The sequence below is a fragment of the Coregonus lavaretus genome (genome assembly GCF_964263955.1).
Source record: "Coregonus lavaretus genome assembly, chromosome: 7".
In the NCBI taxonomy this organism is placed as follows: domain Eukaryota; kingdom Metazoa; phylum Chordata; class Actinopteri; order Salmoniformes; family Salmonidae; genus Coregonus; species Coregonus lavaretus.
In genome coordinates this window covers 52,447,063-52,519,151 of record NC_139994.1, presented here as the reverse complement: position 1 = coordinate 52,519,151, position 72,089 = coordinate 52,447,063, and the positions used below count along the sequence as shown (strand labels likewise).

General features: G+C 42.8%; 3 protein-coding genes across 3 annotated transcripts in view; 1 reads left to right on the top strand and 2 right to left on the bottom strand.

Annotated features, from left to right (window-relative positions):
• chd3 (chromodomain helicase DNA binding protein 3) overlaps window positions 1–11,898 on the top strand; it is a 30,408-nt gene extending 18,510 nt beyond the window's left edge. Inside the window, exons 32-39 of the mRNA XM_084165840.1 lie at window positions 1–187; window positions 348–485; window positions 1,065–1,173; window positions 1,571–1,703; window positions 4,770–4,965; window positions 5,232–5,395; window positions 5,577–5,703; window positions 9,844–11,898. The exon at window positions 1–187 is cut by the window's left edge and continues 177 nt beyond it. Of these exons, the coding sequence (XP_084021966.1) occupies window positions 1–187; window positions 348–485; window positions 1,065–1,173; window positions 1,571–1,703; window positions 4,770–4,965; window positions 5,232–5,395; window positions 5,577–5,703; window positions 9,844–10,073 (1,284 nt within the window). The 3' untranslated portion in view covers window positions 10,074–11,898. The remainder of the gene's footprint in view (window positions 188–347; window positions 486–1,064; window positions 1,174–1,570; window positions 1,704–4,769; window positions 4,966–5,231; window positions 5,396–5,576; window positions 5,704–9,843) is intronic.
• A 7,982-nt stretch (window positions 11,899–19,880) lies between these two features.
• On the bottom strand, window positions 19,881–27,457 carry LOC311131937 (tumor necrosis factor ligand superfamily member 12-like; the record flags this gene model as incomplete). Its single annotated transcript, XM_084165046.1, has 6 exons — window positions 19,881–20,147; window positions 20,314–20,444; window positions 20,679–20,702; window positions 20,969–21,025; window positions 25,175–25,256; window positions 27,257–27,457. 6 exons carry the CDS (start codon window positions 27,455–27,457, stop codon window positions 19,881–19,883), a joined length of 762 nt encoding a protein of 253 aa, XP_084021172.1.
• A 5,487-nt stretch (window positions 27,458–32,944) lies between these two features.
• On the bottom strand, window positions 32,945–40,091 carry LOC311131708 (thialysine N-epsilon-acetyltransferase-like). Its single transcript, XM_084164814.1, has 6 exons — window positions 39,918–40,091; window positions 39,159–39,210; window positions 38,629–38,712; window positions 37,478–37,579; window positions 35,449–35,489; window positions 32,945–35,033 (listed from the first exon to the last, which is right to left on the bottom strand). The coding sequence occupies exons 1-6, from the start codon at window positions 39,978–39,980 to the stop codon at window positions 34,860–34,862; spliced, it is 516 nt and encodes a 171-aa protein (XP_084020940.1). The 5' UTR covers window positions 39,981–40,091; the 3' UTR covers window positions 32,945–34,859.
• Window positions 40,092–72,089: the final 31,998 nt, after the last annotated feature.

Genomic DNA, 72,089 nt, shown 5'->3' with positions numbered 1-72,089 from the left:
ACAACTAAACAAGGGTCGGAGGTCAAAGATGAGAAACCAGGTAGTGTAACGCTCTCGCCTGGAGAGAAGGAGGAGGAGAAGGAGAAGGGAAGAGAGACGGAGAAGAGCGAGGAAGCCCCTGTCGCCACAGAAGCGTCAGACAACAAGGAAAAGATGGACAGACAGCAACCCTCTGACGTGATGAAAGGTGAGTGACCTCACCTGTCTGTCCATCCGTCCATCCATCTGTACCTGTCTGTTAGTTAGTCAGTTAGTTAGTGACTCACTAAGTAAATGTACACTCTTAGGTATATTTCAGTGGCATCCACTGATCTAAAGGAACTTGCTTGTGTTTGTCTTGCTCACAGAGGAAGTAAAAGGTGAAAAGGATGCTGGGAAAGAAGTGGCGAAGGAGGAGGTTGCCAAAGACACCTTGCCGAAACCCCCCATCATCCCCCCCGAGCGACGGCGCTTCATGTTCAACATCGCTGACGGGGGCTTCACGGGTAAATTACCCCTCTCATATGACCCCTGTCATATCTGGTACTGTGTGTTAGAGCTGTGGCAGAACTCACGCTGTATCAAGGGTTGTTTCAACATTAATTCAACGTTATGTTGATGTTCCCACACACTGATCTCCACACACAGTGATTCAGTATCATGGGTTGTTTTAACATGAGTGTTTTAACATTGACACAACATTGTGTTTACTTTTTCCTGCAGAGGTCCAGAACACCCTCAGTCAGTATCACAGGTTGTTGTTATAACATTGATACAATATTATGTTGACTTTCCCCTGCAGAGATGCACACACTGTGACAGAAAACACAGGTTGTTCATTTAACATTAAAACAACATTATGTTGACGTTATAACATTGACCCTACATTATGCTGACGTTTCACCCTGCAGAGCTGCACACGCTGTGGCAGAACTCACAGGTTGTTTTAACATTGTTATAACATTGACCCTACATTATGCTGACGTTTCACCCTGCAGAGCTGCACACGCTGTGGCAGAACTCACAGGTTGTTTTAACATTGTTATAACATTGACCCTACATTATGCTGACATTTCACCCTGCAGAGCTGCATACGCTGTGGCAGAATGAGGAGCGGGCGGCCATCTCCTCTGGGAAGATGAATGAGATCTGGCACCGGCGGCACGACTTCTGGCTGCTGGCGGGAATCGTTCTGTATCCTTGACGGCGGTTGCCAAGGAGACTGTCTTGTGGTGTTTATTTATCGATCTTGCTGCGACAGTGGCTTCTTGTTAGACGTCAACAAGTCCACCCACTGATGCCTTTGTGTAGCAGAGAAGTATTAGATTGTGTCTGCAGAGATCTGCACACGGAATAGAGATTGGAAGTCCATTCTGTTTGTTCTATGTCTTTCACTAGAATGCCCCCTAACACAAGAAACACAATAATGATCTAAAAGAATTCGATAGGAATAAGCTTGATGATGATAGCCCTATTCATAGGCTTGGTAGAAGTTGTTCTAAAATACTAAATACTACTGACAGGCTAGATGTTGGTTTGGGATTGGCCAATTATGTATTGAGCTGTATGACCCTTGACCTCTACGTATCAGTCATGGGTACGCGAGGTGGCAGGACATCCAGAACGACCCCCAGTTCGCCATTGTCAACGAGCCCTTCAAGTCGCAGGCCAACAAGGGCAACTTCCTGGAAATGAAGAACAAGTTCCTGGCCCGCCGCTTCAAGGTATGACACCACATGGTGTGACATAAAATGACATAGTATGACATAAACTGACATGACATAGCATGACATGACATACAGTGAGGGAAAAAAGTATTTGATCCCCTGCTGATTTTGTACGTTTGCCCACTGATAATTTTAATGGTAGGTTTATTTGAACAGTGAGACAGAATAACAACAAAACAATCCAGAAAATGCATGTCAAAAATGTTATAAATTGATTTGCATTTTAATGAGGGAAATAAGTATTTGACCCTCTCTCAATCAGAAAGATTTCTGGCTCCCAGGTGTCTTTTATACAGGTAACGAGTTGTGATTAGTAGCACACTCTTAAAGGGAGTGCTCCTACTCTCAGCTTGTTACCAGTATAAAAGACACCTGTCCACAGAAGCAATCAATCAATCAGATTCAAAAATCTCCACCATGGCCAAGACCAAAGAGCTCTCCAAGGATGTCAGGGACAAGATTGTAGACCTACACAAGGCTGGAATGGGCTACAAGACCATCGCCAAGCAGCTTGGTGAGAAGGTGACAACAGTTGGTGTGATTATTCGCAAATGGAAGAAACACAAAAGAACTGTCAATCTCCCTCGGCCTGGGGCTCCATGCAAGATCTCACCTCGTGGAGTTGCAATGATCATGAGAACGGTGAGGAATCAGCACAGAACTACACGGGAGGATCTTGTCAATGATCTCAAGGCAGCTGGGACCATAGTCACCAAGAAAACAATTGGTAACACACTACGCCGTGAAGGACTGAAATCCTGCAGCGCCCTCAAGGTCCCCCTACTCAAGAAAGCACATATACAGGCCCATCTGAAGTTTGCCAATGAACATCTGAATGATTCAGAGGAGAACTGGGTGAAAGTGTTGTGGTCAGATGAGACCAAAATGGAGCTCTTTGGCATCAACTTAACTCGCCGTGTTTGGAGGAGGAGGAATGCTGCCTATGACCCCAAGAACACCATCCCCACCTGTCAAACATGGAGGTGGAAACATTATGCTTTGGGGGTGTTTTTCTGCTAAGGGGACTGGACAACTTCACCGCATCAAAGGGACGATGGACGGGGCCATGTACCGTCAAATCTTGGGTGAGAACCTCCTTCCCTCAGACAGGGCATTGAAAATGGGTCGTGGATGGGTATTCCAGCATGACAATGACCCAAAACATACGGCCAAGGCAACAAAGGAGTGGCTCAAGAAGAAGCACATTAAGGTCCTGGAGTGGCCTAGCCAGTCTCCAGACCTTAATCCCATAGAAAATCTATGGGAGCTGAAGGTTCGAGTTGCCAAACATCAGCCTCGAAACCTTAAAGACTTGGAGAAGATCTGCAAAGAAGAGTGGGACAAAATCCCTCCTGAGATGTGTGCAAACCTGGTGGCCAACTACAAGAAACGTCTGACCTCTGTGATTGCCAACAAGGGTTTTGCCACCAAGTACTAAGTCATGTTTTGCAGAGGGGTCAAATACTTATTTCACTCATTAAAATGCAAATACATTTATAACATTTTTGACATGCTTTTTTCTGGATTTTTGTTTTGTTATTCTGTCTCTCACTGTTCAAATAAAACTACCGTTAAAATTATAGACTGATCATTTCTTTGTCAGTGGGCAAACGTACAAAATCAGCAGGGGATCAAATACTTTTTTCCCTCACTGTAGCATAGCAATATAGCATGGCATAGCATACATAGCGTAGCATAACTAAAAGGCCAGGAAACACTCTGGGCCCTACACATCACATGACATACTATAAGATAACCATCACATAACTATGACACAACACAACCATGACACAGACAATATTAACACAATTCAGGACATACAGTGAGCTCCAAATGTATTGGGACAGACATTTTGTTGGTGTTGTTTTGGCTCTGTACTCCAGCACATTGGATTTAAAATGGTACAATGTCAGCTTTAATTTTAGCATATTTTCATCCATATCGGGTGAACCGTTTAGAAATTACAGCACTTTTTGTACATAGTCCCCCCATTTTAGTGGACCAAATGTATTGGGACAAAATCACTTATATGTGTATTAAGTATTTGGTCCCATATTCCTAGCACGCAATGACTACATCAAGCTTGTGGCTCTACCAATGTGAGATACAATTGCTGTTTGTTTTAGTTGTGTTTCATACCACTTGTAGCTCAGTTGGTAGAGCATGGCGTTTGCAACGCCAGGGTTGTGGGTTCGATTCCCACGGGGGGCCAGTATGAAAATAAAAAAGAATAATGTATGCACTAACTGTAAGTCGCTCTGGATAAGAGCGTCTGCTAAATGACGTAAATGTAAATACACATATAAGTGAATTTGTCCCAATACGTTTGGTCCCCTAAAATGGGGGGACTATGTACAGAAAGTGCTGTAATTTCGAAACAGTTCACCCGATATGGATGAAAATACCCTCAAATTAAAGCTGATAGTCCGCACTTTAACCTTATAGTCATTGTATCATTACAAATCCAAAGTGCTGAAGTACAGAGCCCAAAAAAATTGGCACTGTCCCAATACTTTTGGAGCTCACTGTATTTAAGTACAATTTAATACCTAATAGAAAACATCTGTTTGAAGGATGAGAGACAGATATTGGGTTGACAGACAGATACCAGGGTGGTATTGCTGACCGGTGCATTTGTGAAATGGGACTCATCCTGTTTTTGATGGTCTCACATGTTTCATGCCCTGACCTCAACATCCGCATTCTCTCTCTCACGCAATGACAGTGGCTAAAATAACACTGTAAATATGAATATTTTCTCTAGAATGTATCCAGACATCATCTGTCTTTTTCTGACAAATTCTTCTTCTTCTCATGCAATCCTCAATTTCTGTTTATCTCTCTCCTCTTATTTACTATTTTTCTCGAACATCTTCCTCATTACGATTCAGATAAATTAAACTCAATAAAACCTTCTTGCAATGAAATGTAGAACCCACTGTACATGTTGGCCAGATATATGTCAAGAAGCAGAAGAGTTTTATGACGATCCTTGATGAAAGAACTGACTCACCCCCCCCCCCCCCCCCCTCTCTCCCCTTTCCCCCCTCCCTCTCCCCCCAGTTATTAGAGCAGGCCCTGGTGATCGAGGAGCAGCTGAGGAGGGCAGCCTACCTGAATATGACCCAGGACCCAGTCCACCCCGCCATGGCCCTGAACGCCCGCTTCGCCGAGGTGGAGTGTTTGGCCGAGTCCCACCAGCACCTCAGCAAGGAGTCCTTGGCCGGGAACAAACCGGCCAACGCAGTGCTGCACAAGGGTGAGGGACACACACACAAACCTCAAATCTCCCCCTTCTGTGTGTGTGTGGTGTGTGTCTGTACGCGTTTATATCAGAAATAAGGATAAAGAAACAATCTCCCAGACTTTACCTCAAACCTAGTGGGAGACTGATAGAGTATGTAGTTGATGGTTAATACTAATAAGCCAATAGCTGTTTGTAATGGTTAACAGTAATTGACTAATCTAATAGCTGCTTGGAATGGTTAATGGAATGAATTGACTGTTGAGTTGTTGTAATGTCAGTGCTGAACCAGTTGGAGGAGCTGCTGAGTGACATGAAGGCTGACGTGACGCGGCTCCCTGCCACACTGTCCCGGGTCCCGCCCATCGCCGCACGCCTGCAGATGTCAGAGAGGAGCATCCTCAGCAGACTAGCCAGCAAGGGTACCGACACACACACACCCCCGGTGAGTAGACAGAGTACACACACACACATACACACACAGTAACGCAAGCTCGCGCACACGCATACACACAAACTACCTGTGAACACACACACACACACACACTCAGGCTTCTGATTATTCCTTTTGATTTCGATCGATCATCAAATTGACAGTCTGTCCCCCCTCCCTCCCTCTCCTCCAGACCATCCCTCCAGGACCCTACGCCACTCCTCAGAACTTTGGACCCACCTTCACCCCCGTCCCCCCGGGAGTCTTACCCATGGGAGGAGCCAACTACAGCCAGATGCCCCCTGGATCCTTCGTATCAGGTCAGTGGCTACACTGTGTTGTAACACCCATTCACTGAGAAGGGCTTTCCAAAACTACTAATGAATGATTCACTGTTCCTATCAGTTAGACGTGCTTTTCTGGGTTGCTACTCTGCAGCAGCTGCATTTCTTGCCGAAATCATTCATTTATTATCTGATAAAGTCAACAAGTCACTAGAAATCCTTAATCAGTGAAGCTTTGGAAAAAATGTGGTTTACGTGTGTGTGTGTGTGTGTGTGTACTTGTTCCAAGCGGAGAAGACAAATCCATTTAGCTTAAGCTGCAGTACCTATGAGAGTATGTATTATACTAGATTATAAACTGGATGGTTCGAGCCCTGAATGCTGATTGGCTGACAGCCGTTGTATATCAGACCGGATACCACGGGTATGACAAAATATTTATTTTTACTGCTCTAATTACATTGGTAACCAGTTTATCATAGCAATAAGGCACCTCGGGGGTTTGTGGTATATGGCCAATATACCATGGCTAAGGGCTGTATCCAGGCACTCCGCGTTGCGTCGTGCATAAGAACAGCCCTTAGCGTGGTATATTAGCCAAATACCACACTCCCTCGTGCCTTATTGCTTAAGTATTCCACTATATTTGTGTTAATGTAGACCTAATAAGGTATAGTTTAGAATGCATTGGCTTCTGGCTTTGGCAACTTGGACAGATGGGTCAAATCTGTTCCAGATATGAATGAGGAATGTAGCATCTTTATATGGTCATACATTTTGTAGTGAGATATTTGCATCTGTTGCTATATCGATCTTTATGGTGAGGTTAATGCTTCTAGGCCTTTTCACACTGCATTGTTCTTAGCCCCGGGCTAAGACTGGCCCTGGGCTAGCTTATCCTGTGTTCACATAAGCATCTGTTAACCCTGGGCTAAGCTTTAACCCTGGGCAAAGGATTCACACTTGTATTCCAAAGCCCTGGGATAATGGACAAACACAACAAGCGACCAGCATTCTGTTTCTGCCACGCGACCAATTTTATAAGCAATAAGGCATTTATTAACACATTCTTTTTCCTATTGCTTCCAGCCTAGCATTTTATTTCCAACAGTGATGGTTTGTATAAACCTTGCTGTCTGCCTGTCCAACCTTCGGAAACAATCTTTCACCCTTGAAATGCGATCTTATAGAGAATGCTGTGCAAGGAAGATACATCAACTTTTCTGATCCAGGCAAAATCATGCAACAATATTATTATCATGGATAGCTATATACAATTAAATGTCAATAGAAAACCTATGAAAACAGATGGAAATGGAGCATTTGCTGCCCTTCCAGCTGTAGAGTTTGTGGCTTCAGAGGCTAGCTAAATAAAACCCACTGGGCACAGATGTCAATTCAACATCTATTCCACGTTGGTTCAATGTAATTTCATTAAAATAATGTGGAAACAACATTGATTCAACCCATGTGTGCCCAGTGGGAAGACGTTGGCCAGCCTGCATAGCAACCATTTTTGTTAGCCATAGCAGCCAATGTTTTTGCACGGATTAAAGGATAATTTTTTGGGGTTTTTGTCCTCAGGTGGAAAGATGAAATAGTATACATTTACTTATCAAAATAGTGTGCAGAACGCATCACAGGCATCACAAGCATATGCAAAGTGCAGCTTTTGTGATTGGACAGTGACAATTCTATGCGCTGTTCTTGACCCCGTTTCACACTGGCTATTCTGGCACCGTGTTTCTGGGGCTAACCCTGAAAAGTCGGTGCTAACCCTGCTCCGGAGCAGGGCCAGCTAGCCCTGGGCTAAGGTTGGTGCTAGCCCACTTTAGAATGTGCATGTGTGAACACTTGATTAGCCCTGGGCTAAGGTTGGTGCTAGCCCACTTTAGAATGTGCATGTGTGAACACTTGATTAGCCCTGGGCTAAAATCTCTCTTAGCCCTGGGCTACTAAGGTGCCATGTGAACGCGCCTAGAAGGCAGTGTGTAGTAATCACCTGTTTTTTCTCAAATGGTACTATGGGAATACTCCATGGTTTATAACAGCCTTCTAAGCACTATTTACTGAAGAAAACTGAGTTGAGATTGGCCCCTCATCTGTCATGGTTCAATAAACCCTGGCAATGCCGGAGACACATAGATCAGTGAGATCCACTTTGTCTCTGTTTTCATTGCTGTTAGTGTTGACAGATGGCCACCTGAAGTAGTCAGGTTCACAGCCAATCACAATCTCTGATGTCAACATTTTTTAAAAACTTTGGGGCGGATCCCTCAGAACTGGAATGATGTCATTCTATTTCTATGGTGAATCCTAACTTCCACTTAAGTTGAACTTTCAATGAGTCATGCATTGATGTCAATATTGGGAGATTTAAAAAGTCAACTTGGTGGAAGTAAGGATTCTCCCTTTTATCTTTTCAACTGTTAAAAACCGACAAACTGTTTTCTATTAGCTATTCTGAACAAAGCTTGCAAGAGTATGAAGGTGTCCAGTACGTTGGAACCCCACAAACAATTTTGGAAGAATATTTGCAGATGTAGATTTTTCCTCCTAAAGGTTTATTCTACTCATTAGCGTAATTAAAATATTCTAAACTCTCCCTCTCAAACTCTCCACCTTTGTTTGGGGCTTATTGTCCAGCTCCTTCAGCATTTCTTAGTCTACTCCAACTGGCAACAAGATAATTTATTTTCCCTCCATTAGTTTGGCTACAGCAGATGTTGACCAGATACGTCTGCTCTGGAGTGTGTAACAGAAATGTAACAGATGCAGTGAAGAGATATTACATCTTGCTACATCTTGAGTTATGTCATTGCAGTGGGACCCATCTGTCTGGGAGATGCGTTTTTTCTTTTTCTGAAAATGTGCAGTTAGTTCATGTCGTACCGAGTCGTGGTGCCAAGATGCAATTCAGTCTCCATGGACTTTGTACAAAGGTATTTTAAGAGGACACCAAACCACACAGAAGTTGCTTGTGTAAACTCCTTGTTGTGACTTGTGAACCAGAACTCTCTGAGGCTTGGCTGAACTGAACGCTGGGCTGAACGCTGGTGTTCAGAAATAGTCGCTAGATCAAACGCTGTCTGTCTGTCCTCTGTGGGTGTTGGGTCTGAGTGGACAGTGCTGAGATGAACGCTAAGCAGCTGAACACACAGACAGTCTGAACGAATGAATGCGTTCTCTGGGTAGAGCTATAAATATTTGGTATATGGGGGTGCGTTGGGTTTGTTGTCTTGATTAGGCTTGCTGTGGTTGATGACCCCTTTTTAGAGTGAAGGAAGAGAGGGAGAGAGAGCGGGAGAGAGAGAGGGAGAGAGAGAGGGGGAGAGAGAGAGGGAGAGGGAGGGGGAGAGAGAGAGAGGGGAAGCGAGAGAGGGAGAGAGAGAGGGAGAGAGAGAGAGAGAGGGAAAGAGAGAGGGAGAGAGGGAGGGGGAGAGAGAGGGAGAGAGAGGGAGAGGAAAGGGGAGGGGAGAGAGGAAGAGGAGAGAGAAGAGCAGAGGGGGAGAGCGAGAGCAGGGGAGTGATAGGAGTGGGGGAGAAAGATGGGAGAGTGGGGAGAGAAGAGCGAGAGAGGAAGAAAGAGTGCGAGAGAGAGAGAGAGGAGGAGAGGAGCAGAGGGAGAGAGTGAGGAAAAACTGTGACTGGAAAAAACACTTTTGTGACCTCATAATAACCTGATAATAACATAAATTCAACAGTCTGGTCACCTCATCCCAGTCCTGAGTACGCAAAGCTGCTACTGCCTCAAAATAAACAACTTCTGTCTGCCCTGCTTCTTTTCTGACTGTCTAACTGTAGCTAACCTCGTGAACTCCAAGCAAAACGTAATGACACATTGGACTCAGTTCATTTTTTGGTGCTTTTTCAACACACCTGAATTGTGGAACACAAACTTTCAACAACATTGACTGTCCCTCAAAATGGGTTGCCCTTTGGGAAGTGTAACAGTAATGTTGTGGTTGTGGTTGTTTCCATGACACCTCGAGGAAGCTGACCCTCAGTAGTGGAGTGTTGAGGGCCAGACTGCCTGAACTGCCTGAACTGACTGACTGTCGCTCGTGTTGCCATGGCATTGCCGGGGTGTTGCCGTGGCGTTGACGTGGCGACCCCTACCTCTCCCTCCCAGTCCCACCCAGTCTCTACAGCTCTGCCGCTTGTCTGCCCCCACAGAAGCCCCAGAAGCCCCGGGTGGTGGCGGCGCCGGCTTCCTGAAGACCAAGGAGCACGACATCATGCAGCGGCAGCGCGTGGTCGACCTGTGGAAGGACGGCAAGTCGGAGGGGTCCATCGGGCAAGAGCTGAGGATGCCTAAGTCCACGGTGCACAGCATCATCGTCAAGTACCGCCTCAGTAACACCGTGGAGAACCTGCCCCGCAACGGACGGCCCAAGAAACCCTGAGGATGGAGGGATGGAGAGATGGAGGGAGAGATGGAGAGGCACAGAGAGAGACAGAATCCAAAAGGAGGAGAGGAGAAGAGACGGCACTTTGCAGTAAAGCATGGACGATGGATAGTGAGAGAGAGAGGGAGATGGAGGGAGGCAGGGAGTGAGAGAGAGAGAGAGAGAGAGAGAGAGAGAGAGAGAGAGAGAGAGAGAGAGAGAGAGAGAGAGAGAGAGAGAGAATCCGAAAGGCACTGCTTTGAAGTAAAACATGGACAATTTATATTGAGAGGAGGGTGAATTGTCTGGCCAAAAAATATAGGGAGAAAGAGGGGAGGAAAGAAGGAAAGGGGCCTGAAAACTGACTCTGGGGAGAAGTGTTGGCAGAGAGAAAAGGGTAATGAGGAAAAATAGAGAGAGTATGCTAATGTAATCAAGAGAGAAGGGTTTCAAGAATGTAGGTATGAGCAGCTGAAAGAGAAGAATGCAAGGAAAGTGGAGATTTGTTCTTTTTCATTCCTTCTCTGCGTCAGACAAATCTACTGGCCCGCTTCTCTCCTTTCTTTCTCCTGTTCTTCTCCCGACCCCGGCCCCAACGTTTCCCCTCCGGAATCATTCTTTATCCGACGGCTGAGTGAATGACTCCGTACTCCAACTCTGCACTCCTTCATTCCTCCACAATCCCTCTCTCAGTCCTGCACTCCCCCTCATCCCCCTCTCCCTCTCTCTTACACGCACACAACATTACCTAAACCTACTAAGACTAGTCTCTCTCTGTAATACCCTCCTCTGTTCAATACAAGGCACTGCGATGTAAATGCAAGCCAAAGTGGACCATCCTGGATTTCCTCATTTCAGCCCAAAAAATTAGAATGAGAAAAAAGAGGGAGAGAAATTAATGACTTTCCCTGGACTCCCTCACCCCTCGGCATTCCAGATTCCAAGCCCAACCAACCGTAAAGTAGCACAAATTTAGAAACAAAAGCACTTCCTGTTTTTATATTGTTGTCATCGTAATTAACCAATCAACATGAGATGTGAAGAGGACAGTGACCAATGGGAAGAGAGCTTGGCGTAGGGGCCTGTATTCTTTGTACTGTATTGGCCAATCATACTTACTGTAGCACCTTTATATGGGGTCACTTTATCTTGATGGACATAAGAAGGAAACGCGGGCAATAGGGGGTCTGGTATTGGGACGAGGATGTGGTGTAGTTTCATGAAGTGTGTCTGTGTGGAAAAGTTCTCAGCTGGGGTTTCCTGTACCTCAAAGCACAAAGCGTGGCTTGACTTGTCGGCCCAAATGGAATGACATTACAAAGAGATTAGGTTGGATCTGCAAAAGGGAATGTGATATCGTACAGGACATGCCTGTGCACACACACACACACTCATGCATGTGCGAAAGTGTTGGCATACACACATGTGGGCATACACACACACACATGCAAATGCTTGGGCATGCACACACACACTAAATAAACTCTGATAGAGTAGTTGTGGATATTCATGTATGTTATGCTAAGTGAAGCTGCAAGTCTGTCTCTCCAAGACTGCTCTCGTCCTAAATGGACAACTATGACTACAAAACATCTGCTGCCTGCTCTCATTTTCGTTGCCAGGTCTTCTCCTCCTCCCTCTCTTTCTGGTTTTCATTTCTCTCTGAGGTGAATGATAAATTGCACCAGCGCATTGGCTGTTTAGAGAATCAGGCCCAGAAAGTCTTGGCTGTCAGGTGATCTCTCACCTAATCGCTCTCTCTCTCTCTCTCTCTCTCTCTCTCTCTCTCTCTCTCTCTCTCTCTCTCTCTCTCTCTCTCTCTCTCTCTCTCTCTCTCTCTCTCTCTCTCTCTCTCTCTCTCTCTCTCTCTCTCTCTCTCTCTCTCTCTCTCTCTCTCTCTCTCTCTCTCTGATAGGCCAGAAACAGCTGCTTGAACAAAGGAAACAGGTAGAGCAGAATGAACGAGGGATCAGACTACACTCCTGAGAAGGGAGAGAGGGAGGCGAAAAAGAGGGGGAGAGATGGGTCGGAGTGAAGAGGTGAAAGTGTTGGATGAGTGCAAGGGGTGACTTTGGAGTCAGAGAGGGAGGAGAGAGACAGGGAGGAGAGAGAGAGGGAAAGCGATATGCTTGGATGGGATTTGAGTGAAAGTGAAGTATATGATATGAAGTATCTGAGGGGAAAAGCCTATATCTTGTAACAGCACACGTGATCCATTACATTCCCCCCACTCACATTCTCTTTCTCTCTCCTTCTTGTTCTCTCCCTCCCTCTCTTTCTCTCTGTCTTTTTCTCTTGTCTTTTTTCATCTCCCTCTCTCTTTCTTTTATCTCTCACTTTTTACATGTCTCTCCATCTCTTTCTCTCTTTCTCTAACCCCTCTCCCCCTCACTCCAACTTTCCAGTTTTATTGCTGGTTATCAGATTTTAACTCTCACACACAGTCACACAGCACTGAGTTAAGTAGTCCCTCTGCCTTCCTTCCCTTCCAGTGGCCTCCACTGGGCCACATGCCATAAGGTTTCCCTGTCCCCCCCTCTGTCTCTCTCTGGCTAGACTGTATGTACAGCAGCTGCAGCAGTAGTTATCATATCATCACACCCACCACTCTCGTACAGTACACTATCAGTACTTTGATATACGGCGGTGTTATGACAATTTATGCCTTCCCGTCGACACAGGACACTCCGCTCAGAGCAGACAGGAGCTGCCTGGGACTGTTTCTGATAGAACGCCACCGTGAGGAGTGTTTAGCCTCCAGCCGTGAGTTTGATGTCACGGTCCGTTTAGAATGTTGACAGTAACATCTAAAGGGAAAGGGACATGTATCTTGTTGTAGGCTTCCTGTGCAGACTAATGACAAGCAGTATGTGTGTGTGTGTCCTCAAGCAGACCCCCATTAAACTATATAAGCTGGTTTTCGTTCGGTTTTGTATTAGTATTGTTACCATGACATATAATGTATGATATTCTGAATGTATATGCAAACTCGCTCATTAAAAAGGTTGTCATAAGTGCTCGGTAGCCGGTGTGTGTCAATCTATTCATCAGTGCAGTATGTGTAATCTAAATTGTGTTTGTGTGTGTGTGTGTGCGTCTTGTTATGTTGTGTTTGTGTGTGTCTGTTTCTCTCTCTCTCTCTCTCTCTCTCTTGCTCTCTCTCTCCTTCCCACATACTTGAAGCTGAGAGTTCAGGGTAAAAATTAAGAGAGCGATAGAGTGACATTGTGATCATTCTTGTGGAGGACGGTGCTTTGATTAAGCACATAATGCCTTAACCTCAGTTAATCATGGAATGGAGAAAAGTTCAAAGTAGGACATCAAACAAAGTGAAGGGTTCGACGTGTTCTGTGAGTGAGTGAGTGAGTGAGTGAGTGAGTGAGTGAGTGAGTGAGTGAGTGAGTGAGTGAGTGAGTGAGTGAGTGAGTGAGTGAGTGTGTGTGAGTGAGTGTGTGTGTGTGTGTGTGTGTGTGTGTGTTTGACCGAATGTTTCTGAATGTACAGTAAGCATATACCGTATACCACAGGAGGCTGGTGGCACCTTAATTGGGGAGAATGGGATCGTGGTAATGACTGGAGTGGAATCGGTGGAATGGTATCAAATACATCAAACACATGGTGTCCAGGTGTTTGATGCCATTCCATTTGCTCCGTTCCAGACATTATTATGAGCCATCCTCCCCTCAGCAGCCTCCACTGCCATATACATGGGTGTGTGTGTATGCTCGTGTGGGTGTGTGCTAATGTGTGTGTTCTCTTCCCCCTACAGTGTTGAACGGGCCTCCCTTGTCAGTGAAGAAGGAAAGGGAAGCAGAGCTACTCCTGAACAGGAGAGACCAGCGCTTTGGGGAAGTAATCTGTATCGACGACTGAATAACACCACTCACTGACCACACACACACACGCACACACACACAGCGCGAACACACACACATGAACATATATGCGCGTGCGCACACACACACACACACATAACAAGGTTATTATAGTTTTGTGCTTTTATATTCGATTTTTATTCAGTTTAGTTCGTTTTCAGACCTGGTTTACTGGTTTTTATTAAGTTTGAGTTTTATACAAATATTTATATTTTGTTTTTATATGATTTAGTTTCAGTTTTAGTTATAGGGACGTAAAGTAGGGTATTTCTTCCCTGTTAGCTAGTGATAGCAGAAATACTTTAAGAAATGAGGAGGGGAATCTCATTGGTCAATGAATGAAGGAACGTATAACACCCAGCCCATCAAACTGTCGACCAATCGTGTTCACGTTGTCATGCTGCGTAATGCGGTTGCTAAGCTAATCGTCACGCAATCCCTTGTAAAAGTCAGGGTATGAGTCTAGAAAACTGCCTATTTTCCTCGAAAGTACGTAATGTCACTATTTCAAAGCTATACGATATTACAGAGAACAAGTTAATTATCTCACATCTCTGAAAATATGTGTAATGTTGTGTTTCTTGTTCCCGTAGGCTAATTCATGCTAATGTTTTTTTTTTTTTTGCTAGCACCCAATTGACTCCCTTTCAATCCTTGAAGGAGTGCACTCCTTGTCCCAGAATCGCTCAGAATGCACCGCACAGCCCATTGACAACATACAGGCAACATACACAATGGCCGTTAATACGAATCGAATGGAGTATTTCTGGTAATAACTAGTTATAGTGATGCACAAGTTAGGTCTATTTGTAACATCGACATCTCCTGTCAGCATTTACCAACCAGATTCAGAAGCTTGAAAACTCCATTTGATTTTTGCCCAAAGTTTATTTTATTTTAATTAGTTTTGGAGTCAAAGATAATAGTTTCAGTATAGTTTTAGTTTTTCAAACAGATGTGTTAATTATTTAATTTCAGTTTACAAAATTGTTTTTTCATGATTAGTTTTCCTTTTCGTTTCAGTTTTCATTTACTATAATAACCTTAACACACACACACACACTCTCACACACACATACAAACAGATTAACATAATACGCATGTGCGCACATACACACACACACACACACACGTGGTCCACGCTGTTACATAAATACTCTCACCTGCTCAATCTCTTCTTGTCTGCCTCAAACCAACCGAAACTCCTCACAAGCAGCCTACTAGTTCTCATAGATGGTCTCCTCCCCTATACTCCAGAACTATATACATGTAGTACCGTAAGCTAGAACCTCTTTATCCTGGCACCGCTCACAGACCCTCAACCTCTCAACACCTCAACACCAAATACCTAGAACTAATAACCACTACAGAACCCGACCCTTGACCTTTGACCCTTCCATGGGTCACTCCAGTAAGAGGAAGCTGCATAATATAACAGTATAACATTTGACTCTTACCACCATTCCTGCCATTCTTCCTCTGACGCATGCAATATGAATACTCACTAAAAATGGTGTGTTATCATTCAAGCTGTGCCTACAGTATTTCTTCCCGTTGGAGAATTGATGTGAAGTATTACAGGACTCAGGGGGCTCTAAACTTGGCAGTAAACTCTCAGCCCATTTCCCTTTCATGTTGACCTGATGGTACATGTAGAAATACTGAAGAGTCAGTCAGTCCAACTCCAACTCAGCATTATATTGACTGAATGAGGTATAGCGTATAGCCCCTATGCCAGTGGATGTTCTTACAGACCCGGGTGCATGTTTTGTTTTTTATTGGGATGGGAGGTTCCGGTGCTGGTTCAGGATAGGCTTCACTCACAGCAATCAAATGGATAGTTTCAGTACCCCTGCGAATGGTCATAACCTTTCATAGGCAATTCATACAGTGTTATAAAGCTTCTCGACTACCCTCAACTACAGTCCTCCTCTCCCCTTGCTCTCTCCGACCTCCCTTCCTATGGCTTCTATCCCCCTTTCCCTTCCTCCTCTTCCTCCTCTCCATCAATCCTTTCTTCCTTGTTTTTTTTCTTCGAGTTTCTACTTCTTTCTACGAATTCTGTGATATTCTTTGCATATTTAAACTTGGCTCATTCGTGTTCTCTTGTGTTTTTACTCTTGTTACCTTACTGCGACTATGATTATTATTGTTGTTGTCGACGTTGCTGTTGTCTTTGAAAAAAGAGCTTCTACCAAATGAGAAATTCCGAAAAAGATACAATCTTATGATTTGGTGCACTTCTTACACTGCATCTGACATCTTATAATCAGAACAGAAAGCAAACAGAGGTTTACCTTTGAACTTCGTAAATAGATATAATACAAAAAAATATATAACATTCTAGATTTGGGGCTTGCAAATAACCTTTATAATAGATTACATATGTAACCCTAAATGCATTAAGACAAAATGAAACCGTGTACTATCTTAACAGTTAAAGTACATCAATTCATTATTCTCTGGAAACTCAGAGGCTGTTAGTAGAATCGACTCAATTTTATATACTGTATCCACAAATACGCCTTAAACATAACATAGCTGAAATAACTGTAAAGAAAGTTATGTCTGAATTAAGTGTGTTAAGCCTGAAGAGATCAGATGTAAACTCTATACATGCTAGTTGAAACAGTCCACTTTTAGTTAGTTCCCTGGACTTATTTCAAACAATTAAAGTAGAAACATTTAATTTATTTAGCTAAAACCCTGGATACTCCACACTGGTGTTCCAAGTTGAAGAGTCTAAACAACATTTCACTGATTACGTTTCGTAGGAAGTGTTTTGCAACCCCTTAACTAAAATGTATACTGTCAAATCACTTATTTTCTCTCTCTTTTTTGTTCTTTTTTCAGATTTTGTGTTTTGTTTTTAATTCCTCGATATCTTGTGTCACTGTGTACGTTGTGGTGGTGCCGATCCATGAAACAATGAATGGCAGTGATGCCACAATAATAATGCATTTCTGTCTTTTATTTGGGGTTTTGTTTGTAATAAAAAATCAAAAAAATATTTGTGAATGGATGCTTGAATAGCAACAGTGAGGAAAACACACACACACACACACACTGATTCAGCGATCATGGGTAAAAATCTACTGTAGGATACTTTACCATGCTATAGGATACTGCTATAGGATAGAGAGGATAGTGATGCTACAGGATATAACGTGACGCAGATCAGTAGTGACTGAGTCCTCTCCTCTAGCCCCCACATGAGGTCATCCCAGTCTGTCTGCACTGTGTTGTACTGAGCCCAGACCTTGAGAAGCTACAGATCTATGAATCATGGGTGGTGACGACTGAATACACAGTAGTGTGTGAGTCATGATTAAAGAACTAGAATAGAGCAGCATTCCACGCATACAGTGATGTCATCGAGGGAAGCAGGAGAAGAATGGGGTTAGAAGATGATAAGAAGATGATTTATTTGTTTTGTGTCATACTGTATCATAGTACAGATGTAGGATTTTAATTTGATCACCCTGTTGCAGGATAACTTTCCTGCAATTCAGGACATTTAAACATTGTAGTGTTGTTTGAGGTTTAAAAAGGCTTCTGACGTTTGTAATTTCAAATTTCAAATTTCAGACTTGAATTTCCCTTCCGAAAAATGTATCAAACCCTACAATTTTTTGGAATAATTATCAACATAATAATTCACATTTCCTGTTGCTTCAGGATTCTTTTTCCTGCTTTAGCAAACTGGCTCAAATTAAGATCCTACCTCTGTACAGTAGTAATCCCTGGTCTGTCAAAAGCGAACACAAGGAGATTTAAACAGGAAAAGGTTTAAAAAGGTAAACATTTGTATAGGAAGTGAGTTTAGAACAACAACCAGCATTGCAGACATCATTTTGCAAACATGTATACACACAATATCCCCTCACTGGTTCTTCAACCTTGCCCTACTAGTTTGACTTCTCACAGACAGGCCTCTTTGTGCAAAATAAGGCTTTTAAAGTAGCAATAAATTTTGACATTTCAAATAATAGGAATTGGGGAGCTTTCAGCGATTTGGTTCAAGATCGGAATCAGGAAGTGAGAGTTGAGGAGCTGTGTGTGTGTGTGTATGTGTGTGTGTGTGAGTGTGTCTGTGAGGTGAGGTGCAAAGGGGGTAAATGCAGTAAAAACAAAAGGGAAGCGGAGAAGGATTAGGAAATCAAACAGGAAATATGTCTACATTACAATACCACATTTTACACTTGTGATCTAATGATGAGAAATGACGTTTTGAGCTGGAAACCAGAATAACATGACTTTTGCTGTGTGTGTGTGTGTGTGTGTATTTGTGTATTTGTGTGTGTGCATGCGTGCACATGTGGAAATTGCTGAGCAGAAGCCAATGTGGTCCCCCACACACTACTTATAAACCAGAGTAGGAGTGGTAAAACATTAAACCAAACCACCTGCTAGAAATACTTTGTTTGTACTGTCTGTATTCAAAACATTTTGCTGCAAATGGCACATAAGAGAGCTTGGAATGAGTACAAGTATTGCGATTACAATATACAAAATCATTTCTATTTCCACCATGACATATCTCCACAGGTTAACCCTTATTTTCACATACAGGTCAGGATCCAATCCAATGCGCCTCATAGCGCAGTGCACTATAATGGACTTCTGAAGTTTTTTTAGGCTTGTGCCGAGGTGCGCATCGCTTACCGTGAATGCGAACTTGGTGTACTTTGGGGAAAAAGCCTTTAAAATGTTAATTATCGGCTGTTTAGTGCAGTGCTCTATAACACATCTTGGAAAGAATCCCAGCCCTAGTGCCTCGATACTTTAAATCATGTAACATATTTCAATGTGATTCAACAGAACAATATTTACATCTGAAAATTATATATGATAGGCCTATAATGTTAACAGATTGAGATGCATAATTTTGGTAAAATGATATACACTGAGTGTACAAAACATTAAGAACACCTGCTCTTTCCATGACGTAAAAACGCAATGATCCCTACCCTTATTGATGTCACTTGTTCAATTCAATGTCACTTCAATCAGTGTAGATGAAGGGGTGAAGGGGAGGAGACAGGTTAAAGAATGATATTTTTAAGCCGTGAGACAATTGAGACATGGATTGAGGGTGAACGGGCAAGACAAAAGATTTAAGTGCCTTTGAACGGGGTATGGTAGTAGGTGCCAAGAACTGAAATGCTGCTGGGTTTTTCACACTCGACACTTTCCTATGTGTATCAAGAATGGTCCACCACCCAAAGGACATCCAGCCAACTTGACTGTGGGAAGCATTGGAGTCAACATGGGCCAGCATCCCTGTGGAACGCTTTTGACACCTTGTAGAGTCCATGCCCTGACAAATTGAGGGGTGGGGGGGGGGGGGGGGGGGGGGTCATCGTTTTTTATATAAAGTTCCTGTGTGTGAAAGACATGTACTGAGAAAAACTGTAATATTAATTCAAGGCTGCTGAGATAATATAAGCAAGGATTACAGTGGATAAGAGACAGAGTTGTACAGCTCATTATCCAGAATCCTTCTCATTCAGTAGTTCACCAGCTTAGCTCCTCAGAGAGGTGCACCATGCACCTGCTGTCCTCAGGCTAAGTCACGGTGAAAGAAGAGTCTGGTGGATGAGTTTTGCTCCAGAAGAGCACCATCAACTGATCCAGAGAACATTCCATGAGTTTTTCCTTCAAAGAAGCAGGGGTAGAAAATAGGAGAGTCTAGAAGTGCATAATATAGTTTCCCTTTAAAGTCTTCCTTACAGTTTCTGTCTTTGAAAAGGTATCATACAGAGTGTCTGTAGGTAACATGATTTATAGTTATTCCAACGATTCAGATCGTTGGTCCAGATTTCACAATAAAAACGAATCCAGAAATATCACATTGGTGTGTCTCTGATACAGGTCGGAGTAAGACAAACCTTTTCCTTTAAACAGTTTTCCCCTCCTTCCTTTTAACATTTCCATCCTCTCCGGCAGCTCAGTTGACCTTAAACAGACCGAAGTAGTGCTTTCCCGTGATGTGGAGGCTGAAAGTGGGGCCTGTGATGGCTATTAGCTCCACCCCCTTCTCCAGCCGCAGCAGGCCGGACACCTGGCAAGGTTTGAGGAAGTGGAACTGGTGTGATCCGGCTGCAGGCGTAGTGCCGTAGCCCTCCATGCACTGTAACCTCTGAAGCCGCTGGCTCCCCCTCACCACCGCCACGTCCAGCTTCACCAGCTGAGACTGGTTCTCATTGAACAACACCTGTGAGAGAGAGATGGAGGGAGAGAGAGAGATGGAGAAAACGAAGAAAGAAGAAGCAGAGAGCAGACCAACAGGGGTCAATCAGCATTTGATTAAACCTATGTAGTTTGACAGTTGTAGTTTCGGATGACAGGTGGACACAAGACTACAACTCCCAGAAGATCACCTGACAGTACAGGAAGTAGACTCCAGTTCTCTCCACTGTGAAGGTGCCTCTATCTGCGTTGTACTTCACCGCCTTGCTCATATTCAAGTGATCAGAGTCCGTCCATCCCTTTATTAAGCCGTCCTCTCCCACTGAAACACAAACACACACACACATTTAAAGCACTGAAAGGGAGGAACCGGTGCACGCATAAATATAACAACAAATTATTTTCTCTTTCTTTATACTGTAGGTTTGTGTGTGTAGGGTTGATTTTTTACAGTTTGTAACACTGTCATCGGGGACAGAGATCTTACGAGACCAATTCCAGAAATCCAGAAAACTTTTCCATCATAAATGTCATCATCCACATTTATAAAGCTTACCTTTCTGAACAGACTCTTTGGTTACTAGTGGAAAGAGAGAGAGGGAAAAGTGGAATTAGGATTTTAGAACTGTTAGCTAATCCAAATCCAATCCAAACCACTTCAACAGATGCTACATTATAACACTGTGGGTGCGTATGAAATGGCACCCAATTCCCTATATAGTGCACTACTTTTGACCAGAGCCCTATGGGCCCTGGTCAAAAGTAGTGCACTATCTAGGGAATAGGGTGCCATTTTAGGGTGCCATTATGGATGCACCTATTATGAAGATCTGCCAAGTCACTTACTCTCAAACTGAGAAGCCACTTTCTTTCCATTTCCATTCTTCCCTTTCCCAGTTCCCCCTTGCAGAGAGAAAAATGAAGAAATAATTAGTTAATATGACAGACGAGAAAAATTCAGAGGGTTTTTTGTTTTCGTTCCAACTAGAGGAGATAATATTGTTTGTCACAGCTGTGGTGCGTGTCGTAGCAAGCATAATGTATTAATTTGTGGTCGTTTATCCACCACCTGAATACTCAAACGGCTCTAACAGATGGAGAAGGATTTCCTTTCTCCTCTCTTCCGGCTCTGCTCAGCTCTGCTCTGCTAGGATATCAGTCTTTTTTTATTCTTGTTTTCAGTAAGTGTAGCCTACTTTTGTCTCTTGTCTGTTCTCACTACTTTCTGTGCCAGCTGGGTCCAGTCAACTAAAACATAGTAGATTAAGAGAGAAGAGTATAGAAGGGGAGATAAGGGGAGAGAAAGGGAGAGAAAGGGAGGAGAGGGAAAGAGACAGATGAGAGAGGCACACAGATGGAGAGAGAGAAAGCAAGAGAGAAAGTGAGAGACAGAAGACAGTTAGGGAGAGAGTGAAAGAGAGAGGGAGGGAGGCCTTTGGCTGTTCTATGACCCAAATTAACTGTAAAGGCCCTTTCAGGAAAAATAGGCAAGAGCAACAGCCATGGCCACCGTTCAAATAAATACAATAAATAAAATCCATCTCAAAAACTGGGGAAGAGAGGGAGAGAGGGGGGAGAGAGGGGGGTAAGACAGGCCTCGTTGTTCTCCAGAGGTTTGTTTTAGCTCCAGTATCAGGCCTGCAGGGAGTGATTCCAGGCCTTGATACTGGCTACACACACACAGTATGTATTCACTGTAGGATATGTTGTGGAAAAGAGTGGCAAACATTGAACACTGGGGGGGCTGCTTAGCTTAGGAAAATATTGCCCCTGCTGAAATGACTAGCAGGTGGGTGACCCCATAGCATTAGGATTTTCTGTGGGTGAGCCTCAAGCGATACAGTTTTTTGATAATGCTGTCAATCAAAAACTAAGTTCACATATAACTGTAATGTTGGGAATAGTGGCCATTCATCATTTGGGGATAATTGTCCCCCACAATGAAATCAGGGAGGGGACTATGGATCTGTCTCCATTCGTTAGTACGTTAGTTTATCACACGCAATATCTCAGACAGTACTGGCCTGATTTTGACGAAACTTGGGTGAATAATGTGTCTTGCCATGTTGCATCTATGGACAAAGGTCTCTCAATACAATGCACACTAGTACCTAAAACAACATAGACCAATAAACATTCACGTGGGCGTGGTCTGGCACATAAATGCATATAAATCAGTCAAGGATATTCGTATTGTAACAACATTTGGTGCACATGTTGCAAACACTATCAAGACGGTGGCGCTATAATGGACACGTGTTTATATCTCTTGATCTGTTTAACTCAGAGTGATGGAATTTGGCACACATGCTCAGGGATATAAGTCTAGCTAACCCACGTGATATTTCAGAAACCACTGGCCCGATTTTGCCATAGAGATCGGCCATTTACTAAATTGATTGGCACAAGGGCGTTAGTCACACAAAATATCTCAGACACCACTGGCCTGATTTTGATTCAACTTGGGTGAATGATGTGTCTTGCCATAGAGATCCGTCATTTACGTGTTTACTGTTGCCTTGTTTCATATATATCTTGCTTCTGAACTGAACATGCATCAACTCTTGAGACTTGAGTAGTCTCCTCCTAGTGATTTCCAACCCAGGTTTACTATTGCCCGTCCTCAGCATTATTTCACGATGCACAGAGATGACGTGTGCACTGTCTATCCTCAAATCAAATGTTATCAAATCACATTTTATTAGTCACATGCTTTGTAAAACAAACTGGTGTAGACTAACAGGGAAAAGCTTACTTACGGGCCCTTCCCAACAATGCAGAGAGAAACAAAACAGTAACAGCAGCATATGTGATGAGTCAAAAAAGTTAGAGCAAAAAGGGTTAATGCAGATAGTCCACGTAGCTATTTGGCTAACTATTACATTTACATTTACGTCATTTAGCAGACGCTCTTATCCAGAGCGACTTACTATGTAGCAGTCTTATGGCTTGGGGGTAGAAGCTGTTCAGGGTCCTGTTGGTTCCAGACTTGGTGCATCGGTACCACTTGCCTTGCGGTAGTAGAGATAACAGTCTATGATTTAGGGCCTTCCTCTGACACCGCCTGGTATAGAGGTCCTGGATGGCAGGGAGCTCGGCCCCGGTAATGTACTGGACCATACGCACTATCCTCTGTAGCGCCTTGTGGTTGGATGCCAAGCAGTTGCCATGCCAAGTGGTGATGCAGCCAGTCAAGATGCTCTCAATGGTGCAGCTGTGTAACTTTTTGAGGATCTGAGGGCCCATGCAACATCTTTTCAGCCTCCTGAGGGGGAAAAGGCATTGTCATGCCCTCTTCACGACTGTGTTGTGTGTGTGGACCATGATAGATCCTTAGTGATTTGGACTCAGAGGAACTTGAAGCTCTCGACCCGCTCCACTACAGTAAATGGGGGCGCTCGGCCCTCTGTTTCCTGTAGTCCACGATCAGCTCCTTTGTCTTGCTGACGTTGAGGGAGAGGTTGTTGTCCTGGCACCACACTGCCAGGTCCCTATAGGCTTCTCATCGTCGTCTGTGATCAGGCCAACCACCGTCATGTCGTTGGCAAACTTAATGATGGTGTTGGAGTCGTGCGCGGCCACACAGTCGTGAGTGAACAGGGAGTACAGGAGGGAACTAAACACACACCCATGAGGGGCCTCCGTGTTGAGGGTCAGTGTGGCGGATGTGTTGTTGCTTACCCTCACCACCTGGGGGCGGCCCGTCAGGAAGTCCAGGATCCAGTTGCAGATGGAGGTGTTCAGTCCAAGGGTCCTTAGCTTAGTGATGAGCTTGGAGGGCACCATGGTGTTGAACGCTGAGCTGTAGTTAATGAACAGCATTCTCACACAGGTGTTCCTCTTGTCCAGGTGGGAAAGGGCAGTGTGGAGTGCAATAGAGATTGCGTCATCTGTGGATCTGTTGGGGCGGTATGGGAATTGGAGTGGGTCAAGGGTGTCTGGGATGATGGTGTTGATGTGAGCCAGGAACTGTCACACCCTGATCTGTTTCACCTGTCTTTGTGCTTGTCTCCACCCCCCTCCAGGTGTCGCCCATCTTCCCCATTATCCCCAGTGTATTTATACCTGTGTTCTCTGTTTGTCTGTTGCCAGTTCGTTTTGTTTCATCAAGCCTACCAGCGGTTTTCCCCTTGCTCCTGTATTTCTCAAGTTCCTGTTTTGTAGTTTTCCCGGTTTTGACCATTCTGCCTGCCCTGACCCTGAGCCTGCCTGCCGTTCTGTACCTTTTGGACTCTGATCTGGATTATTGACTTCTGCCTGCCCTTGACCTGTCGTTTGCCTGCCCCCTGTTTTTGTAATAAACTTTTGTTACTTCGACACTGTCTGCATCTGGGTCTTCTTCTGAAACGTGATAGGAACAGCCTTTCAAAGGATTTCATGGCTACAGATGTGAGTGCTACGGGGCAATAGTCATTTAGACAGTTAACTTGGTGTTCTTGGGCACAGGGACTATGGTGGTCTGCTTGAAACATGTAGGTATTACAGCCTATATATAATCCAATGCTTGATCATCAAAAAATTGCCAATATGCTCAATCTTTCTCAACAAATCATAGCTGCTGTCAGTCTCATCGGGGGAAAGATCCCTTTAGGTCCCTGAAGCGTGCAACGTGGTCTCCCTCCTCATGCCAGATGGTTTCTCTGGGTTCTCGTCAGTCCAGAGCAGACCTGTAATTTCTGCATCAGTCACCCAGCTGCCTACTGTTTCCTGTGTCAACTTTTAGCAGCAGGCAGCGAGTGCCCATGGGGCCTAACCAAGGTGCCATGCGGAGCCAAGATTCCCCTGTAGTTAAATGCTGTGCTGCGCCATAAAAAAAAAACAGAGCAGAGCACCATCAATGGGATCTATCATCTCTGATCTATTGTGACCGTTAGGTTTTTGTTGATTATGTATTGCATGTATGATGATTGGGAGGCAGAGAAAGAGGCATTGTCTGCGGTGGAGTGTAAATGAGGTGTAGTGCTATATGAATCATTTTTTTTGCCGGCATGCACACAGACACAGTCTCACACAGTCTCACACACACCAGCATGCAGGCACACATGCATGTACCATCTCTCTTCACCCTTTGGCCCACCAGCAACTCTCTCTTCTCCATGATGAGTTGGACAATGGTCTTGCGCTGAGTATTCACCTGTTGCAGAGAGAGAGAGAGAGAGAGAGAGAGAGAGAGAGAGAGAGAGAGAGAGAGAGGGAGAGAGAGTGGGACAGACAGGACAGACAGACAGCATGAAAACGAGAAAGGGAGAGAGAAAGGGAGAGAGAAATGGAGAGAAAGGGAGAGAGAAAGGAAGAGAGAAAGGGAGAGAGAAAGGGAGAGAGAAAGGGAGAGAAAGGGAGAGAGAAAGGGAGAGAGAAAGGGAGAGAGAAGGAAGAGAGAGAGGGAGAGAGAAAGGGAGAGAGAAAGGAAGAGAGAAAGGGAGCGAAAAAGGGAGAGAGAAAGGGAGAGAAAGGGAGAAAGGGAGAGAGAAAGGGAGAGGGAAATGGAGAGAAAGGGAGAGAGAAAGGAAGAGAGAAAGGGAGAGAGAAAGGGAGAGAGAAAGGGAGAGAAAGGGAGAGAGAAATGGAGAGAGAAAGGGAGAGAGAAAGGAAGAGAGAAAGGGAGAGAGAAAGGGAGAGAGAAAGGGAGAGAGAAAGGAAGGGAGAAAGGGAGAGAGAAAGGGAGAGAGAAAGGGAGAGAAAGGGAGAGAGAAAGGGAGAGAGAAAGGGAGAGAGAAAGGGAGAGAGAAAGGAAGAGAGAAAGGGAGAGAGAAAGGAAGAGCGAGACCATTGAGTTTATTATGACAGTTGTCAAATTGGCTCCTGCTGCGAATTTACACAGACAGAAGATTTCTGCAAAACCACATAAACAAACAGACTCCAAGTATTTGTCAGTATGCCACTGCAATGCCAAAGCTTAGAATATGTCAACCACTTCCTCCTAAACTGGTTGCGACACCTAATACGTGTTTTTAGTGCCCTGCATTCCTCACATTTCTTAACTCCCCTGCTGAGACTGAGAAGCAGGAAGAAAAAAACACTACTGAAATGTGTCAAGCTTGCAAAGTTGAACTTGTACTTTCTGAAGTACTGGGGCCTACTATATGCCAAAGGGGCCCTATTGCTTGAAATAGAGAGAGAGATGGAGGGGGAGGCTAGAGGTAGGTTTCAATAAACAGCTACTGTTTCTCTGTGTGCTGGGCAGTGCAGCCTATGGGGTGGTTTTGATATAGTACCTACTGAGGAAGTCTGCCTGGACTGGAGGTTGCGTTTACTGGGGACTTGAACTGTCCCGGCTGGCTCATTGAGTGCTAGCAAAAAGGGTTGACAGATGGGCAGGAGCAGGCCACTGGGTCTGTCAACCCCACCATAAGATATATTAAGTGCATGAGTAGGCTATCTAAGACTGCAACATGCATAATGTATTATTCATAAGAAAAGTTTTGAATGAATAAAAAGACCAGCAACTCGTGTTAAAAGTCCAGTGCTGGGTGCATTGTCACAATGTAATACAGGGTCCATTACAGTGTAATATGCCTTAGAAAGCGTCACTTCAGATTCCATTAGGACTGCAGAATTCTTCCACTGGTGGAAGCCTAGCCTACCTGCAATTAGTGGGCTTTACATACTGCATATCATTTTGCCACACAATTAGGCCTACTCTGTTTTACGCAGCTCAATCCTTCAGTGCAAAGTCAGACAAAAAGTCAAGGGGATCCAGTAAATTGGGCTAAAATTGGAACACAACTGGCGGTAGAACGATTCAACTTGGCAGAGAGACAGTGGACGCAGCATAAAAAATTACTCCACCGCTTGAGTGCACTTATTGGTAAGCAATAAAACGGCCTCTGTTGCAGTCCGCAGAATCCGCAGGACACCAGCAGTGAAGAGGCCCGCTATTTGTGAACAATTTAACTCCGCAGGATGGAAGGAAGAGGGAGAGGGGGATGAACGTGGCTTTGCATTTTCCATAGTCCCCCACGAGGGTTCCCGTAACCACTAGTCACCAGACACAAAGTAGTTGCGTAACAGTAATTTCAACAGCTCCAAATTGTTATCACTGAAAAAATAGCCTAACTGGTGACAGTGTGTAACACATTCAATACAAAGTGCATTGGAAAAATTGTTACATTGTTACATAGCACGGCTACTTACCTGCTCCAATCGGTCTTGCAGTGTTTTTAAGGACTGGGACAGGTCCTGCGTCTGTCTCCAGGTCCACGCCGTAAACAGTGCGCTGCAGGCAGAGGCCGACAGAGCCACCATGGCCATGAATGCCCAGACGAAGCGAAGTTGGCGCACTTTTCTCCTCGGTAGAATTCGATGCATGGTCGTTCCACATTCCCCGGTTACCATTGCAGACTATTCGAAATGTTCATATTAACTTAATTCCAGCGACACGTTTCCTTTCTTGGTGAAATCCAATCCAAATACTCACATTTTCGGCAAGGCGTGCAAGTGTTACTGGCCGCAGTACAAATGAGATCTCAATAGCCCTATTGATAAAAGTAGAAGTCATGTGAAAGATTAAATCATTGCATAGGTTTCAAAACAGCAACTAAATAGCCAATATTGTTGTTTTAATCAATTAATTTAAACAGACGAAATATATTGGACTGTCTGGCTTGCAGGTCGTATTCAAATGCGCAATGTTGAGAAATTTGCAGCAAGGGTGCAAAGAAAGTTGTCGCCTAGTTTACATACACTATGATTGCATCCTTCTGCCACTTGATTCGTTGAGTCAACTTCCTTGTCTTCCCACTGCCTTTGCAGCCTTGCTGGGGTCATATCTGCCTTAGACATACCACGTATGATCCTTCACTCACACTGTCGCATCAGCTTTTCTTCTCCAGGAAGGGGTTTTCAGTTTAGTTTAGTGCACCGGTGGTGTGCCAGACGCACGAATGCAAAGCCTTCAGCCCACAACTTGGATCCACTCCCAAAAGCCACTAAGTAGATATTAAAGCATTAGTCACACTATATTTGCTCCATTGCACAAATCAAAACACAGAGTTGCATCAACTTGTTGCAGGGAGGGAATAACTGTAGCCTTGGCTAGTGGAATCTATTTGGACTGAACTAATTCATTAGTGTCCACAAGGTGGTTCTGGTGTATAGGGCAAGACCCATTGGGCAAGACAGAGCGCTACCCGCAGGCACTGCATGACCTGGATCACACTCAAAGCCTCCAATAATTGTTCGTGTATATCATGGTTAAAATTAAATGGGGTCACCCAACTGTCCTTTGCCTTCTCTGTCCCAAGGAAGATCACATTTACATTTACATTTTCGCCATTTAGCAGACGCTCTTATCCAGAGCGACTTACAAATTGGTGCATTCACCTTATGATAGCCAGTGGGACAACCACTTTACAATATATATATATACAGTGGGGGAAAAAAGTATTTAGTCAGCCACCAATTGTGCAAGTTCTCCCACTTAAAAATATGAGAGAGGCCTGTAATTTTCATCATAGGTACACGTCAACTATGACAGACAAAATGAGAAAAAAAATCCAGAAAATCACATTGTAGGATTTTTTATGAATTTATTTGCAAATTATGGTGGAAAATAAGTATTTGGTCAATAACAAAAGTTTCTCAATACTTTGTTGTATACCCTTTGTTGGCAATGACACAGGTCAAACGTTTTCTGTAAGTCTTCACAAGGTTTTCACACACTGTTGCTGGTATTTTGGCCCATTCCTCCATGCAGATCTCCTCTAGAGCAGTGATGTTTTGGGGCTGTCGCTGGGCAACACAGACTTTCAACTCCCTCCAAAGATTTTCTATGGGGTTGAGATCTGGAGACTGGCTACGCCACTCCAGGACCTTGAAATGCTTCTTACGAAGCCACTCCTTCGTTGCCCGGGCGGTGTGTTTGGGATCATTGTCATGCTGAAAGACCCAGCCACGTTTCATCTTCAATGTCCTTGCTGATGGAAGGAGGTTTTCACTCAAAATCTCACGATACATGGCCCAATTCATTAATTCCTTTACACGGATCAGTCGTCCTGGTCCCTTTGCAGAAAAACAGCCCCAAAGCATGATGTTTCCACCCCCATGCTTCACAGTAGGTATGGTGTTCTTTGGATGCAACTGAGCATTCTTTGTCCTCCAAACACGACGAGTTGAGTTTTTACCAAAAAGTTATATTTTGGTTTCATCTGACCATATGACATTCTCCCAATCCTCTTCTGGATCATCCAAATGCACTCTAGCAAACTTCAGACGGGCCTGGACATGTACTGGCTTAAGCAGGGGGACACGTCTCGCACTGCAGGATTTGAGTCCCTGGCGGCGTAGTGTGTTACTGATGGTAGGCTTTGTTACTTTGGTCCCAGCTCTCTGCAGGTCATTCACTAGGTCCCCCCGTGTGGTTCTGGGATTTTTTCTCACCGTTCTTGTGATCATTTTGACCCCACGGAGTGAGATCTTGCGTGGAGCCCCAGATCGAGGGAGATTATCAGTGGTCTTGTATGTCTTCCATTTCCTAATAATTGCTCCCACAGTTGATTTCTTCAAACCAAGCTGCTTACCTATTGCAAATTCAGTCTTCCCAGCCTGGTGCAGGTCTACAATTTTGTTTCTGGTGTCCTTTGACAGCTCTTTGGTCTTGGCCATAGTGGAGTTTGGAGTGTGACTGTTTGAGGTTGTGGACAGGTGTCTTTTATACTGATAACAAGTTCAAACAGGTGCCATTAATACAGGTAATGAGTCGAGGACAGAGGAGCCTCTTAAAGAAGTTGTTACAGGTCTGTGAGAGCCAGAAATCTTGCTTGTTTGTAGGTGACCAAATACTTATTTTCCACCATAATTTGCAAATAAATTCATTAAAAATCCTACAATGTGATTTTCTGGATTTTTTTTCCTCATTTTGTCTGTCATAGTTGACGTGTACCTATGATGAAAATTACAGGCCTCTCTCATCTTTTTAAGTGGGAGAACTTGCACAATTGGTGGCTGACTAAATAGTTTTTTTCCCCACTGTATATATATATATATATATATATATATATATATATATATATGTATATATTTGGGGGGGGGGTAAGGGGGGGTAGAAGGATTACTTTTATACTATCCCAGGTATTCCTTAAAGAGGTGGGGTTTCAAGTGTCTCCGGAAGGTGGTGAGTGACTCCGCTGTCCTGGCGTCGTGAGGGAGCTTATTCCACCATTGGGGTGCCAGAGCAGCGAACAGTTTGACTGTTCTTATTTAGTGTAAAATGTGGATTCCAAAAGGCTTTAAATATAAGGTTAGCTTTCATTTAAAAGAAAACCCCAAAGATATGGATCTCAAAGGAAATGTATGCATTTTGGCCACTTTGTTTTCAGCGCATGTCGGCGTTTTTGCCATGTCCACTGGTGTTATTCGTCAACTTCTACAATAAATATAAGCCATATAATAAAATATAGCAAATCTTTCTTCATTATTTTATAGTCTTAGTTAAAATCTCTCTCAATAACATCTATTTTCATGAGTATTGTATTTTTATTATTATAGTATTTAAGATTTTCTGTGTGTCCCTGGTATCTCTTTCCACCCTGTTAGTTTACAGTAATGATCCTTAAAGAAAACAACCCCTTTCCACAATGACATGGTTTCCACTAGATTCCTCAGCCAGAAAGTCAAAATCGGCTACATTGCATTCGGAAAGTATTTAGACACCTTGACTTTTTCCACATTTTGTTATGTTACAGCCTTATTCTAAAATGGATTACATGTAGTTCCTCATCAATCTACACACAATACCCCATAATGACAAAGCAAAAACCGTTTTTTTGAAAATGTTGCTAATTTATTAAAAATAAAAATCAGAAATATCACATTTACATAAGTATTCCAACCCTTTACTCAGTATTTTGCTGAAGCACCTTTGGCAGCGATTACAGCCTCGAGTCTTCTTGAGTATGACACTACAAGCTTGGCACACCTGTATTTGGGGAGTTTCTCCCATTCTTCTCTGCAGATCGGGTTCAAGTCCGGGCTCTGGCTGGGCCACTCAAAGACATTCAGAGACTTGTCCCGAAGCCACTCCTGCGTTGTCTTGGCTGTGTGCTTAGGGTCGTTGTCCTGTTGGAAGGTGAACCTTCGCCCCATTGTGAGGTCCTGAGCACTCTGGAGCAGGTTTTCATCAAGGATCTCTCTGTGCTTTGCGACGTTCATCTTTCCCTCGATCCTGACTAGTCTCCCAGTCCCTGCCGCTGAAAAACATCCCCACAGCATGATGTTGCCACCACCATGCTTCACCGTAGGGATGGTGCCAGGTTTCCTCCAGACGTGAAGCTTGGCATTCAGGCCAAAGAGTTCAACCTTGTTTTTTTCAGACCAGAGAATCTTGTTTCTCATGGTCTGAAAGTCATTTAGGTGCCTTTTGGCAAACTCCAAGCGGGCTGTCATGTGCCTTTTACTGAGGAGTGGCTTCCGTCTGGCCACTCTACCATAAAGGCCTGATTGGTGGAGTGCTGCAGAGATGGTTGTCCTTCTGGAAGGTTCTGCCATCTCCACAGAGGAACTCTAGAGCTCTGTCAGAGTGACCATCGGGCCCTTCTCCCCCGATTTCTCAGTTAGGCTAGACATGAGGTTAGCAGTGTGGTTAAGGTTAGGGCTAGACATGAGGTTAGCAGTGTGGTTAAGGTTAGGGCTAGACATGGGGTTAGCAGTGTGGTTAAGGTTAGGGCTAGACATGAGGTTAGCAGTGTGGTTAAGGTTAGGGCTAGACATGAGGTTAGCAGTGTGGTTAAGGTTAGGGCTAGACATGGGGTTAGCAGTGTGGTTAAGGTTAGGGCTAGACATGAGGTTAGCAGTGTGGTTAAGGTTAGGTCTAGACATAAGGTTAGCAGTGTGGTTAAGGTTAGGGCTAGACATAAAGCTAGCAGTGTGGTTAAGGTTAGGGCTAGACATAAGGTTAGCAGTGTGGTTAAGGTTAGGGCTAGACATGAGGTTAGCAGTGTGGTTAAGGTTAGGGCTAGACATGAGGTTAGCAGTGTGGTTAAGGTTAGGGCTAGACATAAGGTTAGCAGTGTGGTTAAGGTTAGGGCTAGACATGAGGTTAGCAGTGTGGGTAAGGGTAGGGCTAACATCACATTTTAAGAAGATTAATTGAAGAAGTAGTCAGGGTTTCTCCATAATTATGACTTTGCTGTTGTGGAAGCTAGTGACGACCCAATGTGTCATGCTGTTAGTCTCTATGTCTCACTCAAACATTTCCACCCTGTTAGGCAAAATTATAGAGAAAATGAATCAAATTTCACCCTGTTAGGATAATGCTCCTAACAGGGGTGAAAAATTAGGATTAAAGTGCCTGAGCTTGATCAGTATGTTTTTCGGATGTCCTTTTTCTGATAGAATACAAAAAAGTACAAATATATACTTCCAAAAGTCCAAAAGGCACAAGATAGTCAGTGCTTGACTTGGGCAGGAGCGGAGTACCCGCACCTCAAATGTTCTACTGCTTGATCTCCTGTTCCTCTTATAAAATATTAGCTCAAAAGTATTGTGGAGCTCCTGCACCTAAATATTAACAGTACCGGCACCCAAAATTAGTACCGGAACCTATTTCAGTCCAAGTCCTGAAGATTCTAGGAATGACCCGTCTATCAATGGAACCACAGAGACGAAGAGTACAAGTACCCTACCTACCACAGGATCTAATGTAAGCAGCCCATTCTACCAGAAAATAGGCGTAGTTGTGGCTATTCTAGCAAATAGCCTATTGTACAGAATAACCCAATGTCATTATTTCCTTAATGACAAAATTATATATCAGATTTATATTTATCAATAGCTGGAGTTGGGTAAAGGGAATATATTGAATGATAAAATATTATGAACACACAACTGTATTGGCACATCACTTTATTCAACAGTGTGTAACATTCCTATGTCTATAATGTCATCTTCAATGCAACATGAAGTGTGATTACACAAAAAATAAGGTTCTTACAGTGATTTCAAAGTGTAATAGGTTGACTGTTTTACTTAGTGACAACAGAAGTGGGGTTAATTGGCTTTTGTTTAAAACACCAACTCTAGGGAGGTAAAAAAAAAAAAAAAAAAAGCCTATGTACCAACATTGACGTCTTTGCTTCTGACAAACTATTTGGCCGCTGGACAAATACCACAAAGTGATAACTCAATCGAGGAGTTAGAAGTCTGTGACTGACTTTATACACCTACCAATATATTTAACAGTGGTCCATAAAGTGTACTTGAGAGAGAGTGGAGAAGACATCGTAAAAAAAGACTTTACATACATGTATCTTATCTATCTCACTGTACCTGACACTAAAATGTAACATTTACATGTATGTTTCAATGATTCAGTCTTTCGTGTGTGTTTGTGTGTGTCACACAGCGAGGTTAATACCATCTACATAGAGCTACTATGGCTGTGGGGTCTGGCTTGGAGCCCAGTCCACAACATCATCATCATTACTCTACACTTGACAGGTCTCGAAGTTATTATTTACAATAGACATAAACACTGTTTATAATACATATCCAGACTATCATCTTATATGGTACGTTAATATAATAGCTGGTAAGATTGGTCTTTGATCTACTGTAGCTTTATCACAGTATTTAATGTAATTGCTTTGCTTGATTGTTTTTGCTTAGTTTATAGGTTGATGGAATATTAATAACATATTGTAATGTATTGTTGATGGAAAATTCCATAAATAGAACTATAAACTAATGCCATATTTAATTTCCCTTTTTTTGTGTTATTGCACACCATCTATTAATCTCGAGATTTAGAAAATGAAGAACATATTTTCATTAAAGAAATCTATTAAAAAATATGTTCATAAATCACTATTGCAAATGACAAGCCTTGGTTTGTCGTATTTGCTTAAAGTAACATTTTGAGCTTGCAGAATCCATCAAGTAACCTAAACAGGCATTCAATCCTGTTGAAGGTGAAACAGGAATCCGTTTCAAAAATCACATTGTGCTTCATCACAACAACAATTTTACAGTACTTATAATCATCAATTGACCTGTCGAAAGCTTGGGACAATAAGGTTATATCTGCAAAAAGATGATTCTGAGATAATTGGCTTTACATTTCCAAAACCTTTGGTTTGAATGGTGTTAGGCATTTTTATACTGTATTCTTTTGAACTTAACAACATGAATTGGGGAATTAAGAGTACTTTGAACAGAAAGAACATGGCTATCTCAATAACTCAATTTAGACAAAAAATGAACCTTAGAGTCCCAAGCTCTCAATGTGTTTTAGACACGTAATTGTATAGTATTCTATAGGTTCCCGTTTCACCAGATTTCTCACATATTATCAATCGGTGTCTCTTACCTTAGCTTAGAAGGCAGGGAAAGGTGCTATGGGGTCACAGGTAAACAACACATTACTGTACACACAACTAATGTCAACCACTATACGATAGTCGGTGAACTGTTAGTTCAACTACAACCTTTTTGCATTGCATTGGCATCGTTCCAACACTTCGAAAATACGTCCTGTCTTCCTCGTTTCGTTGAAGGTAATCACTGACCTGATATTAGTAGATTAATGAGAACTATGCAAAGAATTCCCTAATTTTCACCTATTCAATCATATTAAATCAGTGACTACTTCACTTCAGGAAAGAAAAAGAAGAAGGAAAGGAAAGGAGCATTTTTTAAGTATTGGAACATGGCCTTTGAGTTGGTTCTTTATCCCTGCATATGTTCTAGATTGATATCAGTATTGCAAAGGTCAGATGTCATCCTAGTGGGGAGTGGGGTGTGTTTAGGTGTCCCCCTGGGCCAGTTGTTCCAGTGCTGCCCCCTCACAGCGCATGCAGTGGTACCCCATGTCTGCCGTCACATCAAAACATCCCTGGCTGAGGTAGAAATCCAGAGATGGTTTATTCCAGTCCAGCACGGCGAAGTTGAGCTGGGTGCAGCCGGCAGCCAGGCCCAACTACAGAACAGGGGTGTGTGTGTGAGAGGGAGAGAGAGAAACATGGAGAGGAAAAGGTCAAATAAAGTCACGAGGGAAAAAAATGCTTCAGGATAAAATAAACCGACATATTTGCACAAACATAAATGATCACAAACATACAAACAAAAATCCATACATCACGGCGCATACATGGATGAAAGCATGCATGTACGTGTATTTTGCACTTTGTCACACGAGAAAAGCAAAGGCTTCAAGATAAACTACAATAAACTACAGATGTACATACATATTCACATATGCACAAACACACAGATGTGCAAAGGTTCATACACAAATCAATTGCACTCAAGGGGAAGCTTTGTCAATACAATAACAACAGAGCCATAGGGTTTAATTTTATGGCAAACTTGAGTAACAGGGCAGCATCACTCACCTGAGCTACTTTGCTCATCAGTGCCTTCCCGATACCTTTACCTGTTATGCAAAAAGAGAGACATATATGAGATACGAAACGTAGGGTTATTTATCGTCTTAATTCTGTTGGTATAAATGAACTGATAAAGCAAATGCTAATTAATGTGCGGTCCACGTTTTTTTTGGGACAAATATTGTTCCTGGAGAACAGCAAGACTAATGTATTTGGGTGCGAGGCGAGTTCTGCTTTTAGAATTGGTTTTGTTGTATAAACACTGGTGGAAATGAGAGAGAAACAGGTGCAAACTGTGCAATCGCTTAGTGGATCAGGCACATGTTGCGTCACACTAGTTTAACAGATGTGCAGGAAGTTAACAGCAGGATAGGTGAACTGCAAGACCTTCACGTACAGTGCCTTCGGAAAGTATTCAGACCCCTTGACTTTTTCCACATTTTGTTGTTACAGCCTTATTCTAAAATATATATATTTTTTATAATCCCCTCATCAATCTACACGCTATACCCCATAATGACAAAGCAGAAACATGTTATTAGAAATGTTTGCAAATGTATTAAAAATTAAAAACTGAAATATGACATTTACATAAGTATTCAGACCCTTTACTCAGTCCTTTGTTGAAGCACCTTTGTCAGCGATTACAGCCTCGAGTCTTCTTGGGTATGACGCTACAAGCTTGGCACACCTGTATTTGGGGATTTTCTCCCATTCTTCTCTGTAGATCCTCTTAAGCTTTGTCAGGTTGGATGGGGAGGTGTCTCCAGAGATTTTGATCGGGTTCAAGTCCGGGCACTCGCTGGGCCACTCAAGGACATTCAGAGACTTGTCCCGAAGCCACTCCTGCGTTGTCTTGGCTGTGTTCTTAGGGTTGTTGTCCTGTTGGAAGGTGAACCTTCACCCCAGTCTGAGGTCCTGGGCGCTCTGGAGCAGGTTTTCATCAAGGATCTCTCTGTACTTTGCTCCGTTCATCTTTCCTTCGATCCTGACTAGTCTCCATGTCCCTGCCACTGAAAAACATCCCCACAGCATGCTGCTGCCACCACCATGCTTCACCGTAGGGATGGTGCCAGGTTTCTTCCAGACGTGAAACTTGGCATTCAGACCAGAGAATCTTGTTTCTCATGGACTGAGAGTCCTTTAGGTGCCTTTTGGCAAACAAACAAAGTGGGCTGTCATGTGCCTTTTACTGAGGAGTGCTGCAGAGATGGTTGTCCTTCTGGAATGTTCTCCCATCTCCACAGAGGAACTCCGGAGCTCTGTCAGAGTGACCATTGGGTTCTTGATCACCTCCCTGACCAAGGCCCTTCTACCCTGATTGCTCAGTTTGGCCGGGCGGCCAGCTCTAGGAAGAGTCTTGGTGGTTCCAAACCTTCCATTTAAGAATGATAGAGGCCACTGTGTTCTTGGGGACCTTCACTGCTGCAGACATTTTTTGGTACCCTTCCCCAGATCTGTGCCTCGATACAATCATGTCTCGGAGCTCTACGGACAATTCCTTCAACCTCATGGTTTGGTTTTTGCTCTGACGTGCACTGTCAACTGTGGGACCTTATATAGACAGGTGTGTGCCTTTCCAAATCATGTCCATTAATTGAATTTACCACAGGTGGACTCCAATCAAGTTGTAGAAACATCTCAAGGATGATCAATGGAAACAGGATGCACCTGAGCTCAATTTCGAGTCTCATAGCAAAGGGTCTGAATACTTATGTAAATAAGGTATTTCTGTTTTTTATTTTGTAATAAATGTGTATTGTGTGTAGATTGATGAGGAATAAGGCTGTAACCTAACAAAATGTGGAAAAAGTCAAGGGGTCTGAATACTTTCCGAAAGCACTGTATATATGCTGAATCCTCCTCTCTAGTTTGATTAAAGCAAAGCTAGTCAAGACCAAGGCCCATATTCACAAAGTGTTTCAGAGTAAGAGTGCTGATCTAGAATCATAATGAATAAAGGGGGGGTGGTGACGGGGGAGGCACTCCTACTGTGAAACGCTTTGTGAATACAGGCCCTTAAGTGCTGTCTAACCTCTGAACTCAGGCATCACATACAGGTCCTCCATGTAGAGGGCCCGTCCTTTCCACGAGCTGTAGGTATAGAAGTAAAGTGCGTAGCCCACCTTGGCATGGCCTGCAAAGAAACACACAGGTATCAAGGTCAAGTTAACGCCTCCAAATATAATATTGACTGCACACACCCTTAAGACACACATACATTTACACATGCTGCTCACGCTTGCGGACAGACAGGCAGACACATATACACACACATATGGCCCATCTGTTGGCAAGCAGACAGACACTAAGGTATGAAAAAAAAAAAATGCACTCACTAACTGTAAGTCGCTCTGGATAAGAGTGTCTGCTAAATGACTAAAATGTAAATGTAAATGTAAGGTCAAGTCTATGCCTCAGGACATACTGTTATACTGAACACACAGAAAAACATGTCCACACACACTTAAAACTGACTCACATATACGTGTGTTACGCCCGCAAACAAACAGACACACACTCACAGAATAACTAAAACCTCTCCCTGGTGTAGGTACGTGCGCAGGCACACACACACACACACACACACAGATACACACACACACACACAGATACACACAGAGAAACGATAAAGACAGAGCAATAGACGTGAAGAGGTGTCTGTTAGTGAAATGAACCAGGTGGCCAGGCAGGCAGCTTCTGTTCTGAATGTGGAAAAAGAGATGAGTCCTGGCAGCTGTTGGAATGCATAATGTTCTCGTTCTGGTGTCAGACCCCTTAGATAATGAGTAGGCAGCGAGAGAGCAGCAGAGTCAGCCCTGACGGAGGATGGTTAGGTAACAAACAGAGAGCTAATTAACATATGCAGCCAGCCTGGTAACTATGATGGGGAGGTTAGATAGAGAAGATGGGGAGGTTAGATAGAAACGATGGAAGTTCATGAAACATGCTTTCTGAACTGGGAAAATCAAAACCAGCATTGTGGCGGCCCATTCCATTTCGGTTTCATAAATCATTTGAAATTCAATTCATGAATTGAAAGCGTAATTGATCTCCAATCTCTTTTTAAATACATTAATTGAATTACCAGTCACTTTCTGAATTGATGGAGTTCAAATGGAATTGACCGAAACCCTGGTCATGTCAGCACATAAAAACTGTGTCTATGGTTAGTTCTTCTCTCACCCTCTTTGGTCCTGTGTTGTTCGGGTACTTCTGCGACGATACCATGAAAGAATGGGTTTTTAATGAACCCATCCTGCTCCAACTCTGGAGAGGAGAGTTGACAAAGATACAGGACAGGAAGGGTTAAAGTGTTGTAAACTATTTACAGAACTAGAACTACACTCTTAGAAAAAAGGGTTCCAAAAGGGTTCTGCGGCTGTCTCCATATGAGAACCCTTTTTGGTTGCAGATAGAACGCCTTTTGGTTCCAGGTAGTACTCTTTTGGGCTCCATGTAGAACCTTCTGTGGAAAGGGTTGTAAATAGAACCCAAAAGGGTTCTACCTGAAACCAAAGGGAGTTCTTCAAAGGGTTCTCCTATGGGGGCAGCCAAATAACCATTTTTGGTTCTAGATAGCACCTTTTTTCTAAGAGTGTAAACTCATCATTATGGGGCTTGAGTGAAGTAAAACATGCTCATTAAAGTATGGCATTTAAATTCAGAAAATAAAAATATGGATTTTTATAAATAGCTGGATTGAATTAGTCTACCTTTCTGTGTAACTTTCACTTGGTCCAATACTTTCTCGTATTCAGCCAGTTCCTGAGGACACATGAGGACATAAAATACACATTAGGCCTAACAAAATCGCATTAGTGTTATTGATTCCAAAGATAACTTTGATTTAGCACTGAAACTATCATAGAAGGCTTGTATACAATAGGCTACTCTCTCACAGTAGGGGCACGTTCAGCAGGAGTCCATTGCAAAAAGTTTTGCAACAGACCAAACCTTTTGCAACGGAATCTGAATAATGAATAGACCCCATGTCACATTTTAGAAGGTTCAGGTAGAAATATGTAATATAGAACAAACATGCCTCGCCGATATGTGGACACGTTTTGGAAGGGTCAGGTAGAAATATGTAATATAGAACAAACATGCCTCTCCGATATGTAGACCAAGGAATCATGTTGGCTAAATTTATGGCATTGTATCTGCAATGTTCGACAACGTTGGCAACATAACGGGGCCAGGTTTGAATAAACATTTGTATAAAAATAACTGTACAAATATGGCTACTGTAGCATATCGAATAAGAGGATATATGTTCTTGCCAGACACGTTTTGGATACAATGTAGCCTAACAGTAGCTGCAAACAAATTATTTTATTTCTCATGACGAGGAATAGCGATCTATGTATTGTAGATACTGACGTAATATTTATATGCAAATGTGTCATTCATTTGTCTCCAAATTCCAAGCACGTGCGGGGCGGCCAGGCACACGCGCATTTGTGACAGCTCACCAAGATCATCCGCGCGATGTCTTTGCAGTCTTCCAGCGTGGAAGCACGAATAGAGAAATCCATATTGTGAAATATATATCAAGAATGTAGAATATTAAAAGATATACCGAGGTCAGACCAAGGTACAGTAATCCGGAAAAGTGCAGGAAGGTGATAAACTCGCTTTTACATCACAACCGTAATGTCTAGGCTGTTAATAATTTAATAGCGCCCTCGGTGTGTAGGTGGCGACCGTCGGAACTCGCCAGGAAGCGCAGTCCCCCCAGTGGCACCAATGGATTTGAAATAATGCTGGGCCTGGGTCCACAGATTATTAATTTCGAACACAAAACGCATGAATTGGAAGAACATGGACAAACTCATTGCCTACTGTGAGGAACAGCGTCACAGTTTTTAACCCTATCAGTCCCGAGGCCCCAGCAAAAATCACGATGAAGTGTTTTACCATTTTATTTTAAGGACAACCAGGGTTACAAGTAGAACACAAAACAATTTGACATAAACAGTTGCATTCATTCGTTTTATTGACAAATGTCAATAAAACAAATAAGGTCAGCAAAAGCAAAAACCTGCTTAAAAAATGCTTACTTACGGGCCCTTCCCAACAATGCAGAGAGAAAGAAAATAGAGAAATAATAGAAAAGTAAAACACGTAATAATAAAAGTAATAATAAATACACAATGAGTAACGATAACTTGGCTATATACACAGGGTATCAGTACCCAGTCTCAAATCTCTGGAAGACTGAAACAGGTTTCCCTCAAGAATTTCCCTGTATTTAGCCCCATCCATCATTCCTTCAATTCTGACCAGTTTCCCAGTCCCTGCCGATGAAAAACATCTCCACAGCATGATGCTGCCACCACCATGCTTCACTGTGGGGATGGTGTTCTAGGGGTGATGAGAGGTGTTGGGTTTGCGCCAGACATAGCGTTTTCCTTGATGGCCAAAAAGCTCAATTTTAGTCTCATCTGACCAGAGTACCTTCTTCCATATGTTTGGGGAGTCTCCCACATGGCTTTTGGCAAACACCAAACGTGTTTGCTTATTTTTTTGTAATGGCTTTTTTCTGGCCACTCTTCTGTAAAGCCTAGCTCTGTGCAGTGTACGGCTTAAAGTGGTCCTATGGACAGATACTCCAATCTACGCTGTGGAGCTTTGCAGCTCCTTCAGGGCTATCTTTGGTCTCTTTGTTGCCTCTCTGATTAATGCGCTCCTTGCCTGGTCCATGAGTTTTGGTGGGCGGCCCTCTCTTGGCAGGTTTGTTGTGGTGCCATATTCTTTACATTTTTGAATAATGGATTTAATGGTGCTCCGTGGGATGTTCAAAGTTTCGGATATTTTTTTATAACCCAACCCTGATCTGTACTTCTCCACAACTTTGTCCCTGACCTGTTTGGAGAGCTCCTTGCTCTTCGTGGTGCCCCTTGCTTAGTGGTGTTGCAGACTCTGGGGCCTTTCAGAACAGGTGTATATATACTGAGATCATGTGACAAATCATGTGACACTTAGATTGCACACAGGTGGTCCTCTGTAGCTCAGCTGGTAGAGCACGGTGCTTGTAACGCTAAGGTAGTGGGTTCGATCCCCGGGACCACCCATACACAAAAAAAAACAAAAAATGACTGTAAGTCGCTTTGGATAAAAGTGTCTGCTAAATGTCATAAATAAATAAAATAAACTAATTATGTGACTTCTGAAGGTAATTGGTTGCACCAGATCTTATTTAAAGGCTTCATAGCAAAGGGGGTGAATACATATGCACGCACCTCTTTTCCGTTATTAACAAGTTGGAAATCGCAAATTCAACAATGAATGGTTTGGAAGGAATCAGTGGCTAACTGCAAGCGTTGCAAAGCAATCACTATTTTGCTTCCTCTGTCTTCTATTCGGTGGAGAGGGTGTGTGGTCCAAATCTGGGTTTAAGGGTCTCTTTTCCAAGCTTAAAATGATAAACATTCACACGTAACACCATGGGCCAGAAAATGTTGAATGCATTGGCCATTCTGTCAATCCAGCATGACTTCTGCCATGTTCAAAATAAATGGAAACTCGGAACTGGGAAATTCAGACTTCAGTGAGTTCAAGACAACTGGGAACTCTTTTGAACGGTCATCCAACTTGGAATTCCATGTCGGGAACTCGGGCCTCTTTCTAGAGCTCCGACCTGAAGATCACTGACATCATGATTCAACCTTGTTTTTGAGTTTTGAGTTCCCAATTGTCTTAAAAGCACCATAAATCCAGAGAACACCAGACTTTGATGACAAAGTTTGCTGAAATGTTTTTCCCACAAGAAGGACCGCCGCACCACCTTCCTGTTCAAGTGAGCACAACAACGGTAATTCCAAAAATGTCTTGTATGCTGTTGCATAAATTATGTAATATGCCAGGGAGATACAGTTGAAGTCAGAAGTTTACATATATAAGTTAGCCAAATACATTTAAACTCAGTTTTTCACAATTCCTGACATTTAATCCTAGTCCCTTTCTTAGGTCAGTTAGGATCACCACTTTATTTTAAGAATGTGAAATGTCAGAATAATAGTCATCATCACATTCCCAGTGGGAAGTTTACATACACTCAATTAGTATTTGGTAGCATTGCCTTTAAAATGTTTAGGGTAGCCTTCCACAAGCTTCCCACAATAAGTTGGGTGAATTTTGGCCCATTCCTCCTGACAGAGCTGGTGTAACTGAGTCAGGTTTGTAGGTCTCCTTGCTCGCAAACGCTTTTTCAGTTCTATAGGATTGAGGTCAGGGCTTTGTGATGGCCACTCCAATACCTTGACTTCGTTGTCCTTAAGCCATTTTGCCACAACTTTGGAAGTATGCTTGGGGTCATTGTCCATTTGGAAGACCCATTTGCGACCAAGCTTTAACTTCCTGACTGATATCTTGAGATGTTGCTTCAATATATCCACATAATTTTCCTTCCTCATGATGCCATCTATTTTGTGAAGTGCACCAGTTCCTCCTGCAGCAAAGCCCCCCCACATCATGATGCTGCCACCCCCGTGCTTCACGTTTGGGAGGGTGTTCTTCGGCTTGCAAGCATCCCCCTTTTTCCTCCAAACATAACGATGGTCATTATGGCCAAACTGTTCTATTTTTGTTTCATCAGACCAGAGGACATTTCTCCAAAAAGTACGATCTTTGTCCCCATGTGCAGTTGCAAACCGTAGTCTGGCTTTTTTATTGCGGTTTTGGAGCAGTGGCTTCTTCCTTGCTGAGCGGCCTTTCAGGTTATGTCGATATAGGCCTCGTTTTAAATTTTAAAATTTTAATCATTTAGCAGACGCTCTTATCCAGAGCGACTTACAGTTAGTGAGTGCATACATTTTTTACTGTTTTCTCCAGCATCTTCACAAGGTCCTTTGCTGTTGTTCTGGGATTGATTTGCACTTTTCGCACCAAAGTACGTTCATCTCTAGGAGACAGAACGCGTGTCCTTCCTGAGCGGTATGATGGCTGCGTGGTCCCATGGTGTTTATACTTGCGTACTATTGTTTGTACAGATGAACGTGGTACCTTCAGGCGTTTGGAAATTGCTCCCAAGGATGAACCAGCCTTGTGGAGGTCTACCATTTTTTTTCTGAGATCTTGGCTGATTTATTTTCATTTTCCCATGATGTCAAGCAAAGAGGCACTGTGTTTGAAGGTAGGCCTTGAAATACATCCACAGGTACACCTCCAATTGACTCAAATTATGTCAATTAGCCTATCAGAAGCTTCTAAAGCCATGACATCAATTTCTGGAATCTTCTAAGCTGTTTAAATGCACAGTCAACTTAGTGTATGTAAACTTCTGACTCACTTGAATTGTGATACAGTGAATTATAAGTGAAATAATCTGTCTGTAAACAATTGTTGGAAAAATTACTTGTGTCATGCACAAAGTAGATGTCCTAACCGACTTGCCAAAACTATAGTTTGTTAACAAGAAATTTGTGGAGTGGTTGAAAAACGCGATTTAATGACTCCAACCTAAGTGTATGTAAACTTCCGACTTCAACTGTATGTATACTGTAGCTAAGAAAGTAATACTAAGTGTATGTTGTGTCGTAAGCTGTTAGTAGCCCATGTGCCTCACCCTAATCATTTGGTCCCTTTCCCCCTCATAATTTAGCCTACTGTTCTGACTTGGTGGTGCACATGTAGCCTATAGCCTGTTTTAGAGAAATGTCATCATTGAATATTGTAAGAGCTTTCATTGTCTGCTTACATGCCCCCTTTATTAATCCTAAGGTTCTGACTTGGTGTACAGGGAAAATACTGTAAGAATGGCCCATGTTCTGAATTCTGTTGCTGTACATTTAAAAAGTGTTGAACAAATAGTTATATTGACTATGTCCATCTTAGCTCGCTCATTAATGTCTTAATCGAAATTATGGATTGCCTCTTATCCGCTCATTGTTTACTTATGCCATAGTTTGTACATCTCAATTGTTATCGGCCTATTGCTTATATAGGTCTATCTCATTAGCATCTTATTCATAATTTTAGCCAATGTTTGAATGATTTAATTGTTTTGCTTGCTTTGTGTATTATAATTAGCTCATGAGCTTTTCTTCACGAGGAGGGGATACTATATAATGTTTTTGGGTCTGTAACTGTAGTAACTTGACAAGGAATGCCCACACGCATTTCAATATTACTTTCCTTTACTTTCAACCCAATAAATAAAAGGTGTACAGCCATGTACAAACGGTACAAAAACAGCAGAACGATACAGCCAACTCAACCTGTGGTAGAATCACATTGTACAGATCTGACTCTTGGTGATGACATCATCAAAGGGGAAAGGTCACGGTCAATGCCAATAATAACCATGCACACATGAATAGCAATCATTCTATACTGCAGGTAAGTACAACACATATTCAATGTAATCATTTATATAGTGTCCACACTATAACACTTCTCCCCCCTCAATTTAAATTCCCCCTGTAAGGAAAATATAAGGTTAACAAGTAAACCACATCAGTGTTTTCTTTTCTTTACTTCACAACACTGTAGAACTTCTGCTGGTGTTACTGTAAATGTAAACAAAACAAAAAAATGACAGTCCAAACAAACACTAACACCACGAGTCTCTCAGTCTCAACTACAGAGTTAGTCTTTCAGGAGGCTTGTGACTACGCTGTGATCTGCGCAGTATTCCTGGTGTGCCACGAGACACAGGTAAGGCGTGTCCCAGTGGAGCTGGGTCTGAGGGCACAGGAGCGGGTTGGGTGTTTGTGAGAGAATGTCCATCACCCTCTGCTGGAACCACTGAATGCCCCTGTTCCTCAGATACTGTTTCCTGTGGGGTTTCAACTTGTATACTACCACCCACAGCTGTTCCGTCTGAAAACATGGTCTTGTCTTTGTCATTGCGCAGGCGTAGGTGGTCCTGGTGTCTGCGCATGACTCGACCATCAGTCAGTTTGACCACGAAGGAGACGGGACCACTCTGACTCAGAATGATACCTGGCAACCAGCGTTGGCTGCTTGTGAAGTTGCGGATGTAGACAGTGTCATTGGGTTTTAACTGTTTCTCCCTCGCGTGGTGGTCATGTCTCTCTTTTTGTTTCTCCTACTTCTGTTCCACTCGTGCTTTGATGTCCGGACGCAGTAGATCCAGGTGAGCTTACGGGCTTTCTGTCCATTAACATCTCCGCTGGAGCCTGTCCTGTTGTTGTTTGTGGCGTGATGCGGTACTGGAACAAGAACCGAGAGAGCTTAGTTGTGATGGTTCCCCCAGTCATCCTTTTGAGCCCCTCTTTCAGTGTCTGCACAGCCCGCTCTGAGGCCGGGTGAAACAGAGCACTGTGGACATGGCGAATCCTGTTTCTCCGCATGAATTCTTGGAACAAGTCACAGGTAAATGTTGTTGCGTTGTCGGACACAAGAGAGTCAGGCAGACCATGGGTTGCAAACACCTGCCGAAGCTTTTCGATGGTTGTGGTCGCTGTGATGTTGCTCATGATGTGAGCCTCCAGCCACATGGAGTGCGCGTCCACCATGACAAGGAACATGTGACCCATGAAAGGGCCTGCAAAGTCTATGTGCAGCCTGGACCATGGGCAGTCAGGCCACTCCCACAGATGTAGTGGCGCGGGCGGCGCCATCTTCTGGTTACTCTGACACTCAGTACATGATTTAACTTTGTTTTCTACATCCTGAGCCATGTTAGGCCACCAGATGTAAGATCCGGCTAAACTTTTATTCCGAGAGGCACCCGGGTGAGCCTCATGGACCTCATCCATGACTTGTGCACGGCCAGGGGGTGGAACATCCACTCTGGACCCCCAGAGTATGCAGCCATCCTGCACACTCAGCTCAGTTTTGTGCTTTGCATAAGGTCTTAGTCCATCATCCTCTATGACAGGAGGCCAACCCTGCATAAGGAATATTTTAACTTGAGACAGGATAGGATCCCAGTCTGTCCACTGTTTGATCTGTTTGGCATTCACAGGTGAGTTTGACAATCTCTCCATTAGGAAAATTGTCTCGGGAGGCACCACAGTTGTGGCGGGCATCTCTGGTAGCGGGAGACGGCTGAGCGTGTCTGCGTTTGCATTGTCCTTCCCTGCTCTATACACTATAGTGTACTGGTAAGCTGACAGTGTGAGGGCCCAGCGCTGTATCCTTGCTGAAGCCATGGGAGGAATGCATCTTGATTCACTGAAAGGGCTCATCAGTGGTTTGTGGTCACTGCATATGGTGAAATGGCGACCGCAGAGGTACTGATGGAAGCGTTTCACAGCAAAGACTATGGCCAGACCTTCCTTGTCTAACTGTGAATAACCCTTCTCAGCACTCGTCAGCGTACGTGATGCGAATCCAATGGGTTTCTCTGACCCGTCCTCCATCTGATGAGAGAGTACTGCCCCGACGCCATAGGGCGAGGCATCACATGACAGGATGATCTCTTTGTCTTGGTCAAAATGAACCAGAAGTTGTGCTGATTGTAGTAGTGCTTTCACTTCCTTGAAATCTTTCTCTTGTGCTGGCCCCCACTTCCATTTACAGTCTTTGTGGAGCAGCTGATAAAGTGGAGCCAACACTGTTGATAGCTCAGGGAAGAACTTACCATAGTAGTTCACCATGCCCAGGAACGACCTGAGCTCGGACACATTCTTGGAGTTTGGAGCATCCTTGATTGCCCTGACTTTGTCCTCCACAGGACACAGACCCTGCGCTGTGATCTTGTGACCTAGGTATGTCACACTCTGTGCTTGGAATGTGCACTTGCTACGCTTCAGGCGCAGCCCTGCCTCAGAGAATCTCTTTAACACCTGGTCCAGATGGTGGAGGTGCTCCTCCTCCGTCTCCCCTGTAACCAGGATGTCATCCAGGTACACTGCTACATGAGGGATCCCCTGCAGCAGATTGTCCATTGTCCTCTGGAAAATGGCTGGGCTGGACGCCACTCCGAAAACCAAGTGGTTGTACCTGAACAAGCCTTTGTGCGTGTTGACTGTGACATACTCTTTTGAGTCCTCGTCCAGGAGGAGCTGTTGGTAGGCGTGACTCATGTCAAGCTTTGAGAACATCTTGCCTCCTGCCAGTGTCGCGAACAGGTCCTCCACTCGCGGCAGCGGGTAAGCGTCTAGCTTAGAGGCCCTGTTGATGGTGAGTTTGTAGTCCCCACATATACGCACCGTGCCGTCACTTTTCAGAACGGGAACGATTGGAGCTGCCCAGTCTGATCCCTGCCGGTGTGAGGGCAGAAGCCTGTTTTGAGCCCCACATTTGTTTGTAGGTCCCCTCACTTATGACAGAGGCAGAGGCCCCCGTGTCAACCTCCATCCTCATCTGCTTTCCATCTACCTCCACTGTAGCATAGATAGGCTCTGCGCGCGGATCACTTACATTAAACATGTTGTAGGAACAGTCATACTATACTGCAGGTAAGTACAACACATATTTAATGTAATTATTTATATAGTGTCCACACTATAACAGTAACCATGTTTGCCAGTGACAGTCTCTTCCCATTGAAATATTTGTTTTCAACAAAAAGTTCACTAATACACCCATGTAATTCCAGTTGATATTGCGAGGATTGTTTTGTTTGTGCAATGTGCTGTCTGTGCGTCGGTATATTTTATATAAAAGTGGATCCTCATGATTTAATTTTCCTTCCTTTTTAGACAACATAGGCCTAATAAAATACTTTAAATGGTAGGCTAACCGAGTCTCTCTCTCGCTCTCTCTCTCTCTCTCTCTCTCTCTCTCTCTCTCTCTCTCTCTCTCTCTCTCTCTCTCTCTCTCTCTCTCTCTCTCTCTTTCTGTGTGGTGACTTAAAGAAGAGTAAAGTTAAGGCCTCAACATCTTGCTGAATTTATCTGAACTAACATCTATCTGTGATGTGGACACTGAGAATCTTGAAGCTTTCGACCTACTCTACTACAGCCCAGTCGTTGTGAATGGGGGCGTGCTCGGCCCTCTGTTTCCTGTAGTCCACAATCAGCTCCTTTGTCTCACTGATGTTGAGGGAGAAGTTGTTGTCCTGGCACCACACTGCCAGGTCTCTGACCTCCTCCCTATAGGCTGTCTCATTGTTGCTGGGGATCAGGCCTACCAGTGTTGTGTCATCGGCAAACTTAATGAGGGTGTTGGAGTCATGCTCGGCCACGCAGTCGTAGGTGAACAAGGAGTACAGGAGGGGACTAAGCAGACACCCCTGAGGGGCCCCCGTGTTGAGAGTCAGCATGGCGGATGTGTTGTTGCCTACCCTCACCACCTGGGGGCGGCCCATCAGGAAGTCCAGGATCCAGTTGCAGAGGGAGGTGTTCAGTCCCAGGGTCCTTAGCTTAGTGATGAGCTTGGAGGGCACCATGGTGTTGATCAGACTGGATCCTGGGACTAAACACCTCCCTCTGCAACTGGATCCTGGACTTCCTTACGGGCCGCCCCCAGGTGGTAAGGGTAGGTAACAACACATCTGCCACACTGATCCTCAACACAGGGGCCCCTCAGGGGTGTCTGCTCAGTCCCTTCCTGTACTCCCTGTTCACCCATGACTGCATGGCCAGGCACGATTCCAACACCATCATTAAGTTTGCCGACGACACAACAGTGGTAGGCCTGATCACCGACAACGATGAGACAGCCTATAGGGAGGAGGTCAGAGACCTCTCCCTCAACGTGACCAAGACAAAGGGGGTGATTGTGGACTACAGGAAAAAAATGAGGACTGAGCACACCCCCATTCTCATCGACAGGGCTGTAGTGGAACAGGTTGAGAGCTTCAAGTTCCTTGGTGTCCACATCACCAACGAACTATCATGGTCCAAACACACCAAGACAGCCGTGAAGAGGGCACGACAAAGCCTATTCCCCCTCAGGAGACTGAAAAGATTTGGCATGGGTCCTCAGATCCTCAAAAAATTATACAGCTGCACCTTCGAGAGCATCCAGACTGGTTGCATCACTGCCTGGTATGGCAACTGCTCGGCCTCCGACCGCAAGGCACTACAGAGGGTAGTGCGTACGGCCCATTACATCACTGGGGCCAAGCTTCCTGCCATCCAGGATCTCTATACCAGGCGGTGTCAGAGGAAGGCCCTCAAAATTGTCAAAGACTCCAGCCACCCTAGTCATAGACTGTTCTCTCTGCTACCACACGGCAAGCGGTACCGGAGTGCCAAGTCTAGGTCCAAAAGACTTCTCAACAGCTTCTACCCCCAAGCCATAAGACTCCTGAACAGCTAATCATGGCTGCCCGGACTATTTGCACTGCTCCCCCACCCCCACCCCCACCCCCACCCCATCTTTTTACGCTGCTGCTACTCTGTTAATTATTTATGCATAGTCACTTTAACTCTACCCACATGTACATATTACCTCAACTACCTCAACTAGCCGGTGCCCCCGCACATTGACTCTGCACCGGTACCCCCCTGTATATATAGTCTCCCTACTGTTATTTTATTTTACTTCTGCTCTTTTTTTCTCAACAATTTTTTGTTGTTTTATTTTACTTTTTTATTAAAAAATAAATGCATTGTTGGTTAAGGGCTGTAAGTAAGCATTTCACTGTAATGTCTACACCTGTTGTATTCGGCGCATGTGGCCAATACAATTTGATTTGATTTGATTTGTCACTAGGCAGCTCGTGGCTGGGATTCCCTTTGTAATCTGTGATAGTTTGCAAGCCATGCCACATCTGACAAGCATCAGAGCCGGTGTAGTAGGATTCAATCTTAGACATGTATTGATGCTTTGCCTGTTTGATAGTTCGTCAGAGTTCATAGCAAGATTTCTTATAAACGTCCGGATTAGTGTCCCGCTCAGCGCGGATGTTGGCTGTAATCCATGGCTTCTGGTTGGGATATGTACAGTTGAAGTCGGAAGTTTACATACACTTAGTTTGGAGTCATTAAAACTCGTTTTTCAACCACTCCACAAATTTCTTGTTAACAAACTATAGTTTTGGCAAGTCGGTTAGGACTTGACACAAGTAATTTTTCCAACAATTGTTTACAGACAGATTATTTCACTTATAATTCACTGTATCACAATTCCAGTGGGTCAGAAGTTTACATATACTAAGTTGACAGTGCATTTAAACAGATTGGAAAATTCCAGAAAATGATGTCATGGCTTTAGAAGTGTCTGATAGGCTAATTGACATCATTTGAGTCAATTGGAGGTGTACCTGTGGATGTATTTCAAGGCCTACCTTCAAACTCAGTGCCTCTTTGCTTGACATCATGGGAAAATCAAAAGAAATCAGCCAAGACCTCAGAAAAAAATTGTAGACCTCCACAAGTCTGATTCATCCTTGGGAGCAATTTCCAAACGCCTGAAGGTACCACGTTCATCTGTACAAACAATAGTACGCAAGTATAAACACCATGGGACCACGCAGCCGTCATACCGCTCAGGAAGGAGACACGTTCTGTCTCCTAGACATTAACGTACTTTGGTGCGAAAAGTGCAAATCAATCCCAGAACAATAGCAAAGGACCCTGTGAAGATGCTGGAGGAAACAGGTACAGAAGTATCTATATCCACAGTAAAACGAGTCCTATATTGACATAACCTGAAAGGCCGCTCAGCAAGGAAGAAGCCACTGCTCCAAAACTGCCTTAAAAAAGCCAGACTACGGTTTGCAACTACACATGGGGACAAAGATCATACTTTTTGGAGAAATGTCCTCTGGTCTGATGAAACAAAAATAGAACAGTTTGGCCATAATGACCATCGTTATGTTTGGAGGAAAAAGGGGGATGCTTGCAAGCCGAAGAGCACCATCCCAACCGTTAAGCACAGGGGTGGCAGCATCATGCTGTGGAGGTGCTTTGCTGCAGGAGGGACTGGTGCACTTCACAAAATAGATGGCATCATGAGGAAGGAAAATTATGTGGATATATTGAAGCAACATCTCAAGACATCAGTCAGGAAGTTAAAGCTTGGTCGCAATTGGATCTTCTAAATGGACAATGACCCCAAGCATATTTCCAAAGTTGTGGCAAAATGGCTTAAGGACAACAAAGTCAAGGTATTGGAGTGGCCATCACAAAGCCCTGACCTCAATCCTATAGAACATTTGTGGGCAGAACTGAAAAAGCGTGTGTGAGCAAGGAGGCCTACAAACCTGACTCAGTTACACCAGCTCTGTCAGGAGGAATGGGCCAAAATTCACCCAACTTATTGTGGGAAGCTTGTGGAAGGCTACCCGAAACGTTTGACCCAAGTTAAACAATTTAAAGGCAATGCTACCAAATACTAATTGAGTGTATGTAAACCTAATTGAATGTGATGAAAGAAATAAATCATTCTCTCTACTATTATTCTGACATTTCACATTCTTAAAATACAGTGGTGATTCTAACTGACCTAAGACAGGGAATTTTTACTAGGATTAAATGTAAGGAATTGTGAAAAACTGAGTTTAAATGTGTTTGGCTAAAGTGTATGTAAACATCCGACTTCAACTGTATGTACGGTCACTGTGGGGACAACGATGTCGATGCACTTATTAATGAAGCCGAAGATTGATGTGTAAATCTCCTCAATGCCATCGGATGAATCCCGGAACATATTCCAGTCTGTGCTAGCGAAACAGTCCTCCTGTAGTTTAGCTTGTAAGCAGGAATCAGAAGGATAGAGTTATGGTCAAATTTGCCAAATGGAGGGCGAGGGAGAGCTTTGTATGTGTATCTGTGTGCGGAGTAAAGGTGATCTAGAGTTTTTTCGCCTCTAGTTGCACAGGTCACATGCTAGCAGAAATGAGATAAGACAGATTTCAGTTTCCCTGCATTACAATCACTGCCCACTAGGAGCGCTGCCTCTGGATGAGCATATTCTTGTTCGCTTATGGCCCTATACAGCTCGTTGAGTATGGTGTTAGTGCCAGCACTGGTTTGTGGTGGTAAATAGACAGCTACGAAAAATATAGATAAAAACTATCTTGGTAAATAGTATGGTTTACAGCTTATCATGAGGTATTCTAACTCAGGCGAGCAGAACCTTGAGACTTCCTTAATATTAGAGATTGCGCGCCAGCTGTTTTTAACAGAGACACACACCTCCCTCTTGAGCTTCCCCAACGCTGCCATTCTGTCCTGCCGAAAAACCAGATAGATGTATATTATCCATGTCCTTGTTCAGCCACGACTCCGAGAAACATAAGATATTACAGTTCTTCAGGTCCTGTTGATAGGATAGTCTCGAATGGAGCTCGTCCAATTTGTTCTCCAGTGATTGTATGTTCACCCATAGAACGGAAGGTAGAGGCGGTTTATGTACTCGCCAATGTAGTCTCTTAAGCCGCCTTTTTCCTTTTCCGAGTCTCTGGGATTAGGGCCTGATCTGGGGTGAGCAGTATGTCCTGCGCCTCTGACTTGTTAAAGAAGAAATCTTCATCTAAATCAAGGTTAGTGATTGCTGTTCTGATGTCCAGAAGCTCTTTTCAGTCATAAGAAACGATGGCGGAAACATTATGTACCAAAAAAGTTAAGATCAGTGCAAAAAAACACAAAATAACAGAATTGGTAAGACGGCTGCTATCCATTGCAGCGTCATTCTCACAAAAAGTGTATCAAATATAAAGTATATAAAAAATATATCAACAATGTTTTGTGGTGGTTATTTTTGGGCTCATGCACCATACCTGTTAAGTAGCTTATAAAATAATAACACTTTATAACACTTCTACTTGGCATATCATCACCTGGTTAAATATTAGACCCATAACAGCAACAAAGTACAGTGATTTTCAACCTGGACTCAGGGGTAGACATAACATAGTAAGTGTAAAACTGTCTCCCTCCATTTAGTATGATATGTTACGTTTCGTATGGTATGTATTAATTTGTGGATGTCCATCCTCCATTTCGTATGATATGTTACGAATTAGAATTTGTATGATATGTTACAAATTCCAATTTGTTGTGGCTAATGTTGGCTAGGTGGCTAACGCTAACGTTAGCTAGGTGGCTAACGTTAGCTAGGCTAGGGGTTAGGGGTTAAAGTTGGGAGTTAGATTAAAGGGTTAGGGTTAGTGTTAGGGGAAGGGGAAGGGTTAGCTAACATGCTAAGTAGCTAAAAAGTAGTAAGTAGTTGCTAATTAGCTAAACATATAAATTTGTCCGTGATGAGATTGGAACACGCAACCTTTAGGTTGCTAGACGTTTGCGTTATAAGCCTACCCATCCACCCCATCCAACCACCCTCCTTTCATTTTTGCCTTAAGTAACCTTCTGTCTTATGTAACCATACCAAACGTAACATATCATACTAATATCAGTGTCCTGGATTTACATTTACTATGTTACGTCTAGTCTATGAGACCAGGCTGCATATTTTAGCCCTAAAAATAGAAAAGGGGTGGTGCTTGAGGCTAAAAATAGATTTGACACCAAGGGGTTTTCACAGTCCAGGGCATTGAGTAGGTACAGGGTGGGGAGGAAACGGGATAGAGGGGGCGCGCGGGCTTCGAAGCCGTCATTACAAGACTCTACCCTCGAAAAATGGCGACTTGTGTCTAAAAATAACACTTACTTTCAAGCCAGGGAGTGCGGTTTGGTTCTAGACTGACTAACGGCTCTTTCTTTCAATTGACGTAAGCAAAAGCAGAGCTTGCCAGTGTTTTCATCAGCCTCTCTTGGCCCAGCTGATGACGCGCGCGCGAGACCCTGGGAGGTTTTTTATAGACGCACTTTAGAGAACTCAAGCATTTAGAAATGGAAACATTTTAAAGAATAAGGGTGTGAACAGTGAGTAACCTAAGTCAGAGAGAGAAAAATTGAAAGGGGAGCTTTCAGTGAGCTACATTTACATTTACATTTTAGTCATTTAGCAGACGCTCTTATCCAGAGCGACTTACAGTTAGGGTACATATATATTTATACTTGCCCCCCCGTGGGAAACGAACCCACAACCCTGGCGTTGCAAACGCCATGCTCTATCAACTGAGCTACATCCTTGCCGGCCATTCCCTCCCCTACCCTGGACGACGCAGGGCCAATTATGCGCCGCCCCATGGGTCTCCCGGTCGCGGCCGGCTGCGACAGAGCCTGGATTCGAACCAGGATCTCTAGTGGCACAGTTTGCACTGCGATGCAGTGCCTTAGACCACTGCGCCACTCATAATGCGTCATATCAGGCCCATACAGGATTGCAGAAAAATGAAAATTCTGGCGATCAAGGCAAGGGTTATGTGCACAAACACAGAATCCTGCATTTTATTGCATACCATTATTTCACATGTAAAGAAGGAATAATCAACGTATATTGCCTATTGTAATACATGTGTAATAAAATACTGATATTTATTTCCCTGAAGTTTATAGATCTAAAAAAACAAAAACAAAAACATTAAACTACTGTAGAGCTCTCAAACTCAACTCTGGACCTCGAAGCCAGTTCCACTGCATTTTTCCATTGTTCTTCTCTAATCAGGGACTGATTAAAAGGCTCTACATGGTCAATCCTATATCTGCAGTGGCCATATAGCATTTACTGTGATGTGGAATCCGCAGAGCAGAGCTGTTGTAGATGAAGTTGTCAAGGAAGTGAGTTTGTGTTTATACAGGACCTCCCGCCCCCACCTACCGTCAACCAATCATGACAATGTGGAGCCAGAGCCTCCGCATTTTTAAAAAATTTGGGAGGCGCACGGCGATGCAGTACGGAGCTCGATTTGGCCTCTGCAATCCTCCAGAGGCTCCGCAATTGTGTCACACCCTCCATAAGGAGCCTCCGGATCACATTTTCGGAGCAAGCATAAATTGGCTTTAATTGGGTGCAATTAATTATAAGGTAGAACAAAAAAACGGCAGGCTCCAGACCTGGTAGGGTAACAGTTGAATACCCCTGCTGTAGATCAATGCTTGACATTATCCATTGTTTCATACGTGCAGGGTTGGGTAGGTTACTTTCTAAATGTAATCCATTAGTTATTAGTGACCTGTCCAGAATGTTTATCAGTAACGTAACTTTTGGATTACCCAAACTCAGTAATGTAATCTGATTACTTTTGGATTACTTTCCCCTTAAGAGACATTAGAAGAAGACAAACATAATCCATCAAATACATTTGGTGTGTCATCATAGTGGTCTCTGACTACTCACTTAGGTGGAACAAACTTAAACTTCAAACTTAAACTTGCGCCATTTTTCAATGCTGAATTAAATGTCATTGAGAAACAGAAAGTTGTCATAAATCTATTGTTTTCCCGCAAACATCCTTTCTGAATTAAAATGTAATCATTTCGTTTTTCTAAAGTATATGTAATCTGATTACAATATTTTTTGCTGGTAACTTAACCGATTACAGTTACAATTTTTTGTTATCGGATTACATGTAACCGATTAAATGTAATCAGTTACTCCCCAACCCTGCATAGTCTAAGTGAGACTTACACTGTGCCAAGTGTTAACTACTAACCAACCATTATTCAAGGTTGACATTATCAATACTTGTAATAAAACATTTTGGAAACTTCCTGTGTCAAACTGTTGAATGTCAACATGGAAAAACAATTTTAGGTAGATGTGTTTTTTTGTTGTATTTTTTTTTTTACTTAGCCAATTTCACTTAATAGGTTTACTGCACACATAATCAAGGTACACATTACACAGACCCTGACCAATAAAAGTAACTTATTCTGGGCACTGTTCCAAGCAGGACATCTGGTGGTTGGGGTCACTAATGTAGACTACTAAGAGCTGCAACTGCTTTCCTAGTCCTGGGGCCAAGTACAGTCGGGGCCAAAAATATTGGCACCCTTGCACTTTTTTCAAGTAACTAACAATTTTCCCTTAAAATAAGTTGACATTTACCAAAGTGTTTGTTCTCCACAATTCGTTATTTCACTGTTAATATTACAGAACCTTTATTTTTATTTTTTACTTAATATGTCCAAAATTATTGACACCCTAGACTTAATATTTGGTAGCACAACCTTTGGTCAAAATAACTGCAATCAAGCGCTTCCTATAGCCATCGATGAGCTTCCTGCATCTCTGTACTGGTAGTTTGGCCCACTCCTCTTGTGCAAACTGCTCCAGTTCTCCCAGATTTGAAGGGTGCCTTCTCCCAACTGCTGTTTTCAGATTTCTCCACGAGTTTTCAATGGGATTTAGATCTCGTTTTGTCTTGAACTATTCCTGGGTACTTCTTGAAGTATGTTTGGGGTCATTGTACTGCTGGAAGACCCATGACCTTCGATGGAGACCCAGCTTTCTGACACTGGATCCGACATTGCGCTCCAAAATGCCTTGGTATTCTCCTGATTTCGTGATGCCATGCACACGTTCAAGGCACCCAATGCCAGAGGCAGCAAAGCAACCCCAAAACATAGCTGAACCTTCTCCATGTTTGACTGTAGGGAAGATGTTCTTTTCATTGAAGGCTTAATTTTGTTTTCTGTAAACATAGAGATAGTGTGCTTTACCAAAAAGCTCTAATTTGGTCTCATCTGTCCACAGGACATTCTCCCAGAAGGATTTTGGCATGTTCAGGTGTGTTTTGGCAAATTGCAGTCAGGTTTTCTTATGTCTCTCTCTCAACAGTGAGGTCCTCCTGGGTCTCCTACCATATAACCCCTTTTTATTGCGTTGGCGACGGATGGTGCGAGTTGAAACTGTCGTACCTTGTGTCTGAAGGTCAGCTTTAATCTGTGTGGCAGTTGATCGAGGTGATTTCTCCACCATTTGAACAATCCTTCGCTGTACTCTTCCATCAAGTTCTCTCTTGCGGCCACGTCCAGGGAGGTTGGCTACAGTGGCATGGGCCTTAAACTTCTTGATAACATTACGTGTGGGGGAAACAGGAACATAAAGGTCTCTGGAGATGGACTTGTAGCCTTGAGATTGTCCATGCTTGGCTACAATCTTGTGTCTGACCTCCTCAGATAATTCTCTGGTTTTCTTTCTTTTCTCCATGCTCATTGCAGTACACACAGTGACACAAAACAGGAGAATGAGTCCATTTCTCTATTCAAACTATGTTGCAGGCACCTGCGGCTCACCACTGGTGAGTTCATTTCCAAAGTAAAGGAGAATTACCTGCTTGAAATCAAATTATTTCTAACTATTTCTAGAAGGTGCCAATAATATTGTCTGGGCCATTTTATGATTTCTTTGTGGAATAAGCGCACATTTAGTAAATTATTCAAATTGTTTTGTTTTGTTCAACTGCAAACCAAAGACATACATAAGTGGATACCAAAATATTTTTATAATTTCAACAGTTTTCTTGTGCATTATTTGAAAAAAGTGCAACGGTGCCAATATTTTTGACCACGACTGTAGGTGTGCTGGATCAGTTTTGCCTTTTAAGTCACAATGAATAAGAGTGGGGACCTGATCCTATTAGCACCTCTAGTCTTAGACACTTTGTGAATACAAGCCCAGAACCCTTCAATAAGATCTGGAACGAAACTTCTCTGTCTAATTAATCCTAGTCATTCTTGATCGCACTGAGCATAAATCATTTATGATGTTTAGTCTTGTAATGGGTCACTTGATTTCCAAGGCATTTCTCTTTGTCCGTTTGAATGGTCTGGTGTTGAGACTTGATGTGCTCACAAATAATTTAGGAGCCCTTTTAGGCCGGCAAAGGAAGCTTCCTTTTCCTGTTTAGTCTATCCTGTGATTGGTCTGTGAGCTGAGGAGTATTTTCATGGCAGTTCAGTCATCACCAACATCACCAAACCTTGCCATAACATATATCTAACAAAGGCCAAAGAGAGGGCAGCAATAAGTTAATCAAAATGTATGGTTGATAGATACAACATCAGGAAAAACTCTGGACCCTAGTTCTATGCTCAGACTGTTTCTTGGTCAGGGCAAGGGTGAAGAGAAACTCTCGGCCCTATAGTCTAGTGCCATAAGCATACTTCTGGATAGATAACATGGTCTGGAGCACAAAGAACAACAACCCAGCCCAGCCCAGCCCAGCCCGGGGAATATAGGACTATTGTGATAAGGGAACTATTCTAGTGGCTAGACGCCTTGTAGTGTTTATCTATGTAGGCTGGTGGTTTTTCCCATAGGAATGAATGGCTACAAAGGAATGCATTAAAAGTGCATTATTATTCCTTCGGTTCAAGGCTGTTACATATCAAGGATCTCTCTCTCTCTCTCTCTCTCTCTCTCTCTTATTAGCTGCACACACACAAGCAGGAATGCGCCTTTGGCCACACAACATCCAAGGCAAATGTAAGGATGGTGTAAACAGAAAAGTTGTCAATCTGATGTTGAAGAGAGATCTTACTACACATATTTTACTAATGTAAAGACAGCCTCTCTCTCTCTCTCTCTCTCTCTCTCTCTCTCTCTCTCTCTCTCTCTCTCTCTCTCTCTCTCTCTCTCTCTCTCTCTCTCTCTCTCTCTCTCTCTCTCTCTCTCTCTCTCTCTCTCTCTCTCTCTCTCTCTCTCTCTCTCTCTCTCTCTCTCTCTCTTTCTCTCTCTCTCTCTCTCTCTCTATATATATATATATATATATATATATATATATATACACTGAGTATACAAAACATTAAGGACACCTGCTCTTTCCATGACATAGACTGACCAGGTGAATCCAGGTGAAAGCTATGATTCCATATTGTGATGTCACTTGTTAAATCCAATTAAATCAGTGTAGATGAAAGGGAGGAGACAGGTTAAAGAAGGATTTTTAAGCCTTAAGACAATTGAGACATGGATTGTTTATGTGTGCCATTCAGAGGGTGAAAGAGCAAGACAAAATATTTAAGTGCCTTTGAACATGGTATGGTAGTAGGTGCCAGGCGCTCAACAGTTTCCTGTGTGTATCAAGAATCGCTTTGTCATTATGGGGTATTGTGTGTAGATTGATGAGGAAAATATTTAATTGAATCAATTTTAGAAGAAGGCTGTAACGTAACAAAATGTGTAAAAAGTCAAGGGGTCTGAATACTTTCCGAATGCACTGTATCTGTCACTGGCTGCTACAACTCTCAGTGCCTGTGCTGCAGTAACATTTGTGACAAGAATTACGCTACCATAGACTTATGGGAAATGTCATAGTTTATTTGGAATGTTAATTAATAGGGCAGATCAGGACAGCACAGTAGGCTTGGCCATAAGTAACGAAAAACTAAACAAAAAATCAGTACTCCTCTATTACAGCATGTGAAGGAATTCCCCTTGAACCCCTCCTCAAAAGACAGTCTATAGTCTTGTCTATTTATTTCAAAATGAAATAAATCACCACTTTGTCTGGTGAAAAAGAGGAAATTAGATCATCATGTGCGCTGATGTAACCCTGCCGCAAGAAGAAGAGAAAGAAAAACAGAGAAGAAAAAAAGGAAACAATCTCACTCTGTCATTCTCCTCCACAGACTTGAAACTGGCGTCTGTAAACCATATTAGGCAACGCGTGGTCGTCGTGTCACTCCAGTAGGCAGCCCACCATAGGGCGCGAGGCAACGAACGATGTTTATTTAGCCCGCCTTCGCAGCTCGCGCCTACTGATAACTGTCGGACGTGACTCAAGAAGGTCAGGTCAGTCTCTGTCTGACACAGTGGACGTTTAGAGAGAAAATTTAAAAATTACCCAGTGAGTCATGTTTCGGTAAATCAGATAATTTATCCACAGACATAAAAAAGGCATCGATTTTCATTATTTGGCAATATACATTAAGGCTTACTTCCCAGAATTAGCTATTCAGCAAAAGCTTGTGTTGCCCCTTTTGCCTTGCCCTAGGCCTCTCTCAAAGTAAAAGGTGTTTACAGATAACGGACATGAATTTGTTGCCATTGAAACAAGAGGCACAACTTTGTAAATTGTTGTAACCTACTTTTTCTTGTAAATGTGCACTGGCTCAGGTGTTTCCCCATAGACCTGGGTACAGTGACAAAGTTCACGTTTGTAGTCGGCCTACATCAGGGGTGGGCAAAACTTTTGGCTCAAGGGCCACATTGGGATTTTGAAATTCAACGGAGGGCTGCACAGTTTTTTTTGACTGATTTCTTTGTCAAAATCAATTTGTGGGCCAGAAAAAGGGCAGTTATTTGAAAATATATAGGTTCATCATAATTCCTACATCCTTTACATTTAGTTTTAGACATTCAAAAATGGCCTGGAGTGTTTTTTTACCCAAAATAATCATTTCCCCAAACCGCCCACGGGCCATAGTTTGCCCACCCCTGGCTTACATAGTTTATTTTACATATCTAGACTACATTGTGTTGTCAACATTTATGCGAATAATAAATAGGCCCATATATGAAAACATAGATAAATGTGTATACAGTTCAATCGAGTACAGGCTTAACTGAATGACAACAGAGACAGAATAAAATATGGAATTTTATTGAATAGTTTGGGGTAGGCCTCGTCCCTGAGAAAGATGCTGATGACAGGTTGCCCTATACTCGGCCTTCAGGTTATTATGCTGGTGGTGGTGGGGAGGTGGAAGGTCCTTGGAAGACTTGCTGCAAAACATCAAGTGAGAGACAAGGGGTGAGTTGACAAAAATACTCCCTAGATTTATGCCCATTAATTGACAGAAAGGGAAGTGATTATTGCACAAGTGATCCCATAGGTTAATCAGCAAGCATGGTGGAATTGCCTTAGTGTGACATGCTCATTGGTTGAAGTTAATACGTGAATGACATTCCGCACACTTGCTAATGGTAAAGAGGAGGAGAGACGTGATGCTATCCTGATTAAGTAACATTATTAACACTACCATAAAAATACCTGCTTTGTTGATGGGGTAACATGGACACTCCCATATCAATACTGGCTATGCTTATGAGGTACCTTTATAAACACTACCATGGATACCTGCTATGCTTATGAGGTAACGTTATAATCATTACCATATAAATACCTGCTATGCTGATGCGGTAACATAACAGCTACTATATAAATAGCTGCTATGCTAATGAGGGAACATTATAAAACAATACCCTATAAATACCTGCTATGCTGATGGGTGAGATAGGAAGCAATGTGATGAAGTGTTCACAAGATGAAGTGATGATCCATTCAGACCAGCCTTACTGATTGAACTACATTATATGTATTGATGAAAAGTACTTCTCAACAATACAGGAACTATGAAGATAGCCCTAGGCCTACAGTTTTATCTGCAATGTGCTCAATAAATGTTTAACAGCCAGTCACAACTGCATTTACAGTAAGCCACACTATACAACCCAGTCCCTGTCCAATGTATCACTCTACGTTGGCCCATAGAAATGTTGGTTTTAGTTAACAAAACAACAGATGCCACTTGTTATTCCTATAAGTAAACATTTCAATGGGCCTGCCTCTGATATAGGCACGTACAGTAGGCCTATACTGCGAAGCAACACAGGCAGGGTGCAAATAGCATAGCGACATCCTGAGGAAGTAGTTTCCCATAACAGAGCTTACACTAACGACCCTTCAAAGGCGGCCATCTTGGACACAGGCCAGAGATGGGTGTGCAACTAAGTGGGATTTGAGTGTGTACGAGCGATATCGGGAACTATAACAAAGATACCTTCTGACTGTTAAATATGAGATAACACCGTCTGAGGTTATGTGATTCGTTTTTGGGGGGTCCTTTTGAATGTTTCCGATCAATTTTGACCAATTGGCCTAACGTAAAAACATGACAATAAGCAGTGGCAGAAAAAGTACCCAATTGTCATACTTGAGTAAAAGTCAAGATACCTTAACAAAAAATGACTCGAGTAAAAGTGAAAGTCACCCAGTAAAATACTACTTGAGTAAAAGTCTAAAAGTGTTTCAATTTAAATATACTTAAGTATCAAAAGTAAATGTAATTGCAAAAATATACTTAAGTATCAAAAGTATAAAACATTTCAAATTCCTTAAGCAAACCAGAAGGCGGCACTTTTAAAAATGTTTATTATGGATAGCCAGGGGCACACTCCAACACTCCAACATAATTTACAAACAATGCATGTGTGTTTAGTCATTCCGCCAGATCAGCGGCATTAGGGATGACCATGGATGTTCTCTTGATAAGTGCGTGAATTTGACAATTTTCCTGTCCTGCTAAGCATAAAAAATGTAACGAGTACTTTTGGGTGTCAGGGAAAATGTATGGAGTAAAAATAACATTATTTTATTTAGGAATGTAGTGAAGTCAAAGTAAAAGTAGTCAAAAATATAAATAGTAAAGTAAAGTACAGATACCACAAAAAACTACTTAAGTAGTAATTGAAAGTATTTTTACTTAAGTACTTTACACCACTGACAATAAGTGCTGTGAAACAACGGTTTAAATATATGCTTTTACGCTCATTCCTCAGAATGAAAAACAAAATGTCCTTTTGGGAAGGTATAAGGAAGTTTAGGGATTGGCTAGCGGCCAAGCGCAGGCCTGATATGCTTGGTATTCTACTGAATGGAGTGTTGGGCCGGGCGAGCGTGAACCTTTTGTTAGATTTTTTGAAGACATCTCAAATACCATCACCTGAGGGGTATACTACAAAGCAGCATCAATGAGTTAGCCAGCTAACTTTGATAAACAACCAGAAATAACTATTGATTTTCTGATTCATTAAGAAACCTTAGCTTAGATATGTGTTTTTGGTTGTCAAGTCAATTAGACCATACCCATTTCAAGCTTATCCTTGTAAAAAATAAAAAGATATTTCAGAAAATTGAGGCAAGTTAGCTGGCTAACTCATTGATTCTGATTTGTAGTATACCCCTCTGGACTGGGACTGGGTATTGTTATCACTGAAGTCAATAGAAACTGACTGAGGGGTTGAGGGAGATTAAGTGGTCACACACTCATGCGCATGCACAAGCACACATTCACACACACACACGGACACACACACACAAACGCACACACGCTCTCAATACTGGCAAAACGTTCTAATTACTAGGTTATCCTGCATGGCTAACTGGTAACCCAATTATCCTCAACAGACAGATGCGTCATTTGCTTCAGTGGAAGCCTGGGTCTAACTAGCTTTTTAAGGTTAGGGTTAAGTTTAGGCATTAACTCTGAGATTTTAAGGGTTAAAGTTTGGGATAGGCTTAAAACTAAAATCTCAAAAACAAGTTTCTATTGCTGGATTCGAACATGCAACCTTTGGCACCAGAGGCCTACTTGAAGGTAACAGCGCTCACTGTTGCCCCTAGTGGCCGGTTTCCACGTCATGTCCCGACGTCCTCAGACATGGAGGGTCGTTGAATACTGACTTGTATCAAGGGTGACCTGGCTGCACTCAATACCAATATCCTGCATTACTATATTTTATACAACAGGTGGGTCTAATCCTGGATGCTGATTGGTTAAAACCGCATTCCAGTCGGTGTCTATTCCACAAGTTATCACCGCCTAAATCTATGACGTTAAAATGCCTATTTACTCTGTTCCATCTGATTGCGAAATCCGCTGTCTCATCACCTTAGCCAGGCAATTATACACTAGAACTACACTGTAAAAAGCATCTAGACATTATCTCCCATTTCTTTTAGACTAGCATTTGGTTTGCAACAGCAGATATTTGTTGGCTGATCAATATAAGCTTGTGACAACTGTACAGTTCTAACCCTCAAACTTCTAAATGGCAAATAAATAAATAAAATTCTAACCACTCTCCAAATGAATAATAGGTTTACTGAGGGGTCAAATATAACATATTATCTGTTCTTGTATGCGTTTTTGTTTATGTGGTCATGGTACTTTTCCTCCAATCATTCAACGCATAGCATCTCAAACACATCAGAAACATAGTGTATTCTGTTGAGGGCAGAACAGAGCTTTGCAACAACATACAGTTTTGATCGTCTGCTTTGGAATCTAACCACACTGGTGTCTGACTCACTGACACCGATATTTTTACACACACATACACTACCAGTCAAATGTTTGGACACACCTACTCGTTCAAGGGTTTTTCTTAATTTTTTACATTGTAGAATAATAGTGAAGACATCACAACTATGAAATAACACATATGGAATCATGTAGTAACCAAAAAAGTGTTAAACAAATCAAAATATATTTCAGATATCAGATTGGTGAAGATGGTTGAGAGAATGCCAAGAGTGTGCAAAGCTGTCATCAAGGCAAAGGGTGGCTATTTGAAGAATATCAAATATAAAATATATTTTGATTTGTTGAACACTTTTTTGGTTACTACATGATTCCATATGTGTTATTTCATAGTTTTGATGTCTTCACTATTACTCTACAATGTAAAAATAAAGAAAACACTTTTGACAGGTTCTGGTATTATTTATTATTTTACCAACGGACACATTGTAGTATTAAACACATAGGCGCTGTATGGTGTGTTGTGAGCTACAAATCATAGTTGCTTTGCTCTTTCTATCCTTTAGCATGATCAAACTTCCCCTTTTCAGTAACTAATCTGCAAAAAAAACATACAATGAGTTGGGAACATGGTGTGTTATGTTATTTATCTGAACCATAACCTGAACCTATCGACTGCTATTGGTTGCTATGCAGTTGACACGATGACTTCGCTGAAAAGTAGTGTTTGTTTTTCATAACAGGCTGTTGATGGGAAGTACAATTAATCATTTGAGATCATTTGAATGTCATTGATTATCTCAAGAGTGTGTGTATCTTCACACTTCACACATTAATCAATGTTTCTCTCAAGTCATTCTGAATCACCTGAAATGTCATCAGAACACTGGACTTTTGATTAGTTGCTTGCTCACAAAGAAGCCCAGATATGGTTACGAAATCCCCTTAACTAGTGCCATTATGCTCTGGTCAAATGTATATTCCATTTTGTTTGCAAAGTTGCAATATTTTTAGGTTTTTCCTATTATTTCCCAAAAGCCAAGATCTCAGATCAAACTTCCACTTGTTGAGAACTGTAAGTAGAATGAATAAAAGGGTGGAGGATGCTCTGATTGGATGGAAAAATTGAAAATGGATTTGGGATAAAATCTCCCATTGATAATGTTTTTTTGTAGGGCTCGTTTTATGCCCTTCTGTCAACAATCTCAACGTGTCCTTTTAGCGCTGCTGTCCAAAAATGTATCGATGGAAACACGAGATAACATAATACTGGATTGTTGGGTTCACTGCTGCTACCGTAGGTGTCAACTCAACTCGTTTTATCTACACAACGTCTTGTTAATACATTGTTCCACTAGAATGAGCCACAGTGTGGTGCTCAAAGAGGCATCAGAGATTTCTTGTTACACCGCCATCTCGTTATCTTTTGCTTCAAAGATGCAGGAAGCGGCTGCTTAGAGCTGGAAACAAAAACAGAGGTTACTGATCTCCTTGATAGGACTGTAGACAGGGTGTCATGACGGATTTAGCCACCAATCGCAACCAGCAAATACTCTGGTGTGAGTTTCTTGAAAGCTTCGTACAACCAGCAAATACTCTGGTGTGAGTTTCCTGAAAGCTTCGTATCACTAAGATCATATTTTGCCCATTGCCTTCCCCCTGTTTTCGGATTGCCAATTCACAGCCTTCTTCTTCTTCTTTGGGATTGGGTTGGCGGATCGCATCCAACATTTGTGATACAAAAATAAAAAGGAAATGGGAAAAGGAAAAAAATTGCACCACCAACTAACCCTCCACCTATATACCACTATTTCATAAAAATCGCCACCCCATTCCACTACTTTGACCCTAACTGATCCTACACCAGGCCAACGGCCTGGGAGGATGGGACACCACCTCTCAACACACCCTGTAACTCTTAAATCTCGTATACCCAAATACTTCTCTGCAGCTGCCACCACAACATCTATTTTATGTGATTTACCTTCCATTTCTGCGGTACAGTTGACAACCATTGCTATAAACGCTAAAAAGCCAACCTTACTGAAGCATAAATTAATTTTTGCCCTATCCATCTGTGCTGGCACAAATCTACTACTCACTGGGATCCTCTCAAGCTACCTCACCCTTGACCAATCCTCCTCTACTTTCTTCACTGCCTCAGCATACGACACCTTCTGCACTACTCAGACTCTGGCCACTTCAACCTGCCTCTCTCGCACCTGACACTTCCGATCCCCAGCAACATGAGCACCCCTACTGTTGACACACACAACTTTATCCACCAAAACGACACAATCCTCTGTCCCATGCCCTCCTGCACACTTTCCACATCTTAGAATCTCCCTCCTACACACTACTGCAACATGACCATAAACGTTGCACCTGAAACGGCGCAGTGGATTCGGCACAAAAGCTCTAACAGGATAACTGATAAATGTATATCCTAACATGACTTAAAACTCAAAAGGACTGACAGTGAATCCTCTGTTTCACCACACTCACCACCAGGCCTGAGCCACGCCAAATGGCGGGCGTCACAAACACCAGGAATTTTCAACTTCAATTGCTCCACCTCCACACTTAATGCTACCCCAGAAATCCCTACTTTCAATGGTGCCCTGTTCCTACGAGCAAAGCAAGAAACAGATCTTCTTGACCGAAGTTGCGTGACAATTCACATCCTAGCCAGTTCTGCTCTATTTAATTGGTAGAGCTGAAATCATGTTAGTTTAGTGGGTGGATGGGTGGGTATGGTAGATGGTTCATAGCGTCATCGGTGCCCAATAATAGTTCCACTGTGTACTGTAAGGTACTTTGGTGGGTGTGACTTCCAAACCTCAACAGTTCCTGCTGGGCCAAACCCAGATTAGACAGGGGCGCACTGTTCCCCTCTGAAACACAAACACACACACACACACGGAACCATGTAGTATTTTCCTTCAGCTCAAATGCCCCCAACATAAAAATATGAAAAAGAACATAGAAACTAAGGTTAATAACCCTCATTAGCAAGAAGCTATAAGTGACACAATGTACTGATGAGCAGTAGTGGTTTTCAGATGTTGTTATGGCTATATGCCTAGGCTACTGCTGTTCATTATCTGAGTCACTGTATTGTCAAAAAAGTTCACACATGTTTGAAAGATTTTCTTACCTGTATTTGTTTTAATTGAAAGAACTAGGCTAATGGCCTAATTATGTAACGTTGCTGTGAATGTGTCTATAATTATGTTATCAGTCATTTATTTATATTTGTTTATGACACACAGTAACAAAGGTGTTATCCTTCCTTGTACGCTTTATCAAGTCAATGCATCTGTAGTTTTGTGTGCATTTATGTACATAGGCTATACCAGCATTCCCCTACAGTAACCCATAACGTTGCCTCCAAGCATTATTTGTCCTGGCTTTGTATTTTCTACCCCTCGCTCCCCTCAAAGCCCTATAGTTTCCCCCTTATCCCCCTGTGCGCCTTTCACCAACAGTCACAAACACACACATTTCTACGCCCCTGGCAACATTTCACTCACACTCACTCAAAATCCCATCACAGACGCAAATGCTCGTCTACTTGCATCGTAGGCACGCCCACGCGGTTCATAAACGCATCTCGAGAAGGCGTCACCACATTAAAGTTAAACCGATGAGTATCACACACGCCGACACAATGAAAGCACGAGTAATCAGTTCCGAACAGTCATAATAGCCTAAATTGTGCCACGTTCTTTGCTAGTTTTAGTACATAAACGTTATTATTGGGATTTATCGTGAATCTTGAGCAGGCAATGCTAAACGAAGCTTCGGGTCAGAAGGATTTTTATGTTTATCTTTAAATAATTATTCCAATAATTGAGAAAACATAACCGTGCTGAAGCAGAGACCGTCATTTGCATCCAGTCAGTGAAGACGGGCACTCTTCTTGGAAGCGCCACAGGAAAATAATTTGCATGAAACTGAAGCCAGGTAAGATGAGCAACTTTTTTTCACTCTACTGACAAACAGTTATCAAGGGGGTTTATAGCCGGGCCCCGTCTTGGGTTTACAGATGATTTTACCAACCACAGTTGGCTCAATGTGAACTACAATCCCGTTACTTAGTTTAAACGTTTAGAAACGATGATAATCCTCGCATGCGATACGGCTTTGGAGTCCTTGGGAATTTAACTTTAATACCTGCGAGAGAAAAAATTAAAAATACAAAATATACACTTACGCAGCTAACATTTTTTTTTGAAGATGGCTAACACAGCTTTCAGCCGAGGTACAACACGTTCTCTCACCTTACCCTACCATTCCCATTAGACCATTGCATTACACGTTACCGTCTGGAAGCAGGTGTTACTCAAAATACAGCCTGGTGCGACTTTGTTAAACTGTGTACAGTTAGTGTATTTTTTTGTAGTATATATATATATATATATATATATATATATATATATATATATATATATACTAATGTATGTGTGTGTATATATATATATTATTATTTATTTTTTTCGCTCATGAAAGTTACATCAAATGTTTCCAAAACCATATCTCTTGCAAGGCATATTTGCGTTTAGACTCCCTCAAGGCAAAATGGGACGTGGTCTCGACTGTAATGTAATGTAATGTAATTGGAGTCATGAGAAGGGTAACTGACGAACCAATTTCATGTGACTGTTACTATGATTTTCAGAATGAAAATGATTCGACGTTGTTGGGCTATTGTGGCATTTCCAAAGTACATGCATTTACCAATAAATCAAGTTGCCTTAACCTTTGGCGCATGGCATGTTGAATGTGTTTGAAATTGTGGGCTTATGAAATAGTGGAGTCATTGGAACGTCAATATGCTGCTGCCTTTTCCATAGCTCATAATCGGGACCATCTAATAAAGCCGCTCCACTGAAAGGAAAACCACATGTCGTCAGTGCATAATGTCATTTCAAACCCCTCTCCAAATTTCCCAGCCTGCACTGACACAGACCCAACTGTCTGCCACTAGGACATTACAGTACATCAGATAACATAATCTGGGATTTGACACATTGTTCTATTTCCTCATTAACATTATTGATCCTATTAAAAAGCACTGTGCAGAAAAATGCAGTTACTGTGGAAGATGACTTAACCTGTAGCCTGGGGTGGGGTGAGAAGAGGTCTCTGTGTGTGATATAACACTGTATGTGTATTTCTGATGTGTAAGTCTAGGTCACTTGACATCTCATCAAAGCATGCCATTGTTTTTAGGAGGAAAAATATTATGGGTGGTGTGGGGGAGGTGGTGGGGTAGAAAGCGAAGCTGTTTCCTGAGAAGTGGGCTCGCCTAACAATGGCCATCATCTTGGAACAGTCGGCGGTCAAAGCAACGTCTGAGGGGGGCTGTAGGATATTGAGAGAATGGCAGAGAAAAGAGAGAGGGGAAAACAATGGCAATAGAGCTCACACAATGTACCAAGAGAGAGTGGTGTTTTCGGGAAATTCCTAAGACAATGGGAGAACTATGTCCAGCTGGTGTCGCTTAACCTCCGTTAGACATTCCATTGGTTGGGTCACATTTGCTCTTATGTAGTGTCTAGATGTAACACAAGTCAGGTACCATCAATGCCATGAAGTCACACACTTGCAGTAAGTACACTTCAAATCACTTTTTAGATTTGTAATTTGAAAAAAAATAAACTGTTGGTTTAAATGAAAGCCTACAGTGTCAAATTCTTTATTGTTCACCTCACGGTTGTCATGATCAGCCTACAGATCATCCGCTAGAGGCAAAGGTTAAGCCTATGATAATGATAACTTTGTTATGACAACCTAGGTGTTACAATGGGGGGGGGGGAGATACTCCTCACTGGACTGTCACTTGATTTGCTGTTCCAGCTCAACAGCTAGGTTGCAGAGGTCTGTGTATATGAGAGTGAGTGGGAAGGGTTTGTTCCCCATCAAGGCGAGGCACAGTAACTGTTAAATATTTAATGGCTCTGTACTGAATCTAGTGAATGGGGGTAAATGAATATTGCCTCGGACTGTTTTATTGCTACACCTGATCCTGGGCTGACTCTTAGGACACAATATACAGGGGTGTGGAAAAACCACCTAACAGTCCCCTTTTAACTACTGACACGTTTCCACTCTGCATAATGCGCTAGAAGGTATAGTTTGCCTCCCGCCAAAAAATATATACAGTACCAGTCAAAGTTTGGATACCTACTCATTTAAGGGTTTTTCTTTATTTTTACTATTTTCTACATTGTAGAATAATAGTGAAGACATCAACACTATGAAATAACACATATGGAATCATGTAGTACCCCAAAAAGTGTTAAACAAATCAAAATATTTTATATTTGAGATTCTTAAAAGTAGCCACCCTTTGCCTGAATGACAGCTTTGCATTCTCTCAACCAGCTTCATGAGGTAGTCACCTGGAATGCTTTCCCAACAGTTTTGAAGGAGTTCCCACATGCTGAGCACTTGTTGGCTGCTTTTCCTTCACTCTGCGGTCCAACTCATCCCAAACCATCTCACTTGGGTTGAGGTCGGGTGATTGTGGAGGCCAGGTCATCTGATGCAGCACTCCATCACTCTCCTTCTTGGTCAAATAGCTCTTACACAGCCTGGAGGTATGTTTTGGGTCATTGTCCTGTTGAAAAACAAATGATAGTCCCACTAAGCGCAAACCAGATGGGTTGGCATATCGCTGCAGAATGCTGTGGTAGCCATGCTGGTTAAGTGTGCCTTGAATTCTAAATAAATCACAGACAGTGTCACCAGCAAAGCACCCCCACACCATCACACCTCCTCCTCCATGCTTCACGGTGGGAACCACACATGCGGAGATCATCCGTTCACCTACTCTGCGTCTCACAAAGAGACGGCGGTTGGAACCAAAAATCTCAAATTTGGACTCATCAGACCAAAGGACAGATTTCCACCGGTCTAATGTCCATTGCTCGTGTTTCTTGGCCCAAGCAAGTCTCTTTTTCTTATTGTTGTCCTTTTAGTAGTGGTTTCTTTGCAGTAATTTGACCATGAAGGCCTGATTCACGCAGTCTCCTCTGAACAGTTGATGTTGAGATGTGTCTGTTACTTAAACTCTGTGAGGTGCAATCTGGGGTGCATTTAATTGCCGATTTCTGAGGCTGGTAACTCTAAAGAACTTATCCTCTGCAGCAGAGGTAACTCTGGGTCTTCCTTTCCTGTGGCGGTCCTCATGAGAGCCAGTTTCATCATAGCGCTTGGTTTTTGTGACTGCACTTGAAGAAACGTTCAAAGTTCTTGACATTTTCCGGATTGACTGACCTTAATGTCTTAAAGTAATGATGGACTGTCGTTTCTCTTTGCTTATTTGAGCTGTTCTTGCCATAATATGGAGATGGTCTTTTACCAAATAGGGCTATCTTCTGTATACCACCCCTACCTTGTCACAACACAACTGATTGGCTCAAACGCATTAAGAAGGAAAGAAATTCCACAAATTAACTTTTAAGAAGGCACACCTGTTAAGTTAAATGCATTCCAGGTGACTACCTCATGAAGCTGGTTGAGAGAATGCCGAGAGTGTGCAAAGCTGTCATCAAGGCAAAGGGTGGCTACTTTGAAGAATCTCAAATAAACAAAATATATTTTATAACACTTTTTTTGGTTACTACATGATTCCATATGTGTTGTTTCATAGTTTTGATGTCTTCACTATTATTCTACAATGTAGAAAATAGTAAAAATAAAGAAAAATCCTGGAATGAGTAGGTGTGTCCAAACCTTTGACTGGTGCTGTGTATGTATGTATGTATGTATGTATGTATATATATATATACAGTGAGGGGAAAAAAGTATTTGATCCCCTGCTGATTTTGTACGTTTGCCCACTGACAAAGAAATGATCAGTCTATAATTTTAATGGTAGGTTTATTTGAACAGTGAGAGACAGAATAACAACAACAAAATCCAGAAAAACGCATG

Coding starts and splice junctions, on each gene's coding strand:
- LOC311131708 (XM_084164814.1), bottom strand. CDS start 39,980: ATGGATTTCTCTATTCGTGCTTCCACGCTGGAAGACTGCAAAGACATC. Junction 35,490..37,477: donor TGTGATGCCTGAGTTCAGAG/GTTAGACAGCAC, acceptor TTTGCATAACAG/GTAAAGGTATCGGGAAGGCA. Junction 35,034..35,448: donor TGATGAGCAAAGTAGCTCAG/GTGAGTGATGCT, acceptor CCTGTTCTGTAG/TTGGGCCTGGCTGCCGGCTG.